The sequence below is a fragment of the Dipodomys spectabilis genome, unplaced genomic scaffold (genome assembly GCF_019054845.1).
Source record: "Dipodomys spectabilis isolate Male_0828 unplaced genomic scaffold, ASM1905484v1 ptg000006l, whole genome shotgun sequence".
In the NCBI taxonomy this organism is placed as follows: Eukaryota; Metazoa; Chordata; class Mammalia; order Rodentia; family Heteromyidae; genus Dipodomys; species Dipodomys spectabilis.
This window is the reverse complement of record NW_024870683.1, coordinates 12,992,800-13,063,781: the sequence shown is the minus strand read 5'-3', so window position 1 is coordinate 13,063,781 and position 70,982 is coordinate 12,992,800. Positions and strand designations below refer to the sequence as shown.

General features: G+C 39.9%; 5 protein-coding genes across 15 annotated transcripts in view; 4 read left to right on the top strand and 1 right to left on the bottom strand.

Moving 5' to 3' along the window:
* Pgap4 (post-GPI attachment to proteins GalNAc transferase 4) overlaps nucleotides 1-3,573 on the top strand; it is a 12,203-nt gene extending 8,630 nt beyond the window's left edge. For all 3 annotated transcript variants that reach the window (XM_042696791.1, XM_042696797.1, XM_042696782.1), the window contains exon 2: nucleotides 1,750-3,573. In XM_042696791.1, coding sequence (XP_042552725.1) covers nucleotides 1,824-3,035 — 1,212 coding nt within the window. In that variant the 5' untranslated portion in view covers nucleotides 1,750-1,823 and the 3' untranslated portion in view covers nucleotides 3,036-3,573. The remainder of the gene's footprint in view (nucleotides 1-1,749) is intronic.
* Nucleotides 3,574-30,581: 27,008 nt separating this feature from the next.
* Aldob (aldolase, fructose-bisphosphate B) lies at nucleotides 30,582-42,809 on the top strand. Its single transcript, XM_042696261.1, has 9 exons — nucleotides 30,582-30,689; nucleotides 34,470-34,591; nucleotides 35,310-35,521; nucleotides 36,401-36,455; nucleotides 37,236-37,396; nucleotides 38,241-38,324; nucleotides 39,329-39,503; nucleotides 39,903-40,102; nucleotides 42,318-42,809. The coding sequence occupies exons 2-9, from the start codon at nucleotides 34,480-34,482 to the stop codon at nucleotides 42,411-42,413; spliced, it is 1,095 nt and encodes a 364-aa protein (XP_042552195.1). The 5' UTR covers nucleotides 30,582-30,689; nucleotides 34,470-34,479; the 3' UTR covers nucleotides 42,414-42,809.
* A 4,915-nt stretch (nucleotides 42,810-47,724) lies between these two features.
* On the bottom strand, nucleotides 47,725-58,534 carry Znf189 (zinc finger protein 189). Of its 7 annotated transcripts, none has more exons than XM_042696227.1 (5): nucleotides 58,081-58,534; nucleotides 57,815-57,915; nucleotides 57,434-57,556; nucleotides 57,233-57,317; nucleotides 47,725-50,402 (listed from the first exon to the last, which is right to left on the bottom strand). In XM_042696227.1, the coding sequence occupies exons 3-5, from the start codon at nucleotides 57,434-57,436 to the stop codon at nucleotides 48,676-48,678; spliced, it is 1,815 nt and encodes a 604-aa protein (XP_042552161.1). In that variant the 5' UTR covers nucleotides 57,437-57,556; nucleotides 57,815-57,915; nucleotides 58,081-58,534; the 3' UTR covers nucleotides 47,725-48,675. The 7 variants fall into 7 exon arrangements, with proteins under 7 accessions (XP_042552161.1, XP_042552185.1, XP_042552169.1 ...); XM_042696251.1 differs by having other exon boundaries at nucleotides 57,233-57,314; XM_042696235.1 differs by having other exon boundaries at nucleotides 57,434-57,502.
* A 72-nt stretch (nucleotides 58,535-58,606) lies between these two features.
* On the top strand, nucleotides 58,607-62,328 carry Mrpl50 (mitochondrial ribosomal protein L50). The gene is made up of 2 exons (XM_042696262.1): nucleotides 58,607-58,732; nucleotides 61,386-62,328. Exons 1-2 carry the CDS (start codon nucleotides 58,641-58,643, stop codon nucleotides 61,771-61,773), a joined length of 480 nt encoding a protein of 159 aa, XP_042552196.1. The 5' UTR covers nucleotides 58,607-58,640; the 3' UTR covers nucleotides 61,774-62,328.
* A 6,924-nt stretch (nucleotides 62,329-69,252) lies between these two features.
* The window catches only part of LOC122123761 (bile acid-CoA:amino acid N-acyltransferase-like), an 8,947-nt gene continuing 7,217 nt past the window's right edge, over nucleotides 69,253-70,982 (top strand). The window contains exons 1-2 of one of the 3 annotated variants that reach the window (XM_042698198.1): nucleotides 69,253-69,482; nucleotides 70,930-70,982. The exon at nucleotides 70,930-70,982 is cut by the window's right edge and continues 449 nt beyond it. In XM_042698198.1, coding sequence (XP_042554132.1) covers nucleotides 70,969-70,982 — 14 coding nt within the window. In that variant the 5' untranslated portion in view covers nucleotides 69,253-69,482; nucleotides 70,930-70,968. Of the gene's footprint in view, nucleotides 69,483-70,917 lie in introns of all 3 variants that reach the window. The other 2 variants (XM_042698207.1, XM_042698217.1) reach the window with 2 other exon arrangements.

The following is a 70,982-nucleotide window of genomic DNA, read 5'->3' as shown; positions in this document are numbered from 1 at the left end:
TAACTGTTTTCTTCTGTCTGCACTTTGATCCAGAATGGAAAACAAGTCAAGTGGTTTATTTTCAGCCTCCAGTTGGACCACACCTGTCGATAAACTTTTGTGCAGGAATTTCATGTCATATCATACATTATGAATACCTGAGCTGTTCATTGGCCCAGTAAGAGCTGGTCACTTCTTCAGGCAGAGATCATGAGTTCTGTGAGCTGAATCTTCCTCCTTCCCTGGAGGGAACTGACAGGACTTTAGCGGTTGTTAATAACTTTATTGGCCCTAGTTAGGAAAATTACCTGGGGTTAAAGTTCTTTCATTTCGGCCCTGCCTAACATTATATTCAGTACACAAAATGTATTGTGTTCTTGGCATTTTCTTAGTTGTCTACCTGATCTTATGAACTTTTTTGTTGAGCAGCCTCATCTACAAGGGTCACTATTTTAACTAGGCTATTTTTTTTCTTTCTTTCTTTGTGTCAATATTATAGGCTTAAACTCAGGACCTTGCACTTGTTAGGCAGACATTCTACTGCTAAGCTATGCTTCTCAGCCCTTTGTGTGCACTGGTTGTTTTTGTTTTGTTTTGTTTTGTCGGTTGTGGATCTTGAACTCTGGGCCTGGGCGCTGTCCCTGAGTTCTTCAGCTCAAGGTTAACGCTCTACCACTTAAACCACAGGACCACTTCTGGCTTTTTCTGCTTATGTGGTGCTAAGGAATAGAACCCAGGGCCTCACGCATGTGAGGCAAACACTCTACCACTGAGCCATCTTCCCAGCCCCACTTGTTGTTTTTGAGATAGAGTCCTGCTTCCTTCTCTGGACCATGACCCTCCTATTTTATTTTTATTTGCTTCCCAAACATTCTTCAGCACGACCAACTTCTTCCACTGAGATGGAGTCTTGTGGATTTTTCTGCTTTAGCTGACCTAGAACCATCTCAGCTTCCCAAATGGGATGACAGGCATGAGCCATCAGTGTCCCGCAAGAGGCTCATTTTCAGTGCTATTATATTACTTAGTTTTGAATTGGCCCTACACTTTTCATACTAGTGTTGTCTTTGTAATTCTATTCGTTGGTGCAAGTCTGTTTTCTATCACAAAATTAAATCTCTGTACTTCTAAAACAGGACATTGAGTGTGAACATAGGTGCTTATTTTTATGAGTTTTTACCCTGAACTTACTCCCTAAAATGTTTAACTTTCACAATAATATCATGGCCTGTATATGAGAGGTATTTTCTCTCATTGGTTCCAATGATAGTTTATTGAAAATAAAACGAGAGCTTGACACCTATAATTGTAGCTATGCAGTGAGGCTGACAGTTGAGGATTGAGGTTTGAAGCCAGCCCAGGCACACACATTCATGAGACTATTATCTCCAGTTAATGAGCAAAAAAGCCAGAAGTTAGAAATATAGTGGTGCCAATCTTGAGTAAAAAAAGCCAGGTGAGAGTATAAGGCCTGGAATTTAAACCACAACACCAGCACACACAAACCCACACAAATTAAAATAAAAGAACAATCAGGATTAAATGAACTTGCAATTTGAAATACATCATATGAGATAAGAAAAATTTAAAAGAAGATGACATAAAATAGCACAGAATCCTAAATATGAATAGCAGATGACATTAAATAACAAAATCCTAAATATTCCATCTTAGGGAATCTTGAGGGGTTTTTGGGGTGGTGGTGGTGGTGGTTATGATTAAAAGCTAGTGTTTTACCTTTTACCATTCTCTGTTTCCCTCTCTCTTTAGATTTGACTTGTGATTCTGGCCAGAGTTCCAGGATGGTTTGTTCTTGGGACCAGACTTGACCAAAAGTTGACCTGATGAGTGTGTCAGCCTCTCCAGCTGCCATGCTTCTCCGGAGGCTACGGCGACTCTCCTGGGGCAGCACCGCTGTCCAGCTCTTCATCCTGACGGTGGTAACATTTGGCCTGCTGGCTCCCCTGGCATGCCACCGCCTTCTCCACTCGTACTTCTATCTGCGCCACTGGCATCTGAACCAAATGAGCCAAGAGTTTCTGCAGCAAAGCCTGAAGGAGGGCGAGGCTGCCCTCCACTACTTTGAGGAGCTGCCTTCGGCCAATGGCTCTGTGCCCATTGTCTGGCAGGCCACACCCCGCCCCTGGCTGGTGATCACCATCATCACTGTGGATAGACAGCCCGGCTTCCACTACGTCTTGCAGGTGGTGTCCCAGTTTCACCGGCTCCTGCAACAGTGTGGCCCCCAGTGTGAGGGCCACCAGCTCTTCCTGTGCAATGTAGAGCGCAGTGTGAGTCACATGGATGCCAAGCTGCTCTCCAAGTATGTCCCCGTGGCCAACCGCTATGAGGGCACTGAGGATGATTACGGCGATGACCCTTCGACCAACTCATTTGAGAAAGAGAAGCAGGACTATGTCTACTGCCTAGAATCATCGCTGCAGACTTACAATCCAGACTACGTACTGATGGTGGAAGATGATGCCATTCCTGAAGAGCAGATCTTCCCAGTGTTGGAGCACCTCCTACGGGCTCGCTTCTCGGAGCCCCACCTTCAAGATGCGCTGTATCTAAAGCTCTATCACCCCGAGAGATTGCAGCACTACATCAACCCAGAACCCATGCGGATCCTGGAGTGGGTTGGTGTGGGCATGTTGCTAGGGCCCTTGCTAACCTGGATATACATGAGGTTTGCCAGCCGTCCGGGGTTCAGCTGGCCTGTGATGCTCTTCTTCTCCCTTTATAGCATGGGCTTGGTGGAACTGGTGGGCCGTCACTACTTCCTGGAACTGCGGCGCCTAAGTCCTTCCTTGTACAGCGTGGTTCCTGCCTCTCAGTGCTGCACCCCAGCCATGCTCTTCCCTGCCCCTGCCGCCCGCCGGACCCTCACTTACTTGTCCCAGGTGTACTGCCACAAGGGCTTTGGCAAGGACATGGCCTTGTATTCATTGTTGAGGGCCAAGGGAGAGCGGGCCTATGTGGTAGAGCCAAACCTTGTGAAACACATTGGACTCTTCTCCAGCCTCCGGTACAACTTTCATCCCAGTCTGCTCTAGGGGAAAGAAATGCCTTTCTGAACTTGGCCACTTCCTAGAGATTTGCCTATCAAGCTCTTTATTTAGACGTGGTTGCTTGCAGAACATTCCATTGTTTAATGTTGTTAGGAATAAAGGCACTGGCCTAGCTGAGGGACACGTGTAAGTTAAGGGCCATGACATTGGTAACCCCTGGCAGGAATGGCAGTTTGGCATAGGTCTGAAGCCCTCTTTTCTTCCACATAGCCACACTGCCTTATGCAGTCTGCCCCACCCAACGAGGGTGCATGGAAATGCCAGTTACGTTCTCTACCACGTGTTTGTAAGCCCTGCCTTGTGATAGAGCTTGTGACTGCCAGAAACCCTGTGCACAGTGATAACTGACTGTTTTTAGGATTTAAGGGTAGAAGTTGATGAGAGGTGAGATCCTTTAAATGGTCTTTCACATTGGGAATGAGAATGTATGTATGTTTAAATGTATATGCCCAGAGAAGTAAGACCATGTTGACATATTCTATTTGTTTCCTTGACCTGGTGAAATAAAAGCTGATAAAACTTGTGTGGTGCTGGGCGTCTTGGGGATGGGGTGGGGGAGAGAGGCAGGCGATTGGGCTTCTGTGTGATTGGCATCTTCTTTCCTCTTGTATCTGTAGTGCAACAAGAGGTGAGACATTTCAGCAAGATCCACATCGATTGATTAGACTTAATAGTGATTTCATATTGAAAATTTCAATCAGATTCTGCTTGTTTGGCAGCTAGACATTTCAGAATGTGAAATGTGATATATTCTTTCCTGGTTAATGGAAACTATGCTCATTTCTTTTTCTTCTGCTAGTATAGAAGAAAAAGCATGGACCATGAAGTCAAAACACCCAAACGTTTGTTTCAGATCTCTGGCATTGTTTACAGATGCAACCTTGGACCTGTCATATAATCACTTTGAGTCTCCATTTCTGTAAAATTGAGGACATAGTATCTACCTTTTAAGGTTGCCCTGAAGATTAATAACAGTATATGTGAGTCAGTTTACAAATTATTAACCCACAAACACACTTGTCAGATGCCCATTTCTCTCCTGTAATAAGCATACAGGATTTCAGTGTATGTTTAGGTAAACGTGTTAGTGATGTTGTTAAAGGATGACATAGAACATGGAACAGACACCTGTATCGCAGCTGGTTGAGACCATTCACTTCTAAGATTGAAGCTAGCCACTCAGTTTTCATCTATAGCGCCTCCCCCCCCCCCCCCACCAATATCCAACTAATCCAAAAGTGAGTTGTTCATTTAAGCTGAAAATGAACTAAGACTCCTATTGAATTTATTCCAAGACTCTCATCAAATGTCCTTTGACAACATTATTAAACCAGTGGCCAGCAAGTCCCTCTAATGGGAATGCACAATGGCATTAGACAGAGTTCAAGCAGCTGTGCAATTGGTTTCACTCCCACATTTTCTATTTGCTTTTCAATTTCCATAGTGAGACTCTGTCTTGAGGTCTGCTCATGAATACTGGCAGAATGTAGAGATGGATCAGCAATGCTCTGCAGATGAATGAATTGTGGCTCAGAATTGGGAAACATTCCCACAACTGAAAAGCAGCACAGAGGATGGGCCCATACTTCTTCTGACTTCCAGTTCCTCTACTTTCTTAACTACATTAATTCTATGTGGTCAAAGTCACTTCTGCAAAGTCCATTTGTGACTTGGACTTTAAGGTAGTCTTGAGGAAAAAGTAACTTATATGTTCTGTTATTCTAAGCTGTTAGGAATCTAACATCTCACCGTGTTCAAAGTCATCAGACCTACATCAGACTAACTTATATGATGATCAGATTCTACTCCATTCCCCCTCCCTCAGTCATTAGCCCATCATCAAATTTAGAACTGAACCACTACCCACTTGGAACTCAGACGCGTTTATTACTTTAAAGATTGGCCAGACCAATGACAAGAGAGTCATTCTCTAGCCAGGTCCTGGACACTTCTGGCTTACATTTTTGCTCTTCATAATTTAATTGTTCACTGCATGTGAATATCTCTTCCCTAAATGCTATTCTGGGTGGCTAAGGATATCCTCTCTTAGCCACTTTCTCCACCTACACACCAAGGTGTCTTTTCCCATTGACCTTAATGAAGGTATTCAGGTCTTGAACATTTTCTGCAGGTATCACATCCATTTTGCCCTTTCATTCTTCCTATCTTACTCCTTATTCCTAGAGTCTAAAATTTTAATGTGGTACACGATTCAGACAGCCAAAACATTTCCACCATAGCTGGGGTCTCATTTAGTTCCTGAGCAAGAGATTATAGGAGAACTGGAGTACACCTTCCATATCAGGGACATAGGTTAGCAGGTGGTAGAGTTCTCTAACAATCACACACACCTATCAGCGTTTACCTTATAATCCAGTCTAAGAAGCTCCCTGTTGTGGCCAAGTGTATTTGTATCAACATGCCAGTTAAATGCCCTTATTCTGCTGTGGCTTTCAAAGGAGACTTGTCACATTTTATCTTTGGGTTGATGGCCAACAGTACCCCTCCATGTACACACAGGTTTATGGAGTCTAAGGTAGTCATTCAAAAGTACTGTCTGTATAAGCAACCACAATCATAGGCCAAGCAAGTCTTACATCTTTTTTCTAGATATAAAAAGATTGAGGGCCACCAGACCATCACACCTCCTCTCCCTTACACATTAATAAACTCAGTACTATTAATATAAACTCAGTAACCTAAAAGTCCTCATGGGGCTGTGAAGCTCCTACAAGTGGTGTTGGTGTCTAGATGGTTTTCATTGAAACACCAAGAAGGTAAAGCCAACACAGCCCAAAAGACAAATTTCATACTTTCCCCAGATAGCAACACACAGGGACCTGTTCACACAGAGAAGCAAAGCTATAGTAATAAAGTGAAAAGTAGTGTGGTGCTATAAGAGTTGTCTGCACATCTTACGCCTTCTGTGTAGAATCTACATAAAAAAACAACTCCCACATGGTATACCACTAACTCTTCTGACTTGGATCTCATGCTTTTTTTGGGGGGGGGGGAGGGGGTCCGGTTGTGGGGCCTGAACTCTGGGCCTGGGTGCTATGCCTCAGCTCTTCAGCTCAAGGCTAGCACTCTACCACTTGAGCCATAGCACCACTTCTGGCTTTTTTCTTTTTGCTTACGTGGTGCTGAGGAATCGAACCCAGGGCCTCAGGCATGCAAGGCAAGCGCTCTACCACTGAGCCACCTTCCCAACCCCTCATGCTTTTTTTTTTTTTTTTTTTTTAGTCTTATTTCTCTGTCAACAGCTCTTTTTCTACACAGTTCTATTTTTGCTCATTCATTCATTTATTCATTGCTTCTTCGGTATCGTGATTCTAGCTGCTGGAAATATTATTGATGCACCCAGGAGTAAGCTGCAGGCTGGCTACTTCGAACAGAATGGCAACACTTGTAGAGCAGATCAGAATTAGTCTGAATTAATGTGAAAAGATTTAGCTTAGGGAAAAGCATTCCAGATGGTACAAAGTCTTTGCAATTAAGAACCAATGTAGAGCTGCACTAAGTCCTAGGTATGCATACATGCATGGGGACCTTTCCCAGCTGTGGGAGCTAAGGAGTTGTGGTGCACCCCACTCGGATTCCAGGAAGCTCAGAGATTCCCTGTGGCTGTGATGATCAACCACCATAGAGGGCCTGTGAATTTGACATCTTGTCCACTGTTCTGGTGGTGGGAGTCCCCAGTATGTACTGCAGGACTGGTCTCAGAGGAGTGATGTGATCAATTGTACCTTGCCAGCCACCATCTTGGTCAGCCTGCATGGCTGACAAGATCACCCTGACATCTGGAGACTAGAGCCTTAGTTGGGGTAATGCTTCTCACCATCCCATACCTCTGTTTCAGAGAACTATCCAGTTTCATGGCTTTGTATCCTTTACTGTTCAAACTTGTGTTGTGCATCTGTACATGCTGGTAGTTGGGCTAGACCTGGTTTTCAAGGATGGGGAGGCATTTCATGCCTTTTGTAGGAACAACTGTGTTCTCACTAACTGCATAATTAATCCCAGATTACTATGCAATCCCCTTATGTTGATTGTTAAATTGATAGAACCATGGTGTATTGACTTTGGGCTTCCGTTTGCTATTGAGGCTCAGAGGTCTCTTAGCCATTCCTGCAGATTTTGGGGAATATTGGTTGCCAGCATAATTGCTACCCTAACTCTTCTTGCTAGCGCTACTGCTTCTGCTGTGACCCTTGTAGAAACCATATATGTACAGCACAACATGTTAACACTTCAGCTCGAAATGTTTCTGGTGTCCTTGGGATGCAGGTGAGAGTAGATAAAAAGATTGTGGAATGTCTAAATGATTTGGAAACAGCCATGATGTATGTTGATAATCAGGTAGACCTGCTGAAGACCCTGTTAAAAAATGATGTGCCATGCTAATTATCAGTACATTGGTGTTATCCCTCTTACATCTGATGGATATACGACTTGGACATATTCAAGGAATCTGGTCCCTTGATAATTTGAGCTTTGACATTATGTAGCCTCAGGGGTAGATACTATGACATTGGTTACTCCACACAGCTCGGATTTAGCTGCATCAGTTTTCCACTACCTGCAGGGATTTAACCTGGGGAATCTATTACAGCACTCCTTTTGGTATTTCTTAGACAGTTTCCTGTTTATCATTTTAGAGCTCCTTTTTCTGCCATTCTTCCTGAGATGTATGTTCTGCTCTTTTGTCCAGGTCCAGGCTGATACACATTTGCTCAATTTAAAAAATATAATAGGGGGAGATGTTGCAGACCCTGGGATGTCAGGAGCTGGCAAGGTGTGAGCAACGGCTCCACCACCATTGACTCCAACCCTCAGCGTTACAGGTGCTTGCCCTTTTGGTTGGAGGAAGTGTTCCTTTTAGCTTCTGGGCATGGGGGCTTACCCTTTTAATTTTTTAATTTTTTATTTATTTTTTTATTTTTTATTTTTTTATTGTGAAAATACCATACAGAGGGGTTACAATTACATGGGCGAGGTAATGAGTACATGTCTTATCAAGCATTGTAGCCTCTTCCTTTGTTTCCCCTTCCCATCCATTCCCATCTCTCCACTCCCCTGCTACCCCCCTCCAGTCCCCCCACCCCTTTCACCCCCCCCACACCAAAGTTGTAAAGTTCATTTTTGACATAACGTCTTGTACATCTCATTGTTGCAATGAGTCCACCTGTATCCCTATTTAAACAATTTGCTTTTTCCCTTCTCCTCCACAAATTATACCAACATCAAACACAGTGAAAACAGAGGTTATACCATGGGGGAGGGACATACAAAGCAACAAAGAAATATCTTATAAATATGTTAGAAACAATAGCAAGAAAAGAAAAAAAATTTGAGTCTTTATCTTGGGGTTCATTTTGTGTAACAGCAACTTATCTCAGACATATACTAGTTGTTGCAAATAAGGGAAACCATGGGACCTATGTTTCTTTGGGCCTGGCTTACTTCACTTAATAGAATTTTTTCCAAGTCTTTCCATTTCCTAACAAATGGGGCAATGTTATTCTTTCTGATGATCAGAAGCATAATATTCCATTGTGTGTGTGTATATATATATATATATATATATATATATATATATATATACCACATTTTCTTGATCCATAGGGTAACTCGATAGAAGTACTTTGAGAACTTCTAAATTTCATTGAACTCTCTCCTTTAAAATGGTCTATGTTATGAGAATTTCGCAGGTGGCTCAGTGGTAGAGCACTTGCCTTGCATGCATGAGGCCCTGGGTTCGATTCCTCAGCACCACATAAGAAAAAAGCCGGAAGTAGCACTGTGGCTCAAGTGGTAGAGCTCCAGCCTTGAGCTGAGAGACAGCACCCAGGCCCAGAGTTCAGGCCCCACGACTGGACCCCCCCCCAAAAAAAAGAAAGAGAATTTCGCTTCAACAAAATTTTTACAAATAAGATAGATTCTCATTTTGTTAAATATTTTCATTGTTTTATTACAAGATTCACTTGTCCAGAAAGACAAATCCAATTATAAAAATACAGATGTAACGAAATTATTAAAAAGCTATTCAAAAAAAAGAAACGTGATGCAAGCATTTGACAAATATATCAAGGATGTTCCTGGGAAAAACAGTTGTATCATACAAAAAGAGAAAGAACCAATGTAGAAAAGCCCAAAGAATTTAAAGAAAGCCAGTGTTGCTGGAATTTGAAGGACACAGATGGAGTGGTACAAAAGCATCCAATTGGCTGTGTAGGTCAGATCACAGCAGGACTAGGAGTTGAGGTAGGGGGATGAATTTTATTCAGAATTCAATGGGAATCCAGGTCCTGGAAGACAATGAATTATTTTATTTTTACTATTATTATTTGCAGGACATTGACTTTGCTCAGTTCTTTTGCATTCTGTATAAACTGGTTCTATAAAGAATTCATGACTGTGGGATGTATATAAGACATGTATAAAAAGAGCATGAGACCCATGAGAACAGCCGACAGATATAGATACCCTAGCTCACTAAATATCTTTGTCTAGCCCATCCCTACATACTACGCTGTCTGTTCTGTCTTTATCTAAAGGTGCTTTTAAAAAAAATCAGCCCATTCTTCCACATTTGCTTGGTAAGTTGAGGGAAAAGACTATGAACTACTAGAAAAAACATCCCGTTTATTACATAATGGCGATCCATCACATCACTGCAGGTCAATTATGGAGATGACAAGCCAGTAACCACATACCACCACTGCAGCCCTAATATATCTTAATATATACTGTAAATATATTTTTTGCCCTACTTAGGTTAAATTCCCAACTGTGGTTGACACTGCTCCACAAATTTTCCAAATAATATCCAGCCAAGAAAAGAGTCCAATGAATGGGAATTTCACAGTAAATTCAATTGTGTTAGGGATAAAAATATCCAAATGGTTCCTATGGCTTAAAATTACCCAATTTTATGTCATGTGGTATTGAAACTCATAGCACAGGGTAGTGTATAGACAAAAACCCACAAGAATCTATTCCACTTAAAGTACCTTTGCATCCTAATTAGGTTACCAATGAGAGAAATCCTCCTAAATGAGAAGTCTATCTAAGGTAAATTAGATTTATCCTGTCCAGTTTGTATTCTCCCAGTTGCACTATAGTAATTGCTATCATTTTTTCTTACCATAAAATAAGAAGGCTGAATATTTTAAATGTTTCTATTTGAAAGACAGAACGATCAATTATCAATTTTTAAGCAAAAAGCTGCATTACTTCCCCATTGTGCTTGTTTCTCTGTAAGCTTCAGCTGCTATTTGAATTCCCCTGAGAAGAAATTCACAGGAGCAAGGCATGCTACTCACAGAGATGGGAACCCCTTTCTTCCCCCGCCTTTTTTTTCCCCTAATTTTTTACCCTAAGCAAGGCACAGCATTTCTGATAAGCCTGTTTTCAAGTCTCCCAGTCTATAGGTTTCTTGCTAGCAACATGCTTGTGTGATGCCTCCTGTCCTTCCTATCAAACTCTTCTGTAGCTCACATGCATCCAGAATTCATAGCCAGGAAGGCTCTGCAGAAGCTTGGCTTTTTCCTAGCTCCCTCTCTAATGAGGTTTACAGTTTGTTTGCTTTTGTTTTCATAAAAAAGTCATGTTTATATCTTATTTCTGTAATGTCCATGTGGAGCACTCCCTTTCTTGAATAAGAAAAGGAAACCCAACTTGTGTTAGTCAGTTTTCTATTACTGGGATAAAATACATGATAGCATCAGCTTAGAAGGAAGGAGGCTGCAGGGCACCAGTGGCTCACGCCTGTAATCCTAGCTACTCAGAAGGCTGAGATCTGAGGCTCACGGTTCAAAGCCAGCCCCGGCAGGAAAGTCTGGGAGACTCTTATCTCCAATAAACCACTCAGAAAACTGGAAGTGGTGCTGTAGCTCAAGTGGTAGAGCATTTGCCTTGAGCTGAAGAGCTCAGGGACAGTACCCAGGCTCAGAGTTCAAGCCCCACAGACAAAACCAAACCAAACCAAAACAAACAAAAAAAGAAGGAGGGTTTATTTTGCCTTATTTTGTTTCAGTACTTGGTCAGTTGGCCCTGTTCCTATCATCATCAGACAGGAGGGAAAGGAATGGAGGGGAAAAGAGTGATGGGAAGTGGGAAAGAAGGGAGGACAGAAGAGGGAAAGAGAGAGAAGAGGAGAGGACAGGAGAGGAGGAGACTGGAGAGGAAAGGACAGGAGTAGAGAGGAGGGGAGAGAAGAAAGAAAGGATAGGAGGAGGGGAGAAGAGAGAGGAAAGGAAGAGAGGAGAGGAGAGGAGATGACCTCTGGGGCCTCAACATACCCTTAAGGCAATAACATCTTTGAATTAGGTCCTACCTCCTAATTATGTCATCAACTTCAAACAGTGCCAACCAAGCCTTTAGGACTCCTCCAAGCCTCCAAGGCTTTTGGAGGACATTTAGATCCAAACCATAACAAAGTCGAAATGCATGTTATATGTTAAAGGTTATATAAATAAGTAAAAAGAATAATGGCTATGCCACCTTCAGAATTTTAGATCACGTTATTGTTCTGCAAGGAACTGTGTCAAACAATCTTTAGTAAATGTAAATTTAGTAGTTTACCTCCATCTTAATGAATGCCTAAGTCCTGCTAGAGATATTCATTCCGATAATTTAAGCTATTTTTTTTCTTCTTTTTCTTTTTTGGTCTTGATAGACTGATAACTAAAAGTCTCCAATCTATAGAAATAAATACCTATACTTGCAATGGGAAAGGCTTTCAAGAAAGTAGAGTTACCTTCTTATTTATTTTTACCAGCCAAATTACAACACAGGAAAAAAAAATGGCTTCAGTTAAACAGCCCTGATTGTTAAATTTAAAACATCCCCCCGCCCCCCACACACACACATACATTTATGGCAAAGACACACGAAGATTCAGGATTGAATCTCAAGAAACCCTTTCAGGAAAAAAAATAGTTCTTTAAAAGGCATCAAATGTCGAATCTCATATCAGGTTATGTTAGTGATTGCATATGGGTGCCGGGTACTGTGCTGACCAATGGAGACACTAAGGTGTCTTTCTTAACATTTAAAGGCTTGGTGTCCTGTGGGGACTGGGGCAGGGTTAATATAGTGGGGTACAACATGGAAGGTCATAATTACATGGTTCTGTGAATAAACTGCACCGAAGCACTAGAGTTTTTTGTTTTGGTCTGGTCCTGGGCTTGAACTCAGGGCCTGGGATCTGTCCCTAAGCTTCTTTGCTCAAGACTGGCTCACAACCACTTGAGCCACAGCTCCAACTTTTTTATTTTTTATTTTTGGCAATTGATTGGAGAAAAGAGTCTCACAGACTTTCTTGCCTGGGCTAGTTACCAACTACAGTCCCCAGATCTCAGCCCCCTGAATAGCTTGGATTTACCGGTGTAAGCCAAGAGCACCTGGTTAGCACTGGAGTTTTATGTTACCCTAACTTTCTCAACTCCTCTGCAATGTTTCTTTTGCTAAGGGCAAAGTGATCCATCAAAGATGTCTCCTACTAGCAGAGGAAATGTTTGCCACAAACACATTTTTATCAACAGTTGACTTCCAAACGACTTTCATTGATGACTTAACCTTCTTGGCAGTTCCCAAAAGCTGCACTCAAATATTTCTGGGAATCTAAGAAGAGGCACCTTACACTTTTCAAGACTCATGACAAAGCTTGCTACCTACAATTATTATACGCCAACCATGTTATCTTACTTCTTCTCCATGTCCGCCTGACCTGCACAGTAACCATTAAAGGGATCCTCTTTTGTTCCTGCTTATAAGCATGCTCTTAAGAATCCAAGTGCCTATGCCATGAAGACTAGTTTTCAACACTTTTGCAACTAACCTGTTCTCGATAAACGAGGCTGGACAAGAATGCATCAAGACCAGATGCCAACATTGCAGTGGCTCATCATGGCCGAAGTTTATCTCGCATTTCCACAAAATGGAATAAATAGATCTAGATAACTCTCTGCAGTAACTACTTTTTAGGTGTCACATCATCAGTTTAGGTTAGGGAGATTTCACTGTCCTCTGCTATCGCATTAGGAACAGGAAACTACAAGGATCAACCAAGCTGAGCTAAAAGAACCTGATACTTATCAGCTTCCTGCTGCAGAGTGAGAAGGGCCAGAACTAGTTATTCTGGCCCTACTTAATGACAAAGAAGGATGCAAAGATTAAGAGGTGAACAGAACAGATTTTGGTGAGTATTAATAAAAACCTGATTATAAACTATTACTGTGTTATAAGGACCCACTTTCTAACTGTTGTATTCTTTTTGTCACCTGGTCTTCACAGAGATCGATGGTTTGCTTCTAATGTCTGCTTCTTCAACATAGTTCAGTGGTCCGTTGAATAATTGTTCCCTCTCTACTCACAGATAATACCAAAAAAATGTATGCCTGGTGTTCAGAAAGGGGAAATGATCCAAGATGAGGTAAGACAAAGAGGGTCTTTTAGGCTACCGTCAGGAGCTGACATTGTACTGTAAGTGTGGTACAAAGTTACTCAGAAACACTCTAAACCCTCTACTGGGGACTTAGACAGCATCTTCTGAGCACAAGATTGGAATCAATACCAACACTGTTGTCTAATCTTCTGTCCTGGGAATCCCATACCAAGCAGGTTCTTCTAGACTAGACCTAGCACCCTAGCTTGCGTGGTTGGATGGCTTCAGTTAAGCACAGAACAGCCATCTTGAGTCATAATTACTGTGTTTGTCCTAAAGTAACCCCTGCCAGTTGTTTTTTTTTCCTTGCCTGATTCACAGTGAAGTATAAATAGGACAAAAACATTCAAGTGGTATGTGGACTCTGGAACGTGGAAAATGTGTGACTGTTTCATATTAGCTTGATATAAATCACTATGGTTAGTATGAACCCACTTATATCTCCAGCAATGTATACAACTCTCCTTTTGGCCCAAATTGCAAAAATCCACTAGCTCTTACAGTCACTCTTCTGCGAGAAAGTACTAAATAAACTGCATATTGTTCAAACCTGAATTTTCCTTTCTCCCTCTCTCTCTTTTTCTTTCTTTCTTTCTTTCCTTCCTTCCTTCCTTCCTTTCTTCTTCCTTTCTCATCTCACAGTACCTTGAGTTCAGTCACTGGGTTGTGTCAGAACACTGGTATCTAAGAAGGTCAACCTTGCCATGCATAGAATAAAAATGTGAGCCAATTTACATCTAATTATGGAGCAGCCAAGAAATTGAAGTTCTTTCACATACAAATAAATTTTCTAGCCATATTTGCCTTAAGTCTGGTTCCTTCCACACTCCATAAAGCTCGATACCTACCCTTCAAAGAAAACTACATTACAATAAAAATTATGACTGATGTCCCTGCATCACACTCTGAGGCTCCTTCTTCATTTCTATGCAAATAAGTCAGAAACTGTCCTAGGTCTTCTTCTACAAAAGTATGCAAATGGAAACATTTACAAGTGATAATTAAAAAAAATACAAAGCCAGTGCAATGGTTCACACTTATAATCCTGCAACTTTGGAGGCAGAGATCAGAATCTCTGTCCAAGCCAGCCTCCCCAAACATTACTGGGTCTCCCATCTCAACAGCTAGCTGGGCATAGTGGCATGCACCTGCCCTCTCAGCTACATGGGACAGACGTGTAAACAAGATACATTTGGTCCAAGCCTGCCTTGGCAAACACTTGAGATTGTGTCTAGAAAAAAAGTAACAAAAAGGTCTGGGAATGTGGTTCCAGTGGTCCTGGCTCAAATGGTGAGTGTTTGCCTAGCTGACATGAGGCTTTGAATCCAACCCCAGTACTGCCAAAAAGAAAAAGTGGAAGAGAGATACAAGAGATGAAGAGAACATAGGAATCAAAGACATATCTTCCAGTGAAACATAGTTGCTATGCCAAGTGAGAGCAATTTTAGAAAATTGCTAGGTCAGGATTTGCAAGATTCAAGAGGGACAAGAAACTTCAAATCCAGGGCACATAGTGAGAAACACTGATGTAAACAGAATCTAGGCCTATTTTGTTGGTACGGGGGAGTCTGATAAATATATCTGCACACCAAGTTTCTGAACTCTATCCTGCCACTTCCTATCAGTCACTACCTTGGCAAACACCACCACTATGAATATGAACACAGGCGATAAATTATGGCAGAAATCACTCCCGATGAAGGCATCATCTGTCATTGTGATTTAGACCAGAACAAGTATTATGAGGAGGCCTTTTCTGCCCCCAGAGGTTGTACTCCAGTTCTTCTAAATGGAGAGGTCAATTCTTCCAAGTGGAGGGAGATCTAGCATCCCCCTGAAGCACCAGCTATATGGGAGCAAAGGAGGAAAACACTCAAGAGGAAAGGACAAAAAAAAAAAAATGTCCTCAAGAATAGAGGCACCTGAGCATTCATCTTCAGCCAGTTCTGCTTATGGCCTCTACTCTTCTCACATTGACATTAGAGGAGGAAGCCTAGCGCTCCCTCTAGAGGACATAGTCAGTAAGAGCACCTGCCTACTCTTCCATCCAACTTTTTTTTTGTAATTGGGAAGGTTAAGTTTATTGGGATTTAAACCTACAGCAATGAGAAGAGATGTCTAATTATCAAATATTTCTTGATTTACAAGCGTATTCTCATTAGATAGCATTTTTTGCTCTTTTGTTATTGCTGAGTGGGAACAAAAGGACTGAAATGGCATCTAACCATGCATAAGTAAATGGTAAAATCACAAAACAAATACATATTACATTGTAAAAACCTTTAAAAGTTGCCAGCCATGGCCTACATAAACTTAATAACAATTAAAGAGGTTAGGTGGAGCCCGCAGTTTCACGCTAGCCCGGAGGGAGCCTCCTTTGGCCAGGGAACTTTCCTCTTTGTACCACAGGCTGAGCTCCATTCCTACAGTCAAGGTGACAAGTTGGCATTAACTTGTAATCAATTTTAACTTGCACAGACCAACATGGTATTCTATCTTTTCCTCCTGATTCGGTAACCGCTGGGATATTTGAATAACAATCACATGCATTTTTAGTTTTTATTTATGTATTTGGTTTTTCTTCCTTTCCTCTCACCATCCTCTCCTCCTACACTGCCTCTTTTTTTCTTTCTTCCTTTCTCCCTTCCTTCCATTCCTCCTTCGTTTCCCTCCCTCCTCCTTTTTTTCCCCTTGGCTTTTCAAGACAGGGTCTTGCCATATAGCACAGACTACCCTTGAACTCACAATCCACCTGCCTCATTCTCCTGAGTGCTGATTACAGGCACAAGTCACCACACACACACACACACACACACACACACACACACACACACACACACACAGCTTTATCTGGGGAAAATCTTTTTTAAAAAAAACCCATTAACATCTCTGTCTCACTGAAAACAATTTTGACTGGGTTGATTTAGAGTCAAGTATTTAGATATTTCTTTTTTAAATAAGTTTTTTATTGTGAAAATACTGTACAGAGGGACTACAGTTACATGAGCCAAGTAATGAGTACATTTCTTATCAAGCATTGTTGCCTCCTCCTGTGTTTTTCCCCTACCATCCCTTCCTTCCCATCTCCACAACTATACTCCCCCCCACACTCCCTGCCTAAATTGTAAAGTTTTTTTTTTTTACATAGTGTCTTGTACTTCTCCTTGTTGCAAGGAGTTAACCTGCATCCCTATTTAAACAATAGCCTTTAAGTGCACCTCCTAAGCTGAGAATCGCTACAATACAGAAAACAATGTCAAAAAGAGATTTTAAAACTTTATAATGCTAACACACAGAGATCACCACCACGATTGACATTTTGGTGAATTTCTTTTCTGTTTGCATGGAAACTCACTCCCAATATTATAAAAAAACAGAACAGGATATGTTAGTTTTTGTTTACTTTGTTTTTCAGTTGTTTGTTGGAGTTGTTTTAATTTTGTTTTGTTTCAGTCTCTTTGGCTGCACTGGGCATTGAACTCAGGGTCTCATCCTTTCTGAGAAGGAACTCTGCCACTTGAGCCACACCCTCAGTCCCCTTTCGTGTTGGTTATTTTTGGAGGTACAATCTCACTTTATCCCTAGGCCAGCCTGGACTGTGATCCCCCTACTTGAGCTTCCCTAGGTTATTAGGGATGGCAGTTATGTGCCTCTGTGCCCAGTCTCTGAGCCTCCCCTGGAGCTGGGATAACAAGCACTTACTACCAGGATGTGCATCCAGGAAGAGAAGCGAAGCATTCTTTGAAGATGAGTTCCTAGCAGTTAGTCCATTTGCCACAAGAGGTCACTGAGGAACAAAAGACCACTGCTTCTCTGAACAAACTGGGCTAAATACACTCGTTTTTATTGGCAATGATGATCAGGATCCTAGGATGAGAGTGATTTGATGGGCACCAGGTCTTTGTGTTTTCCACAGGCGCTTATTTGTTTCAAGATAGCAAGGAAGATATTTCTTTTCTCAATCATACCAGTAGCCACTGGTGTAGACTCAGTAAAAGACTGAGTAAAGAGAAGTGGTTATGTCCATAGGCTCTGGGGCCATAAATATTGGGATCATATCTCTGCTCATGAAAAGCCTGAGCAAGCGAGATAAATTCGTGAACCTTTGAGTTCTTCATCTGGAAAATGGCGATCATGATAACTCTCAAATAAGACAAGTATATAAGATGTTTGGTACATGTTGAAAGCAAGGCAACTCCTAGTTGTTGTTGCTTCTGTTCTTTTGTCGGTTGTGGGGTCTGAACTCTGGGCCTGGGCGCTGTCCCTGTCCTCTTCAGCTCAAGGCTAGCACTCTACCACTTGAGCCACAGCGCCACTTCTGGCTTTTCTGCTTATGTGGTGCTGAGGAATTGAACCCACGGTATCATGCATGTAAGGCAAGCGCTCTACCACTGAGCTAACTTCCCAGCCTTTCCTAGTTGTTTTGATTTTGTATTTGAGGAGAAATGTTCAGAATGGGGCATTTTTTTCTTTTTAAATATATTTTTTATTGTAAAAATAGTGTACAGAGGGGTTACAGTCACATGAGTAAGGTAATGAGTACATTTCCTATCGAGCATTGTTATCTCCTCCTTTGTTTTTCCCCTACCACCCCTTCCCTCCCCATCTCCCTAACTCTCCCTGGCCCTCACAAGTTGTAAAGTTCATTTTCAATATAGTGTCTTGTACATCTCTTTGTTACAATGGGTCAACCTGTATCCCTATTTAAACATTTTGCTTTTTTCCCTTCTCCCCTCTCCCCCCCAAAAAGTTAGAAAAGTGTATATACATGATGTAGGGCACCGGAATCAAATACAGTGAAAACAGGGGTTACACCATGGGGGAAGAACATACAAAAGAAACAAAAAAAAAAATCACAAAGTACATTATAAGTATGTTAAAAACAATAGCAAGCAAGAAAAAAAAAAACCACTTGTGTCCCTGTCTTGGGGTTCATTTCGCTTAACATCATTTTATATGGTCATATGTACATAGCTTTGATCCTTTCTGCTTGTCCTAGACATATATTAGTTATGGCAAATAAGGGAAACCATGAGACCTATGTTTCTTTGGGCCTGGCTTACTTCACGTAGAGCCCAGTTGCCGCAGCCCCCAAGAAGGTGGATAAAATGGCAGGAACTCCCAAATACCTCTCAGTCCTATCTCTTAATGTTAACGGACTTAACTCTCCAATTAAGCGACATAGACTGTCTAGTTGGATTAAAAAGCAAGATCCTTCTATCTGCTGCCTTCAGGAGTCACATCTTACCCATAAAAACAAACACATTTTCAATGTTAAAGGCTGGAACAAAATCTACCAAGCAAATGGCCCCCATAAACAGGAGGGAGTTGCAATCCTAATATCACATAAAATAGACTTCAAATTAAAATTCGTGAGAAGAGATAAAGAAGGTCACTACATACTAATTAAAGGATCTCTCCTTCAGGAGGATATTACAATTCTAAATATCTATTCACCAAACAACGGAGCACCCAAATTTATCCAAGAAACACTACTTTCCCTCAAATCACATATAGATCCAAAGACATTAATTGTTGGGGATTTTAACACACCACTTTCCCCACTAGATAGATCAATTCATCAAAAACTCAACCGAGAAACCGCACATCTAAACAACTGCATAGATCAATTAGATTTAACAGACATCTACCGAATATTTCACCCAGAGGCATCAGAATACACGTTTTTCTCAGCAGCACATGGAACATTTTCCAAAATAGACCACATTTTAGGCCACCAAGCAAACTTGTCCAAATTCAGAAATATTGAAGTTATAGCTTGCATTCTCTCAGACCACAAGGGCATAAAATTAGAACTCAGCACCAAAAGCCACCAAAGAAAGTCCTGTAACACATGGAGGTTGAACAACACACAGTATGGGGCATTTTAAGTTAGAGGTGCTGGTTAAAACGGAGACAATGGCAAGAGTAGAGTGAAGTATTTGTGGAGACCTACAGCTGATGGGATGTTCACTAAAAGATACAGATATTGTCTCTGGATGTGGCAGTGTGCTTTGACAACTAAATATGTTTGTTTTAGTCCAGAACAGAGAATAACAAAAAGACCCGAAAGCATAGCAGCTTAAACTAGGTAGCAATGCATTTTGTCCTCATGAAACATCCAGGAGATAGGCAACTCTAGAGCTCTGTTACCCAGGCCTGGCTAGGTGGGTGTTTGCCCTGTGTAGTCATACGAGATCTCATGCTCAGAAGCGCTCAGTGCTTGGCTTAATGATCAGCCGTCACCATCTTGGAAATCTCAGTAATTTTATATCTAAACATGTGTTAAGTAAAATCCAGTAAGAAAAGGGAACAAACCCAAGAAATGGAGACAGGAGTTGTTTTTATTTTACTTTTCTTGGTTCTTTTTAAAATTTTGTTTGCATTTCCCCATTTGTTGCTGCTCCTGATTTCTGTACCTTTTGTCTTGTATATAAGTTTATCTGATTTAGGGAGGTGAAGGGGAAGCACAGAAATGGTGGGTTAAGGGTGAACCAATTCAGCAGTGATAGCCACTAGATACTACGTTGGAAATGAACTCTGCGGGGAGAACGGGGATCAGGAGGGAAATAACTGGCAAAAAATGAGGGAGGGTGACCCTGTTCAAAAAGCAATACACTCACAAAAAAGAAAAGAAATATACTCACTACCTGACTTCTGTAGCTGTAATCCCTCTGTATATCACCTTTACAATTAAAAGAAAAAGAAATGGAAAAAACTAAAATGAATTGAGACGTTATAAAAGGGAACGTATGCCTAAGTAAAGGGGTACATAGTTGTGTGTGTATGGTTCCTTGGTGCCATATTTATAGAGAGTATAGACAATGCTCTATGAGAAGAGATTTCCAGTTGGTCCATGATGAATAGAGTTCAGGGAGAGTCTTAAAGTAAGGATTTGGGAGAAGGTACAGTTTGGAGAGGCTTTCCATTCAATCTAGAACTTGTCTCTATTATAGAAAGAAAACAAAGGAACTATAAGAAACTCAACCAAGGAGCCCTGTCACATCAATTCTTTTTGTATTACCTCCTAGAATCAGCCAGAAATGACGACAGAAAAGAAGGAAAGATAAAGTGATCCCTTACTTCTGTTTCCGCTCAGTCCTTCCTTACACATCAGCAAGTTAAAGGTAGAAGCTGTTGATAGCAAGAGAAATGGAAACACTAAGTTATTTTTGTGTGGCATTTCCTCTCTTCTGGGAAGAATGAAATACATATGCATGTACAAACTACAGGATGCGAACTGTAAATTTTGTGATTCTATATACAGGTTGAATGTTCTTATGGTTCAATTTCAAGCTGGCATTGTATGATATAGAGATGGATGATTTAGATTTTAAAGTTTCTTTGCTTAGTTCATTCCATGGAGATAAAAATAACAGAGGAATAAATAGAAAGGGAGCGACATTAATGAAGATGCATTGTATTCATATGTTGACATGTCGAACTGAAATCCCTCTGTACAACTACTCAAATACAACAATAAATAAAAAAGGAAAGCAAAAGCATATGGAAGAAAAGGAACTTGATAATTTTACTACTTTTTTTTTTAGTTTGTTGTTGGTCCTGGAGCTTGAACTCTGGACCTGGGCACTGTCCCTGTGCTTCTTTTGCTCAAGGCCAGTGCTCTACCACTTGAATCATAGTGAAACTTCCAGCTTTTTTGTTTTGAGTAGTTTGTTGGAGATAAGAGTCTCTCAGTATGAGTCGTTAATGTCGAAAACGAACTTTACAACTTTCGTGCAGGGAGGGGGGGGCGGGGAGGATTGAGTGGGGGAGGTGAGGGAGGATGGGAAGGGATGGGAAGGGGAAACAAAGGAGGAGGCTACAATGCTTGAAAAGAAATGTACTCATTATCTTGCCCATGTAATTGTAACTCCTCTGTACAGTATTTTCACAATTAAAAAAAAATGAGAAAAAAAAAAAAGAGTCTCACGGACTTTCTGACCGGGCTGGCTTTGAACTACAGTCCTCAATTCTCAGCCTCCTGAGTAGCTAGGATTACAGGCATGAGCCACTGGCCCCTGGCTAGTTTTACTAATAATGGCACTGTTCCTCTTCTTTTCGCTTACGTTTTATATAGGAGCTCACAGATTGTGTAGCTCCTTCTTTAGACTGACTTCAACACCTTGTCAGGTCTAGCTCAAGAAAATGATGGTCATATCATCTGGAAATAAAGGAATGCCTGCCCCTTGTTAGTGCTTCTCTGGGTGGTTTTGAGAACTTTCCTATCCTCACAATCACAAAGGGACAGAATGAGTGTACGTGCACACACCCACACCCACACCCCTGCAAGTTGTATCTTAGAACAGGACATATTCATCATACTCAAGTTCTCTGACCGTAGCTCAGTCATTCTGATTCTTCTCCAATGCCTCAGAGATTGAGATCTTTCTTCTGAACTTGGGCACAGTGCTTGCCTTGTTTCTCTTATGGCCTTATGCGGAAAGAAGAAACAAATTGGTGATGTAATACTCTACCTTTGAAGGAGGGTAAAATGTGTCCATGGAGGTCTACAGGCTTTAATGAGTCACTTGTTGCTAGCAGAGCAGGTGGCTCTGACTGATAGCCCAATAAGCTGACTTGATAGGAGATTCAAGGGTTAGCGTTAACTTGGCACGTACCACTCAGGAGAAGTGAGGGAAACCTTTGAAGGAAGAGAAGACAGGGGAGAGGTGAGGGGAGACGAGAGAAGGTGAGTGTCTGGCAGATGATACAAAGATAGTTCGGAACAGGATGGCTAATGCTTGATTTTACATTGCCACCAGGTGACACCTCTTCTAAACCTTTACATGTGTCCACACAATGGGTTTCTACCAATGGAATTCTGGGTTGGTTTGTTTTTGAGGGAGGCAAATGTCAAGTATCCCATCACAGCGAGGGTTGGACTGGTGCAGTGAAGCTGGGAATTATGACCCCTGACCACAACTGGACTGATTCCGTGAAGTGGCAAGCGCTGAGCTAGGACGGGGTATGTTGGTACATAACGGACCCCAGAACTTGGGAGGCTGAGGCAGGAGGATCATGTCTAAACAGAAGGAAAAGGAAGAGGAAGAAGAGGAGGAGAAGAGACAGCAGAAAGAGGAAAAGAAGAGACAGAAAAGGACAAGAGGATGGGAGATCTTATAACACAAAACCACGTCTGGGATTTCTCTAAAACTAGAGGAAGACATTGGACTTTCTGAAAGTTCTAGAATGTTTGACCCAGTCTTCTCTGGACCTAAACATTCAAGAAGGAGCTGAGCTGAGCTCTGATACATGGGTAGATAGATAGAATACATACCTAGATACCTAGATACTTAGATACATAGAGGATGTCTACCTATCTGTATTTATCCATATATAGGTATCTATCAGAGGGCTATATATATTTATATTTATATATGGTATTGCCTTATCTTCTCTATTAGACTTTCTGTCAGGAGAGGCCTACAAAGAGGGTGCTTTGTAGAAACCCTACAAGCAGCTTCCCTCAGGACAAACAAGAAGAAAGGTTCCAGAGACAAGACAAGCTGGATCTTGTCCTAATCCTTTGGGGGTTGGAGGAGGGGCAGAAGCAGAGTAAAAAGAACTGACAAATTTCCCTTCACACACTGTGAGCCAGCGCACACCCATGTTCGTTGCACTATTGTTTACCATAGCTAAGATATGGAATCTACCCAGGTGCCTCTCAGTGGATGAATGGATCAAGAAAATGTATATATACACAATGGAATTCTATGCCTCCATCAGAAAGAATGTTATTGCCCCATTTGTAAGGAAATGGAAAGACTTGGAAAAATTATATTAAGTGAAGTAAGGCAGGCCCAAAGAAACATAGGCTGCATGGTTTCCCTCATTTGTAATAATTACAATGTGCTTATAAATCTACAAGTTAATCCAATGGATAGTAAAAGACAAATAACTACACTTGGACGCAATTAAACAGCACTCCAAGCATTTGCACAGTGAGAACAAAGGAGGATATTCTTAGGAGAGGATCACAATGGCTCAATTGCTATGTGCATATGATCACATAAAATGATGCTTATTGAAATGAACTCCAAGAAATGGAAACAAGAGCTTTTTTTGGTACTGTTTGCAGTTCTTTCTTTTTTTCCCCTGTCTTTCATTTGTTTTATTCCCTATTGTTACTGTTTTTCATTTCTGTACCCCTTGTCTTGTATGTAAGTGTATCTGATTGGGGGAGGGGAAGGGGAATCACAAAAATGATGAGACAAAGGGTGAACCAATGCAACAGTGATACTTACTAGACACTATGTTGGAAACTTTACAACTTGGAGTGGAGGGGTTTGGGAGGGGATGTAGTGGGAGAAAATGAGATTGGGGGTAACAGTTCAAAAAGAAATGTATTTGTTACTTGGCTTGTGTAACTGAAACCCTTCTTTCTGTACATCACCTTTACAATAAAATTTAAACGAAAAAAAAAGCAAGAGAGCTGTCCACAATATTCCATTGAGTGACTGCCTCTTTATTCTTCCCACTTCTTGAGTGACAGCTTTCACATTTCCTCCTGAAACCAAGGGGGTCCCATTCTCCCTTGTTGCTCTCTGTTGCTCCAAAAAAGCAACAACAGAAGCGAGCACTGTGCCCTGGGATCAGGGTTGGAAACAGATTAAGAGCCAAGGAGGCTGTTGGCAGATCAGTACCGGGATCACTACTTGTGCAGCCTCCTGCTGGGTGCAATGATTGGAAGCAAACTTCCCCTGGCCCCTGGCCACAGGGATAACTTGTTCCAGCCTCTTATTTACACCTCCATCTGGCAATTCAGCACGTGGCTAGTGCCATAGGTCTCAACTGGAGCACAGAGGACACGCTGGTCCCACGTAGCCAGGCCTTGTACTGACCTGGAAGGGTGTTGCTGATGAAATGACCTTGGCTGCTGGCCCGCAGACATCCATCCGTTTCTCCTCCTTCATGTCCCTTTTCCCTTTCTACCAAGAATAGTGTCATTTGCTCTATTCTCCTCAAGTCTCACCAGTTTCCTTCTGTACATAATTAACTGGTTCTTGTCCTCACAGGGGAAGAGTATTTTTGATTATGTTCTTCATACTCTCTGTTGGGGGTACTTTTTCGTAAGTGAGGACATGCAACTTGGAGATGTGTCCAGCTTAACTTCTCGACAATGTCCTCTAGCTATTAAATCAAAATCTTGCTTTCTGATTATCAAACTTTGTGTGTGTGTGTGTGTGTGTGTGTGTGTGTGTGTGTGTGTGTGTGTGTGTGTGTGTCTCCACCACAGGGGTACTAATGATGTCTAATTCTATGGTGTAACATGGTTGACAACACTAAACAAGGTTGTGAGACTTCATAGTTTTCAGAGTTCATTCAGATGGCATCATCTGAGTGACACAGAAGCCCTGTAATGCTGGTATTCCAAGGCTCTTGTGTACATCAGGAAAGGGAGGATACAAGGAGGCTAGATTGTCTTTCATTTCCTGGACAGTCAGAAGCAGGGCCACCCTCAGCACACAGAACCCCCTGTTTTCTCACTTGGGAGTTTTGCTTCTGGAAAAGCATTGTGTAATGTTTTTCTACCCAAAGGCCAATAGTTTTGTCAAAGAGTTAAGAAATACTTGTGAGACGTATTAGTCTGGGGCGGGGGGTGCCATAAATGACATAAGTAACCAATAACCTGATTAGATAGTGAGAGAGAAGTTGGACTTTGAAATGATTGTGCAAAAGGCGAAGAGAGAACACTGATAAAGTAGTAAATAACCCAGTGTGTGGGGGTATGTCTGGGAACATGGGGATGAGTGGCCACTGAGGTCCACAGTGTAGCTCTCTTGTCAGATAATTCCTGGTCCATCCGTAACTGAAATTCTTACCTATTCACTCTGTTCTTACATTATCCTGACTGCATGGACATTTCTTGGGATAAAGAAAACCTCAACTTCTTTTCTCCCCCTCCTCCTCCTCTTCCTCCTTCTCCTCCTCCTCCTACTCCTCTTTCCTCCTCCTCCTCCTCCTCCTCCTCTTTCCTCCTCCTCCTCCTCCTCCTCCTCCTTCTTTGCCAGTCCTGGGTCTTGAACTCAGGGCCTAGGCACTGTCCCTGAGCTTCTTTTTCTCAAGGCTAGCACTTGAGCCACAGCACCATTTCTGGCTCTTTCTGTTTATGTGGTACAAAGGAATCTAACCCAGGGCTTCACGCATGCTAGGCAAACACTCTACCACTAAGCCACATTCCCAGTCCTCTTTCTTCCTTTTTGACAAGATCTCACTAACAGGCAAAACCTGACATCACACTGAGAATCCTCTGCCTTTCCCTCCTGAGTATTGGTGCAACAGGTGGGTACCACAACTATGCCCAGCTCAGAAACCACACATTCTTTTACATATATGAATTCTTGATGAAGGAATACTTCCTATTCTTGAGGAAGAATGAATGTGGTTTCAGGCAGCCATGATTCTTCTAGTCGCAATGTGTAGATGTGGTCTCCTTTTATGAGAGCTCTTTCTCCATTTCAAATTTCAGTTTCTGTCCTGAGAATGGGATTTTGAGGCTCTACAATATGGGCTTTTTTTTTTTTTTTTGCTGATCCTGGGGCTTGAACTCAGGGTGCTGTTCTCTTTGTACTCTTTTTACTCAAGGCTAGTGCTCTACCACTTGAGCCACACTGCTACTTCCAGGTTTTTTGAGTAGTTTATTGGAGATCAGAGTCTCACAGGGACTTTTCTGCCTGGGATGGCTTCAAACCAGTATCCTCACATCTCAGCCTCCTGAGTAGCTAGGATTTTGGGATGAGCCAAAGAACAGTCTGTTGTTGTTGTTGTTGTTGTTGTTGTTGTTGTTGTTGTCAGTCCCTAACTCAAGTCTTGGGTGTTATCCCTGAGCTTTTCTGCTCAAGGCTAGCTCTCTACCACTTCAGCCACAGCTCCACTTGGACACTGTTAAATTCATTGGTTCCTTCCTTTCCCTCCTGATAGGCCTTCTACTTTCATGTCTTTTTACACCCCCCCCCCCCCAGTTTGGATTATATATATGAGAAATCATGAGATGCTTGGATTATTTTGGAAATCAAATTTTTTTTTGTTTGACTGCTGTTGTTTGTTTGTGTTCACTGCTAGGGATCAAACTCAGGGCCTCATGCATGCTAGGCAACGCTCTACCACTGAGCTTCACCTGCAGTCCCACTGAGCACGTTGTTTGAAGAGATATTTGTACATTCACATTCTTGGCAGCATTATTCACAATAGCCAAAAGTGGAAGCAGCCAAAGGGTCCACTGACTACTGAAAGAATGCACAGCATTTAGCAAATACACACAATGGAACTTTCAGCCTTTAAGGGTAACAAAATTCTGACATGCTGCATGAATGAAACTTGAGGGCATCGAGTGAAAGAAGCCACTTATGAAAAGAAAACAGTATGATTCTACTTACAAGAAGTATTTGGAGTGGGCCAACTCATAGCAGTAGAAAATAGAACCCTGGTTTCCAGGACCTAGGAGTAGAGTGGCATAGAAAGCATAATGCTTCAGTTTTACACAAGTTCTGGGGCTTAGTTACATAACAATGTACTTATACTTAATGCCACTGCCATAGACACCTAAAAGTTTTAAAAATGGTCATTTTCATGTCATGTGTATTTTCATCTTGACACTTTGTTTTTAAAAATTGAGAATTACGGTTCTTGTGTAACATTGCAGGGGACCTAGAGCATGACTTACTATAAAATTCCAAATAAACAAAATTAGAGGAAATTTCAAAACCTAGCTCCATTTTATAAGGAAGTGAGAGTTATATCAATTAATGATTTCAGAGACCCCAGGGGTAAACATTGTAAGCCAGTTATTCTAGGCATATCTGACATGTATATTGAGTCATTTACCTACTTATTAATCCACTTACTTAACCAAAGTTGGTTGCCTGCTGGGTTCTGGCCATGGCACTGGATGCAGAAGAGAGTGAGGAAACACCAGTGCCCTGCTCTTCCAGGTCTAGCACACGGGCTGGATCCATCAGTCTGAAGCATGAATTGGCCATGAATGAACACTATTTAGGATGTTTCAGGTATTTTCTTCCTTGTAACTTCATGGAGTCATCTATGAACACTGTGATAACCATAACCATCATAGTCTGTTACTGCTTTTTATACTTCTGACCTCAGCCCTCTCTTTCCATCTCTATAGTTGTTTAGTTTCTTAAGATTAGGCCCATATTATACTTTTTATCGTCTCAATGAAAAGCATATCCACTACAAAATGTCTCCACAGCTAAAAAAAATGCCTTGTACAAAGAAACTCAATGAAGATTTTGTGAACCATCCTAAAATAACACTAGCTCTGTCTCCATGACCAAACCAGAGACTCCTGATTCCCAACCATGAAAGAAGCTTCCAATACACTAGGGGAATAGCTATATCACAGAGTGGAGAGGATATAATTCTCTGTCAGGATTCTTGCAACTGCAGTGTGTAGATGTGGCCTTGAGTGAGAGCTCTTTTTTCTTTATATAGCATCACTTTTACAGAACTGTGGGAGAGGTGAGATGCATGTGTGTTTGTGGATTCTCATCACATGCTAAGCATGAAGACCTTTTACTTCTGTGTCACCCTCTGATATTGCAGGTATTGATAGTAATGATCATGGATGATATAATACTGCCTGTTAATGGGTGCCTCTAAATCACATTTGCACAGTCTGATCCAGCTATTTAATTCTGTCATATTATTACATTCATATTTCATAGCCACTTCCTAATGAAGGCATTACTCACTTATTTAACAGTTGAGAGGAAAATCTGACCCCATGAATTCAAAACACATCCCAGCCTCAAAGTCTCATGCTCTTTCTAAATATTGTAAAACTCAATTTTGAACATTTTAAGGTTTATGAGACTTAAAATAACAACAAGAACAAAATGCTTCCAGTGATTTCCTCACCAAAGTCCAAAATGACAAAATAATACAATAAAAAACAATCAAGCAAGCAACAACAAAATGAAATTAAAAAGAAAAAAAAAACACACCTCAACACCCCTGCATGTGGTCTGTTTTGGTCAGCAGTTGCCCTTTCTCTAAGGTCCAGTAAGTCATTAGCCCTTCTGAACTTTTCTGGACTTTGAGTTTCAGTTGTACATGAAGCTGTGGGGGTGGTAAATGCCACAGGAGCAGCAGGAGGTGGCTCTGCTCAGTAGCAGGCACACTGCTGTACCGCTCACATGCCTGCCCAGACTGCTGTTCACGTGAAATGATGCCTGCCCAGCATGCCCAGGAATAGTTAGGTCTGCCAACCGAAGTCAAATCTTTCTGACTAATGCAGGTTTAATGTCCAAGGTTATACACTGCTGAGAGAGGGGATAGGAAAAGACTTCATCTATGCTATCTGTGGTCATCAGACTGGAAGCAGGATTGTGTTAGACCACCAACAGACTCCATGTACCCATGCTTTGACTACATATAAACAAGTTACTTTTCCAGTGAACCAAAGTTCCTTTAGCTCTTAATATTACTGTCATTGTTACAGCAAGAGTAATGAGAGCTAGCAACATTCGTGGCCAGGTGGAATGTGTTAGCTGTGGTTCTAACCATCCCAGCTTCATCCCACCCAGATCATCACTATATCTTCACTCTGCATTATTTTATCGCCATCTACCATTTCTTCCTCCATTTTCTTCTAACAAAAATCATCCCAGATGAAACCTTCTATCTTCTGATCAAGTCACTTTGTCGAATCACGTATTGGATGCTTGTCTGAGCACCAAGCAGAGATGAGAGAACCAAAGAATGTACCTATCATGAGGGTTGCAAATGGAGTCTATGGACTGATGGTAACTTTACCTGGGCTGGCCCTCTGACATGTCTGAGATAGATCTTGGGTAAAACTTCCCAGGCCTCATAAACGTCAGTTTTAAACATTAAGTGAATATATTTTCTTCAATAATGACATTCATTGTCTATCTTAGAACTTTTAGAAGCCATTTGAACTTTGCTTTTAATTTGGAAAACTAACTCACTGCATTTCCACTCTTCATTGAAGTTTAACTTTTCCAACAATAGATTATAAAGTTAGTATTCAGGCACTTTTTTTTGGTCTTGCTATCCATTTTGTGTAAAAGGAATATGCTCCAGAGTTTTTTATTTTTCTGCAATTATGGTCATTCCATTTTTTTAGAGTTCTCCTTCTTACCTCATTGAATGTTTCAGGAAGCATTTAATCTTCTTAACTACATTCTCTTGAATTAGTTTAGAGTTTGATCAGAGATGAAAATATGTATAATGAAACCATACTTGGTGCTGTATTTGGGGGTCCTGGTGGCTTAATTACTTTGTGTTTAATTCTAGTTTTTTAGCAACTTTGAAGACAAGAGTATAAAGGCTGAAGTAGAATGACAATAGTACAAGTGACAGTGGCTTCTGGCATAAAATACATTGAAGACAGGGAGGAGAGGGAAAGCCTGAATTTTCAAAATAAGATGCTTGGATTTGATTTTTTACTTCCCACCCCAAAAAAGGTACAACTTTCTTTGCATTTCTTTCATCAAAAGAATGTTCCATTTTAAGTACATATTACAGAAAAATTGTTGGAACTGACTACTAATGAAGCTTTGAAAACGTATAATGAAAATATAGTGTTGCTTGCCTAATTTGGGATTCTTGGATGGCTATTATATACAGATATTTTATAAACTCAGTGCTCCTATGAAGAGCTTCTTGACAGAGGAGGAAATCAAGGTTCAGAGCAAAATAAACAAAATTAACTAAATACATAAAGTTAAAATAAACACAAGACCTTGACCAAGGTCATGTGTTTATTTATTATAAAAGCTAAGCTAACATTTTTCTCAATACCCCTTGATGGACATTGGAGTTCAGTTATTCGTTAACTGATTGATAGGCAGAATCTCACAATCCAGTGTCTAAATTTCCTCACTCATGAAAAATGTAAGGTCTGAAGTAGGAACTGCATAATCTAAAAATGTCTTTTGTGGCTTTAACAGTATATCAAGCATAGTGCATGTGAGCATGGGTATTACGAACTGGTTGCTTATTAGCCAATCAGAGATATTGAATTAATACCTCCCTATTGGTTGGTCTAAGATAAAGAGGGAAGGGCAAAACTTAAAAAAAAAAAAAAAAAGACTGGGATGAGACCTCTATAAAAACCATGTGTTCCCAGAGACCCGTCCATGTAGCAGCTACCACTTCACTGCCAGCTTCTAATACCTAAGAGGACTCTGCTCCCTCAGACTGTAAGTAAAGAAAGTTCCTTTGGAAGCCTAGGCAGTTCCAGTGAACGTGAGGGTAATGATAGGGCTAAGCCTGGACAGGGGAAGGTTTGTTTGCCTTTGTTTTTAGGGAAATCTTGGTGTCTAGTAAGCAGAACTACTCATTCACACCTTTCTTGAAGGTGACAAAATACTCTGGCTTGATTGCCACTTCCTGTTTACCTGTGTGAAACAGTTCCAAGTCTTTATTCTAAGAAAAATAACGTGTGTGTGTGTGTGTGTGTGTGTGTGTGTGTGTGTGTGTGTGTGTGTGTGTTCAATTTTATCTTGGTTTGGTTTTGTTTTAGCTTTTGAGACAGGGTCTCATTTTGTATCCCAAGTTGGCCTTGAACTTGCTAAATAGACCAGGCTGGCCTCGAATTGGTCCTCCTTCCTCAGCATTCTGGCTGGTAGGATTATATGTACTGTCCAAATAACTCAATCATAACTTAGAAAAGACATTGGATATAATCTTCCTGGGCCTCAGTTTACTTATGCCTAAAGTAGTAGACTCTAAGGTCACTTATAACTCTATCTTTACTATTCATATAACATTGTCCTAATTTGTGTATGTAGATTACCTCTCATATATACATATATATATATATATATATATATATCTCACATGTGTATATCTATCTATCTATCTATCTATCTATCTATCTATCTATCTATCTATCTATCTATCTGTATCTATAGACAGATATGTGCTCAGTAAGAAATCTAGAATGAATGAAGTGAAATGTGAGGTTTTTCTCATCTTATCCTACACCCCAGAGGAAAACCAAGACTGATTACGGATGGCCTATGTAGATGTTCAAACAGTATACAAGTATGTCTTTTTTTATTTCTTAGTTAAAAACAGGGTGATTGTATGCATTGCATAGGTCTCTAAAACTTTTTCCTTTTTTTCATTTAAAAATATAATGTGAACAACTTCTCAATACACTTTAAAAATAGTTGACTAGAGACTTTAGTGATTACAGATTTAGGGAAGTAAAACTCAGGGCCAATCAATTTCCTTTCCAGGTTGGCCTCCTTTCTCTGAGTGGTGAACATTGGCCTGTGACCCTGTTTTATGATTAACAAAGGGACAGTATTTGTGCTGATGTGGTACAGACCTTTAGTCCCTCTGTAAAATTTAACTTACTGCAAACAGAATGCGTTTGACTTTTCTCTGTTATTCTGAGTCAGCATACCCAGATAAAGAAAACAGATCAGTAATTGAAACATTGAAATCTTTAGGTGAGTTTTTTTTTTTTTAACAAATTGGAAAAAAAAATTGGAAAAAACAAAATTGGAAAACAAATTGGAAAAAAGTTTGCATTTGGGGTCTTTGCTGCCATTGTTATTTTTACTTGTTTTTATTAGCATATGTTAATTATACAAAGGGATTTATTATGATTTTTTCCATGCACATATAATAACTACATTTTAAGACATCTTCATGCCTCTCGTGCAAATTCAACAAGTACATTTTGAGTTGCTCTGGTGTTCAGGGCATTCACGGGTTACATGTGAGTTACTTATTCATAAGACAACCAGAGTAAATATTGTCACCATTTAGTTCATGGTACACTAAGATGCAGCAAAGTTACTTGACTTGCCCATGGTTACACTTATGGGAGGAAGAGTTGGTCTTTGAACACAGGTTGGTCTGACTTAATAACAATAAATCTCTATGTAGATGCAATAGATGTTACAAATTGTTCATGTCTGTGTTACAGTGACTCACAGCTTGAGGGCTTTCTGGCCAATTTCTTTCACCAACCCCACGCTTTCTTTTGAATAGAAAAGATCATCATCATCCCTGCTTTCACTGTATTTAATGTCGGTATAATTTGTGGAGGGGAAGGGGAAAAACAAATCATTTAAATAGGGATATAGGTGGACCCATTGCAACAATGAGATGTACAAGTCATTATGTCAAAAACAAACTTTACAACTTTGGTGGGGGGGGGGGAGCAGGGAGGATTGGGTGGAGGGGCAGGGGAGGATGGGAAGGGATAGGAAGGGGAAACAAAGGAGGAGGCTACAATGCTTGATAAGAAATGTACTCACTATCTTGCCTATATAATTGTAACCCCTCTGTACAGTATTTTCACACACACAAAAAAAGAAACTAATAAAGAAGCTAAGTCTCTTATCAGTCACAAAAAAAAAAAGAAAAGATCATCATCACCCCTTATCCCAACTGTGGACCTTATTACTTGAGCAGATAATTTATTTATTTTATTATTATTTTTGTTTGGGTCCAGTCGTGGGGCCTGAACTCTGGGCCTGGGCGCTGTCCCTCAGCTCTTCAGCTCAAGGCTAGCGCTCTACCACTTGAGCTACAGCGCCACTTCCGGCTTTTTCCTTTTTGCTTATGGTGCTGAAGAATGGAACCCAGGGCCTCATGCATGAAGGGCAAGCACTCTACCACTGAGCCACCTTCCCAGCCCTTGATCAGATAATTTAAACTCTCTTATTTTCTCTTCTAAGCAGTTAAATGAGAGGACAAAAGTAACTATTTTCTAAGATTATTGTAAGGAATAAATTATATGGTGCATGTCAAATAGGTAGAAACCTTGGAAATAGCTATTTTTTCCTTTGCTTAGTTGAGGAAACTTAAAAAAAATCATTTTGACCTTTGTGCAAATGGATGTACTGAGAGGGAAAATTTGTACTTTGGTTTGAAGTCAATACTCTCAAATTGGATTTTGTCTGGTTGAAAACAGGAGGTCCACGCCCAGAGCTAAAGATCTCTGACTATAATAACAAAAGTTAATTTATAAACAGGGCAAATTCCATCTGCCAGTGTCTGGGATATAATAGAGCCTTGAAAGATCATCTTCTCTAGAAACTGATTCTTACTAGTTTTTCTTTGTCCTCCTGTGAAAGCATTATGGGTCCATTCCTTTGGCTAAAACATAATCTCCTCTTGAAGTAGAGAGTAGCAAGTACAAGGTCATCAGTTTTACCTTCTTGAGAATTATTCAGTAGACATTGACTCTTTCTATCAAGGGCCAGGTATTAGAAGCCTGCCCTGAAGATATGCAGAAAATGTGAACAAGTGGGTTTGTCATAAAAGACAGGACTAAGTGGGTATCACTGTCTCATGCCGGTTTGGAATCTTGAGCTACAGTCTCTCCTTGCTAAAGCAGCAAAGCTTAAAGTCACTGCAACCGAGATTATCATACAGTGTTAACAGCCTCTATAGCCAGAGGAACCTCCAGGCTCTGAAGCATTTAGTAAAAATCTTCCCTGGTCTTAATCACCAAATCTCACTCAGAGGGTTGAGTGAAGGAGACTTGTGCCTCAGTCTCTCTAGCCTAAAGTAAAAGGTGTTAACTTCAAGGCCATGTGTAGGTTTCTACACTCAAACTGTTTCCTGGAAAAATAATCTGCTGGAAGTGCAGGCTAGAACCAAGTGGGGGATAGTTAGAGAGGCTAGCGGCCTCACTGTCCTGTTCTTTAGCCAGTCAGGGCATCCCTTGGCAACAAAAATCCACAGAACAGAGAGCTGGTCCATCATTGAAGTTGTCTTTCTTTGTTAGATTTTAGTGGTCTTAGTGATCTTAATGATCTCCAAAATGTCCTCGAAAGCATTCTGTTTAGAATCACCATGAACACTGGTCATCTGGCCTTTATCCATTGTGACTACTTGCAGCTACTCAAGTGAAGTAAAACAACAAACTTATTTGTTGATCCATCTATGAAAATGAGCCAGAAGCATCACGGTCACCAATTTTCCATGCATGACCCTCTTGCATTTTTTTCCAGACCTGTCACCATGGCTCACCGATTTCCAGCCCTCACCCCAGACCAGAAGAAGGAGCTCTCAGAAATTGCTCAGCGCATTGTTGCTAATGGAAAGGGCATCTTGGCTGCAGATGAATCTGTAGGTGAGTGTGGGAAACAGGTCATACAACAGCGTTCTCTCATTTTCTGATAAGCATTTTTCCTCTTGGAGGAAGTAAAGATTCATGTACACATGAGTGGAAACAAGACTCAATGAGTCCCATATGTCTAGCAGACAGAGTTAAGAAAACCATAGGGGAAGAGACTCCAAGGAGAGAGAGGTCATTTGAATTCAGTCAGTAGCAAGACCAGGAACTCAGGAACCTGGGTGAAGTCAATGAGAATTTAGTTTAAAGACCAATCTAGGAGTTCAGGGAATGTCTGTATCATGAAGTAGGGCAGAATATGACTGCGGGAATCCCATGCTGGCACAGGCAGTGCTGTGGCAAGTTTGCACAGGCCGTCCTGAAATGATACATACTAGAGTCAAGAGCCTGCATCCTTCCTTCCACTGCAAGTTCATCCAGTGAGACTGAGAACTAGATCAAGGGAGGGCTGGGGCCTGAGGGACTTCCATATGCATCTGGATCCAATGGTAGCTTCTGTCCTGGTCCCTATACATGCAGCAGTACATTTCCAATTCATCATGACAGGTTTGTACCCTGAGAAACAAAAAAAAAAGTCAGAAGCTATGAACATTTAAATTTAAAAAAAAAGAGAGAGTCTTGCTGGTGAGAATATTGACTAAGGTGGCAGGAAAGTCCTGGCTTATTTCTTAACGCTGCCTTCACCACCCCAACTCTCCCAACTCTTACCCTTTAGGCACCATGGGAAACCGGCTGCAGAGGATCAAGGTAGAAAACACCGAAGAGAACCGCCGGCAGTTCCGAGAAATCCTCTTCACTGTGGACAATTCCATCAACAAGAGTATTGGGGGTGTGATTCTCTTCCACGAGACCCTCTACCAGAAGGACAGCCAGGGGAAGCTGTTCAGAAACATCCTGAAGGAGAAGGGAATTGTTGTGGGCATCAAGGTGAAATTTTTCATCCATACTTCACCCTGGCTTCCTCCTAGGCACAGGCCAGAATGGTGGCCAGGATAGGGCCCACACCCAAGGTTCTTAGTGTCTAATTTCTCACTCTTTTCCATCATCATCTTTCCATGGAGAACCAGATTATCTCTTAGACTTTTCTTCCAATGTGTTCATCTTTCTTGTTTTTTTTTTTTTGTATGTGTTCATCTTTCATTCAGGTTTTCTACAAAATACTTCATCTTTTTACATCTGTACCTCTTATTAAAATATGAGTATTTATATCTTCCTCATGAAGTTCTTACAATAGTGAATTATGTTTTCAAAACAGTTCCTATCACATAACTGTTCACTTAAGAGCAGCTCCTTTTAGTAAAAGCATTTGCTCTTCTTTTAACTACGTCTTCTGTTTCTCCATGAACTTCTCTGGTGAAAACCAGTGCTGACATAATTTACAATTCCAAACACTCATTCCATCTTCAGCACAACCTGTGGAAGTAGACTTGGTTATTATCTTTATTTTAGAGAGAAGTAAAAACAGAACCTCATGGCATAATATAACTTTGTACACAGTCAAGACTATCCAACTCTTCAGTTCAAGGTCTTCTGCTGTTTTGAGAGTAGAGGTTGGACCCTTATTTTCTTTACTTCCCTCTTGTCAGACCACAATGCCTGGCAGGAGTGAGTACGCAGAAAATGTCAGAATTGACATTCCTATACTGCTCCTTCCAGGAAACATTCGTTCTGCTGTGCACTGAACTGCAACCCTCAGTGATCACCAATTCACTCCTTGGTTTGTAAAAGCAAGTCACCGGGAGCCCTCCTTGTGTTTTACTGATACATGAACTCTACTAATTTCTTGTTAATTATTTGCACCCACAGTTAGACCAAGGAGGCGCTCCCCTTGCAGGAACAAATAAAGAAACCACCATTCAAGGTAAGGATATTGCCTACTCTTATGAGTCACCCCTATATGTTTAGAAATGAAAGCTAGTAAAAAAAAAAGGGGGGGGGACAAGTTTTTAAAAATACAAAGATTACAGTGTTTTTAGAGCCACTCACAACTAGTTTTCAGTCCCAGCATCTCGATAGAATGATAATGTGACATTGAGCCACTCACCTTAAAATAGGATAACAATATCTACTTTGCAGAATTGTTGTAGGACTATATACAATGTACATAAAGTGTGTGTCATAGTACCTCTCAGAGAAGAAACTCTGTACTGGGAACAATTTTAAAAGAACAATCCAGCAGCAGTAGAGAGGAAGCCTACCAAGTTTTGGGCTCAAACATTTGAAATTGAATCCTCATTCCATTACATGCCAAATAATTTTGCAAAGTACTTTATTAACAGGTAGACCAATATTATCCCCAACATTGGTTTAGCTAAGCAGAATTTGAATTCTAGCGGTCACTCGTTAGCTGAAAAAACTTCATGGTAAAGTCCCTTAATCACTGTGTACCTCATTTTCCTCATCTGTAAATGAGTTTATTATAAATTCCCTCTATTCTACATATTGAGTATCCATTATGTACATCAAAGCCATAATTATTAAGTTTTGGGCCCAGTATTATGCTTGACACTTGCGTGCTTAGATGCTGTTAATTCTCAAGGTCTGAGATTGAAAGTTAAGAGAGAACTTCACTTCTTCATAGGCCCCTCATGAACCAGATATTGGAGTATAAGGATATTTTTCTGTCTTTTGTGATTTGCAGGACTTGATGGTCTCTCAGAACGCTGTGCTCAGTACAAGAAAGAGGGTGTTGACTTCGGAAAGTGGCGTGCTGTGTTGAGGATAGATGATCAGTGCCCCTCCAGCCTTGCTATCCAGGAAAATGCCAATGCCTTGGCACGTTATGCCAGCATCTGTCAGCAGGTATGGGAATCTGCTTTTCCCTTGGACAAATAAACAGCAGACCGAAGCTTTCTTTAGAACTTTTCGATTTTACCATAACCTCTCAAATCTCATCTCTTCCCTCACTAGTATATTCTGGTGCCAGTTTTGTTCTATCACTTTTGCTATAATCAAGTATACAGGGAAACATTTGGTTACACAAGCCAATTAGAGACTCACTAAGTGGTGGGTGCAAAGCCAATGCCATCAACTGCTTCCCTCTGTCCAAATCCTTAAGTCAAGTCTTAAAGATGATCAGGCTTTTGCTTGTTTGAATACCCTCCATAATGTCCAGGATAGTATCCTCTTCGATCCAGAGCTAGAAGATAATATTTCTGACCTAGTCCCAATCCACATAATTACCTGGAGCATGAAGGTTTGATACCAAAGTTTCCAACCAAGTATTTCTGGATCCAAGTTAAGCTTGGTTTGTTTCTGTGGATACAATGTTGCAGTTACAGGAGTTTAAATCACCTGGAAATTTCCAGTTAGAACTGTACATTCTGCTTAAATTCCTTAACTAACTCACACTGTCCTAAAAAGTTGCCATTAAGGTTCTGAGGTAGCTAGAATAGTTTCTAGAGTAAAGTCCAGAAATGAAAGGGTTCTATTTTTATCCTGTTCCTGAAGCCTTTCCTTTATCCTTACTGTCCTTCCTGGGCTAAGGCACAAATCTCACTAGACACTTTACCAATTTCTTTTTACCACCTTCAACTCCATAAGGGCTTCATTTTACACCAACTACATCTGTTGACTCTGCTCCAAAGGAAAGGATCACATTTAGCATGGATTCACTTATCTTCCTTCCTTCCATTTTCTCTTTAAGAATGGGCTGGTGCCTATTGTTGAGCCAGAGGTACTTCCTGATGGGAGCCACGACTTGGAACACTGCCAGTATGTCACTGAGAAGGTACTTGGTCTTATGTATAAAGGCACAAATTCCAGTTGAAAAAAAAATCTTGTCTTAAGAATCAGCTGTTACTCAGAATATAAAGAATGTCATATTTGAAATACCCTTTAGCTCAGAATTGTTACATAGTATGGAGCTTGTAGAGAGGCACTCATCAATTCTCCTTTTGGGCATTTAGTATGTGGCTGTTATGAAAAAGAATTTGCAATATGAAGGCTTAGGTTGGAGAATCTGTTTTCCCACAGTGGGACCTAGAGAGTCATATTATCTCCTTTGGACCTCAGCTTTATTATGCATATGCTAAGAATTTTTTAAATAAGACCTGAGCTCACTTGAGAAAATGTAACTAGAACTTACATTGTTCACATTTAACTTTCTAGTCACAGTGGTTTGGAGAGTGCTTTTCCTCAGGCACTGTGAGAAAACATAAAGCCACTAGAGTTTAATTACTGCACTTGCAAAATTATGTAGCTGAAATGGGATAGGAAAGCACTGTAGTCTCTAAAATGTATGTTCTTTTAATGACCTTTCAGCTTCTATGACAGTGAAAAGTAGATGTCACCAACTAGCTAAATAAGTCGCATTAGAGGGTACACTGATTAAAGCAGTACAGGGAGGAAGAATCTCTAGGGGAAGCTAGAGTGCAGGTAGTGGGGAGAGGTAAGCTTGTGTTTAATAGCTATAGTACTGACTAGGAGAGACATAAAGGCTGATTCAGAAGCGTTATACACACACACAGAGGAGAGAAGATGAAGGGAGGGGTTAAGGGATTATAATAAAGGGGTTGAGCTTGTTCAAAGTACACTGTATGTATCTATGGATTCTCTACAAGAAAACCCTCATTTACTATTAATGTAAAACAATGAGATTCATAAACCAAAAAGCTGTGGTCACACAATACATTGGAATTCCTTCAGTTTGCATTCTTGTAGTATAGAAGTACCACCATCTAAAACATTTGGTACTGATTCTGAATACACTGATTTGGATCACTTGTCCTTCAGGTTCTGGCTGCCGTCTACAAGGCCCTGAATGACCATCATGTTTACTTAGAAGGCACCCTGCTAAAGCCCAACATGGTGACTGCTGGTCATGCCTGCACCAAGAAATATACACCACAGCAAGTGGCCATGGCCACCGTCACAGCTCTCCACCGCACCGTTCCTGCGGCTGTTCCTGGTAAGACCTTGCTTCTCTAACTCTAGGTCTCAGTTCTCATCCTTTGAAAGCCCCACAAGTATTTGTGTTTGTATGGAGTCTGCTTCTGTGCTTGAAACAAGATACCAGCCATCTCAACAAGTGTCCAGCTCTCCTACTCCACAATGACAAATATCCTGAGGCTCACACTCATTTATATCTCCTCAACATTTCACTCCTCCCTTATTTATTAACGCCCTCTCTCCTTAACTTGCCTAACCTCAGCAAAGGCAAACTGACTTCTATGATGCAGTCCCATGCAAACCAAGTACAGAGAAGTGAAACCTACATTTCTTTTAGGCTCAGTGTTTGCTTTCTCAGGCACTCAGGCAGGGTACATAAGGTGGGACTAATACAGTGGAATGGCCTTTCTCCTTCCAGGCATCTGCTTTTTGTCTGGTGGCATGAGTGAAGAGGATGCTACCCTCAACCTTAATGCTATCAACCTGTGCCCTCTGCCCAAGCCCTGGAAACTAAGTTTCTCTTATGGACGGGCCCTGCAGGCCAGTGCACTGGATGCCTGGCATGGCAAGGCTGCAAACAAGAAGGCAACGCAGGATGCTTTTATGAAACGAGCTGTGGTAAGATGCTCCTCCCTCTTATTTATGTGGTCAAGTTGTTATGTGGGCCTGACATTCTTGCATAGAGAAGCATTGGTTTCTTTAGGTAAGGAAGGTTTTTACAGATAGTGTCTACTGGACATTTTAAAACTTGTCATGAGAGATCTGTAGGAAGACTGGAGCTACAAAGAGTTGTGATTATCCATCATGCTAAGCAAGTTGATAACAGCAGTTGGAAAATTTCAGCAGGGATGATTCAGAAGGAAGAAAAGGACCAAGGGGTGAACATGGGATGCCTTATATCAAGAAAAGGTGAACATGAAAATCAGCAATTAATAATTGGATGAACCAAAGATCCTGGGAAGAAATAGAAATGACTTACAATAGTAATATGACAGGACTAGAAAAGGCCTTTGGATTGGTGTTTAGGAGCACATCACTGATCCTCAACAAACCAGTTCTTAAAAGGAGAGAGAAGAGAAGGTTCCTGTTTAAGAACTTTGTCAGAAAAGGATTCCTAAAGATGATCAGGATAAATGAGCACCAAAAATGGGTTATTCAACTAGAAACCATTATTTTTAAAATAATTTCTGTGAGCCAAACAAATGACTAAGGAAAACAAGTCAGGCACAGCCATTTCTTTCAAGGAGCTGGGAATTTTAATAAAACAGGAAAGAGCTTGGCATGATTAAATTACAACAAAAAGGAGCCTAAGGAGAGAATAAAGATTAGGGGACAGATATTCTTGAAGACAGAAATCTTGAGGATATGGGTGTACATGATACTACATATTCCTTATGGGGGGCATGGTTGGTTGTAGACAAAGGTGAGCGAAAGACAGCAAAGAAGAAAAGAGAATGGGGCATGATTGTAATAGGTTTGGTAGAAATGAAGAGATAAAGCACTTGATCACCAATTACTCCTTCTGAGAATGATAAAAAAAAAAAAGAAGATTTCAATCCTGACAGTGGAGAAGGCAAAAATAGGTGTTGAAGGAAATCATCTAGAAAATTGACCAGACATTATGGCCAGACATAGCCAAGTATCAAGTAAGGGGCAGCTGAAAGGAGAATGGATTTGTGGTTCATTAGCTTAGTTCTTTCCTGAATTTTCCCCACTACTCTCTTAAAACCTTAAGAGAGATTCAGATTCCGATTCAAATGGGCATCCTCCAGGTAAGTGAGTACAGTGTTTACAGGAGGGAGAAGAGTGGTGAATTTTAGTGATAGCTTCCCCTGGCTCATTGATTGTAGAGGAGTACCAGCACAGGATCCAAATTAACCGCAAGTTTGGAGATAAGGCTTTAAAGGAAAGGAATGCCAAAGGAGGATGGAAAGCCATTTCTGATACATTAGAAAAGTGTAAGCCATTTAGAGATTAGCACTTTTATTTGGTGATAGGACATGGGACATGTATGTGGTGGCAAGTGGCCAACACACAACATGGAATAATAATTCTCAGTGCAGGTTGGAAGGGCCATCCACAGAGAGAAAGAAAGTAGGATTTCTTACCTAAGACAGTAGTGCTCAAGCTCGAGTATGTCCCCTGACCACCTCAGTGTTTGTGAAAATGCAGGTTGCAGTCTCTCCCACTGATTTCTTACTCAGTCTGGGGTGAGGCCACAGATTGTTCATTTCTAATAAGTTCCTAAGCAATGCTTATAGTTCATGAAAGACTCTTTGAGAACTACTGATGGAAGATGTCAATGTCATGGAGCATCTTGGAGAGAATAGACAAAAGCAACAATGAACTAGAAGAAATGGTACCACTGAGTGGCGTTTGGCTAGCACTATAAAATTTCCATAAATTTACCATTCCTAAGAATGTAGGTGGGGAATCAAATGAGACTATGTAACAGCTACATAAAAATTATATTTTCTTGTGGACAGATAGAACATGGAAAAATTTTAAAATAAGTATTTTCTTAGAATAGCGTTCAATACTGTATGAGTGGGAAATTTCTTAGCTTTAACTTCTAGTCATTTTGCAATATGGTTGGGACTAAAAAGAGTTTTTTCCCAGTAACTGACACAAACATCAGGCTTGCCAAGGAAATGATAGAAAAGTGCAGATTAAAAAGTAGAGATAACATATTCTGGAAGGAAGGAGTGCCTGCAGTCTGATCATGGAGGAGAGAGAAAAATGAAAGTGTAGGTGGTTTCAAATGAGAACTAGAGAGGTTCAAGTCTGGTCTGTTTTCCTTAACTCCCTGTCCTTTCTTGTGCTTGTTTTGTAGGCTAACTGCCAGGCAGCCCAAGGACAGTACGTCCACACAGGCTCTTCCAGTGCAGCTGCCACCCAGTCACTTTTCACTGCCTCTTATACTTACTAGGCCCTGATGTCCACCAGCTGGGTTCCAGCTCTTCTAGTGTCTTGGTGGGAGGCCAAAGGGAGTAACCCTTCAACCACCCCTGGCAAGTAGACAAAGATCAGACTAACCGCAATAGAAATCTCAAATCAGTTACTGAAACATGAGTAGGTATGTCAAGCTTCTGACAAAATTTCACACAATAGTTTCCTTACATTTCCAGTTCACCATGTTCCAGAGTATTCAACCAAGGAAAGACTAGACTTTATTAAGAAAATGATTTCTTTGTCCAAATAACAATTTTTGAATAAAACATACAAAAGCCCACGGTGGAGAAGTGCATCTTATGAAAGTCATAGGTTGGTAGGTTATAGGAACAGTTGCAACTGACAAAGAAATAAAATGTTCTGTACAACAGCAGTGGGATTGGGGTTTCGTTTTTCCTTTTTTGTTAATGAACTTAGTGTATTTCATTATCTTTTACTCTACTGGGCATGATTGGCATTAAAGGCTGGGATTCTCAACTTTGAGTCCTCACTGGAAATAGCAGATTCTCAGGCCAAATCTTATCCCAAATAAATCAGAAACTCTAGATATGGGCTCCTTGGAACTACTAGACTTTTAAGAAATTCTCTTGGTGATTGTACTGAGCAGCCAAGTTTGGGAACACTAGTCTAATTTCAAGTTGGAGGGTATGAAGTCAGCTATCATGAACCATGGTTTCTTGAAACTTGTGGAGGTGGTAAGAGAGTACATGTGATGCTGATGCTTGGAGCATTCTTCTGTAAGTGCCCAGGCTTGGTGAAATAGAAGACTTTCCTCTATACAGTCAAGCATGCAACCTAGTTTTGCAACTAATAATGGTCATATTACTATAGTGTATAAACTTTCACTTTTCTTAAGCTATAGAAAAAGTATTACAGCACATCATATTTAAAGATAACTTTGAACAATATAAAAAGAATGATTAAACTGATAGAACCTGGGAAAAAGTGAAAAAGTAGAGGAAAACAAAGGGAGTCAGGAATGTTACATAAACTCGATAGGTTAATAAAGGAAGAGCTAGAGCTATGGCTTAGCTGTAGAATGCCTGTCTAGAAAGCACAAGGCCGAGTTCAAATTCCAATACCAATGAAGCACTAAAGGAAATGGATATACATCATTAAAAATGAATATTGCAAATTAGACTATAGATGAACTTGTCTTAAATACCAAAGATATATTTTAAAAGATAAATTAATACAAGTAAACAGAGGCAGCATAAGCATTTTAAAGGTATAAGATAGAACTAGGGTGAGGGTGTGACTCAGGTGGTAGAGCCCTTTGGCTAGCAAGAGCTTGGTCCTGAGTTTAAACCCCAGTACCGTTAAAAAAAAAAAAAAGCAGAAGTGGTCTTCTGAGGAGAAAGATATGGGAGGAAGGCACAAGAAAGATCATTCCTACTCATTATGCACCTTCTATAGCATATGGATGCTTATTTTATATGCTTGTCATTCCTTTTCTAAAAACAATATTCATCTAAACAATTTAAGAAAAGTCTAGCTTATTTAGACAAGGACTTTCACTTTATGTATGTCAAAACCAAGCTCAGAGCAGTTAAATTACTTGCCAAGAGTCACACTTGTAATGAAGAGCTCAGAGGATAGGATTCAGGTCTCTTTCTCTTATAATGGACACAGAGCCACGAGGAAAGGTGTGTGATGTAAGACCCTGGATTTGTAGATATCTTCCCTTAGGACGACAATAAAATTTGTCACTCAGCAAAATTATAGAGAAATGGAGTATGATAGTGGATTCCAACAATTTGCTGCCAGATTCCTTTGCTTAAAAAATTTATCTTCGAACTAATGATTTGCTTCATCTACTTTTTAACACTAATTTACTTCCAAAATTGTTTTATATGAAACTGAGCACAAAGGGCTCACACCTATAAGCCTAGCTACTCAGGTGTCTGAAATCCAGAGGATCTCAGTTTGGAGCCAGCCCAAACATTAAAACCTATGAGACTTGGAAGTGGCGCTGTAGCTCAAGTGGTAGAGCGCTCGCCTTGAGTTGAAGAGCTGAGGGACAACGCCCAGGCCCAGAGTTCAAGCCCCACGACCGACAAAAAAAAAAACCAAAAAACAAAAAAAAAAAAACTATATAGAGCACTCAGAACCTCAGCCATTTAAAAAAAAAAAAAACAAAAAAAAAAACCTATGAGACTCATTGCTAAAATAACCAGAAAAAAAGGCTGGGCTGGAAGCATGTCTCAAGTGCTAGAGCACTGGCAGTTCAAATTCTGGTATGAGAGAGAAATCAGACATTAACTTAAGAGGAATTTGAATACTATCAAATTCTGTCATTTGAGCTCTAAAAAAAACTTATTTGATTCCTTCCTTCCCCTATTTTATCTGGTGTCTTCAAATCTTTATCACAAATCCCCGACTGTCCCCGGAAACTATGCCCAGTCCTCCTCTTTCCCTCACAAAACATGAATTTACTTATTTGAAAAATATGAGTCACTTCAGATGACATCAATTTTCACCCTTCCTTAGTGAGACACTAGTAAATCTGACTTTTTTCTCAAATAAGAGGAAGGTCCCAAAATGCTAGGAACATCAATGCTAGAATTCATGTTAGCTCATCCAATAATTTAATCAGCTCTCCTCCCGCTGTTTTCTGTCTTCAACCTCTTGATTAGCTATTTTCCAAGACAAAAATGATCTCAATTTTATTTAATGGCAATCTACAGCCCTCTTTTTAAATTTAAATTTCATTTTGACAAATAATAATTGTGTGTATTTATCAGGCACAATGTTATACAACTTTCTTTATATCCAGACAAGTAATCTCCTTTATTCCTTTGTCAGATCTGGAAAACAGTAAAAAGAATGAAAAATAAGTTCTTGACACTTTTCTCAACTGAGACATACATACATTCAACAGCTGTATCCTCCCATTACTGTTATTTTAGAAATAATTTGTTCACTTGCAAAGGGCCTAATTTCAAAATAAACAAACATTAACCAATTAAATTTTACAAAGGCATCACACTGAATGTAATTATCGTAAAATCTGTCTGTCTTGGCAGCTGATGCTGTCCTCTCCAGAAACTATTTAACCCTCTGAGAAAGATCCCTTCTCGTCCCCATAAGCTGCTCTTATAAAAATCCTTTAATGGTTTCCTGACAACCATATCCAAAAATCTTCAGCTCTTCCTTCCTGTCCTCTGCAACACTAGTCCAGGTCACTTTCCTGTTGTCTTCTCTTTCTCTTCAAATTAACACTACTCATTCTATTTATAAGTGCTCCTCAAACCTGTCTGTACACATTCCCTTCACTTCAGCTGAATCACTATCATCTCTCAACTATTCTACTGCAAGGCTGCTGAGGTTCTTTACATCATACTTTTGAGACAATAATTTTGCATGGAAATTGTTTTTGCTTTTTTTGGTGGTACTGGGGTTTGAGCAAGCACTCTACTACTTTGAATCACACACCCCAGGACATTTTGTTGATTTTCTAAACAGGGTCTCACATTTAAGCCCAGAATGGCCCTGACTAAAATCTTCCTATGCAGATATCCCATGTAGCTGGATGACAAATGAATGGCATCATGCCCAGCTTTTTATTGAATGAGGGTCTTAAGAACTTTTGCCCAGGTTAGCCTCAAACTATGAGCTTCTTGATTTCCCTCTCCCAAGTAGCTAGGATTACAGGCATGACCACTGCACCAGGCTACACACACAATTTCTGAAGCATAATGCACACCTAAGAAAGGTCAAGAACTATGCTCCTAAATCATTTCCCTCCCATTCATATACAAATATTGTGTACTGACTTAAAATAGAGGAAATTTAGGATGTTTTTGTGTAGTATTTGGAAAGTACACAAGGGGAGTATTTAAGCAAAATGTTTCTTAAGCTGGATGCTGGTATATACAATGGTGTACGTTTTTTTTTCAAAAACTCAGACCTCTACAATCTAATACATACAGCATACTTAAATATACATCACCACAGAACCGTTAGGTAGAAGTCTGCAGAGCACAGTAACTTTCTTGACTGTGGCCTTCTTACCTCCTGCTACATTATTGAATCATCAAGCAAACAAGAGTTCAACCCTGAAGTTACAAGAGTCTGTCAGAATTCTTTACATGTCACCTCCACCAGTACACATATTAGTTAAAGGATCTCCTGTTGATATACTAACGTTTTCTTTTTCTCTTCTTTTAGATTCTTCCTTTCCCTCCCTAGAGCCCTTTACACAATTCTATCCTTTTCTTGGGAGAGAAGTGAACACAACTAGTTTAAAGTAAAAATCATTCTTTGGGCTAGGTTTTTTTAAATAAGCAATGAATGAAACGTGCAGTTAAGAGTTATCCACTGCTATTGGAGTTTTCAGTTGTCACTCCAAATTCACATCCTTGGTTGCTAAAATAGTTAATTATATAATTCTATTATGTCATACAACTAGAGCCCCAAATATGGTGAAGTATTTTTTTAAAAAGCACGAGAGTATCTCCTAAACAAGATTAGTATAAAATTTCAGTGAAAGACAAATGTTTTAATGTGCCTTCATTGAAAACACACTTTGCATTAAGTTTCTTAAAAATCTTGAGAACAGGTCTAGGGACTTCATTTCTTAGTTAAGTCTATAGTCTGGGAATGACTGGTAAAACTAGGATAGGTAGATAATTTTATTGAAAAGGTTGCAGTTTGTTACTTTTTTACACTTTTCACTATAAGACATTTTGTTTTGAAACCTTAAATGTAAAACTATAAATAATTTTAACTAAGGGGGTGAACATGTACATATACTTCCACATGCTCATGCACAAACATGAAAATTCAGAGACGAGTTTTAAAATTGCTGGAGTATATAAGAGGTCATTTGCTCAAACTATTAGAAACTTATATACTCAGAAACTAAACAAAATAGACTGTGTGTGTGTGTGTGTGTGTGTGTGCTGGTAATGGGTCTTAAACTCAGGGCCTGAGTGCTGTCCCTCAGATTTTTTGCTCAAGGCTCATGCTCTACTTCTGGCTTTTTGGTGGCTAATTGGAGGTAAAAATCTCATACATTTTCTTACTGGGGTTGGCTTTGAACTGTAATCTTCAATCCTCAGATTTTAGCCTCTTTTGTAGCTAGAATTACAGAGAGCCACCAGTGCCCAGCTAAAGTTTATTTTGTACACACACACACACACACACACACACACACACACAAATCCTAGCGACAGGCTCAGCAAATAAGAGCAACTACTGTAAAATTTCTGATCTAATTTAAACATCCTAGCAAGGTATTTAATAGGACTGATTTTAATATTAAAGTAACAACTCTTAGGCACAACAAAAACTAAAACAGATTTTAATGATTAAAACACATGAATTAATAGGTTTATAACAACCATTGAGGGAAGCCCTAGAACCAGGATTTTAAAACAGCATGCAAAAATCTACCAAAAAATCTGAAGCATTACCAAAATATCTCAGCTTTCTAGTATAAGCTTCATGTCTTTGTATTTCCAATTCTTGGTATTCAAAATATGTACAATTTCACATGCTCCTGGTGTGAATGAATAAGGTTATTCATAGAGTATTACATTTTTCACAGATGGGAGGACAAAAAGAACAGTATATTTCCCCAGTTTTTTGGGGGGGGGGATTATGAGGGAAAGGCACTCCCAAAGATTCCTTGATAACGTCTTTGTAGGTTTCTTATCATATTATCTTAACACATGAAATAAACGATGCACTCAGTTCACTGATCTGGGAACAAGGTATGGGGATCGCCTTTCATTAACCCACATGCCAAACAACTGAAGAACCAAAAGCTTTGTATATTGATTTCAAAACATCTGTGCTTTGTTTGACAATATACATATGCCTATGCTTAATCGCTCGGATTAGCTATGAATAGCTAAACATTCTAGTGCAACTGAGGAATTGTCATATGAGATGGTACTTGAGAACCCTTTCAAATCATTATTCTTAGTTTTCCAACAGCTTACAAGATCCCCCACCCTGACTCAACTCTCTCCTTCAGGACACCCTCCCAAATGCTCTGTACCTAGGTTCAACTTCTCTGCTGAATGATCTGTTAAAGAAAGATGCTTAATCTTTCTCCATGATTATGAAAGCAAAGAGCAACTGGAAGTCATTTGCCCACAGACAGTTACTAAGAGGATCTTGCCTGAGGGCCAAGGAGAATTTGCTTTATTACTAAATCTGACCCACACTGAGCCATACTGAAACTGCACTTGGGTAGCTAGTCTCAAATTTAATCAAAACTATTTATTTCTCTACATTTGCTGCATCCATGCAGTATGTAATTTTTGATGCTGCATTAGAGAAATGCGGCAGGTAAAGGCTTCACCACAAGCATCACATTCATGGGTTTCTTGAGTTTTCATCTCTGCATGGATCTTCTGATGATTAACAAGGCTGCGCTGCTGACTGAAACTTTTGTCACACTTCTCACATTTATATGGTTTCTCCCCTGTATGTATTCTCTGATGTTGAATAAGACCCGAGTTCCGACTAAAGGCCTTCCCACATTCTTCACATTTATGGGGCTTATTACCTGTGTGAACACCCTGATGTCGAATAAGATTACAAAGCTGACTGAAGCTTTTGCCACACTGTCTGCACAGATAAGGTCTTTCGCCAGTGTGGATTCTCTGATGTTCAATAAGAAATGAGCTCCGACTGAAGCTTTTCCCACAAACAGTGCACAGGTAGGGTTTTTCACCAGTGTGGATTCTTTGATGTTGTACAAGATGAGCACTAACACTAAATGTTTTCCCACATTCATCACATTTGTAAGATTTTTCCTTAGGATAAACCTCCTGTTGTATAATAAGACTGCAATTTGGATCAAAACTTTCCTTAGTTTCACTGTATGGGTAAGTCTTTTCCCTAGTGTGAATTCTCTGATGCTGAATTAGACCTGAGCTTCTACTAAAGGCTTTTCCACATTCCTCACATTTATGAGGTTTGTCTCCTGTGTGAATTCGCTGATGACGAGTAAGGTTGCAAAGTTGACTGAAACTTTTCCCACATTCTTTGCACTGATAAGGTCGTTCACCAGTATGGATCCTCTGATGTTCAATAAGAAAGGAGCTCCGACTGAAGCTTTTTCCACATTCGATACAAAGAAAAGGCTTCTCACCAGTGTGAATTTTTTGGTGCTGAATAAGATATGTACTTAGTCTAAAGGCTTTCCCACATTCACCACACTTATGGGGTCTTTCCCCAGTATGAATTCTCTGATGCTCAACAAGCAATGAATTTCGACTAAAGCTTTTCTTACATTTGGTACAGTGATAAGGTTTTTCACCAGTGTGAGTTCTTTGATGCTCAATCAGGTGTGACTTCCAACTGAAGGCTTTCCCACAGTCACTACATTTGTGGGGTTTCTCACCTGTGTGAATTCTTTGATGTTTAACAAGGCTCCTTCTCTGGCTGAAGCTCTGTTTACACTGATTACACTGATAGGGTCTCTCTCCAGTGTGGATTCTCTGATGTCTAATAAGGGTTGAGCTCACACTAAAGGTTTTTCCACAGTAATTACACTCATAGGGCCTTTCCCCAGTGTGAATTCTCTGATGTTCAATAACAAATGAGCTTCGACTAAAACTTTTCCCGCATTCGTTGCACTGAAAAGGTTTCTCACCAGTATGGACCCTTTGATGTTGAATGAAATGGGCCTTGCGGACAAAACCCTTTCCACATTCTTCACATTTATGGCATTTCTCTTCTGAGTTTGGTCTCTTACGGATAATATTAGTGTTTTCTCTGAATATTTTCTGTTCCTGGGTCAAAGATTCCCGTGGTATTTCCCATAAGAAGATCCCTCTCTGTTTATCTAATCTACCTACAAGTTCAAAGGTTTCTTGGCCCATGGGATCTTGCTCAATTTCACTTTTTATTCTTGTAACTATTACACCTTGTGATTCCACATCTTCCTCAATTTCTTCAATTTCTTGTTTCACAATTGGCTCCTCATCCTTATCTCTGTTCAAAACATCTAGAATATTTGTAAATAAAATATGTAAGCAACAGCCAAGTTCTTTAAAGGAAATAACAAACTTTAAATAAGGTAACTAAGATAAATTATTTGACTGAATCATGATGCAGTCTGCTACTTACAGTATTATGGGAATTAAATTAGTTCATATATGGGAAAGTTTTGCTATGCAGTTCATGCTGGCTGGCCTCAAGCTCCTAGACTCATCAAATTCTCTTGCAGATGAGAAGCTGGGACTATAGGCATGTGCCACTGTATCTGGCTTAATATTAGTATTTGATATTTTTAGTTATCTGACTAAAAGAATAAGAAATTTTTTGAGAAGTGTATGAAGAGGGTTTAGGGGCCCAAAATAAGAGTAGGAGTAAGAAGAGTTGAGCAGAAGGGCTGTGAAATCCATAGGAATGATTATTATGGGTGAACAACAACAACAATAAAAGCAAAACACATAGTGGTGGGATTATCAAGGAAAAAAGGTAATGGAGGAAAAAAAAATTAGGTTCAGAAAAATTTAGGATGAGAAAGCATTTCTGGGATGTGTGCAGACCAAATAATTGACAGAAAGGAACAGATTAGGGCTGGAAATGTGGCTTAGAGGTAGAGTGCTTGCCTAGCATACATGAAGGCCTGGATCTGATTCCTCAGTACCACATAAACAGAAAAAGCCAGAAGTAGAGCTTTGTCTCAAGTGGTAAAGTGCTAGCCTTGAGCAGAAGAAGCTCAGGAACAGTGCCCAAGCCCTGAGTTCAAGCCCCAGGACTGGCTAAATAAATAAAAAAGCAACAGATTATAGGATCTTGGAATGATAAAAGACAAAGAACCAAGGGAAAAGAAACTAAAATTTATTCACTAACCATTAAAAGCATACAGACACTATGTAATGAGCTAACATTCAAAGGTAAGACATAAAGTCTCCTATGAACTACAATGAGTGCTTAATAAACATTTATATGATAGAAATTAAAAATTAGCTCCTAAAGATAAAATAGCTCAAAAAATATATAAAGGGTTGAAGTAACATGGTATCTTATGAGCTGATAACTGACAGGAAAGAATTACTAAGCAACTGCTTAGAACCTTGATTTATTCTTCGCCTATTCAATGTTCCTTCCCAAATTACTTTTCGTGGACTGTTCCTTTCAGATAATAAACAAAGGATAAAAGAATTTCCTTAACTTTTTGCCCTATCTATAAAATTATCTTCAATAGTACATGCAGATAGATTTCACTCATATCCAACGATAACACATCTACCTCTTCCACATCCAATTCACTTTTGAGCAGTTGTTCAATTACGTTTCTGCTCTTCTCAACCCACGCTTTCCAATTATATGTTCCTATCACCATATAAAATATATCTCATTTAATTTGAACCTGAAATGCTTTACTTGATGAAAGCCAAACTCTGAAAAGAAGATTTTAACACGATAGCTTCATTTCCTGCTTATCGTGTTCAATATTTTCTTATTCAATTTATTTTGCATACTATTACAAAATCTGTTTCTAGCACACAGGGAAACATCTCATCAAATCAACAAATAAAATGGGAATTTTTCAGTCCTTAGCACTTTCAGCAGCATCTGACACTGTTGGGTTATCCTCATTTTTTTGTTTTCTATTATGGTGTTTTAATTTGCTCTCTACTTCTCTGACTTCCTGTAATTATTTTCCTCATTTATTTCTGCTCCTTTGACAACTAGGTTACATAACTGTTACCCAGGTTTATGTCCATATACATCCTTTACATCCTGGTGCCAGCTACACTGCACTTAGTGTTTGTTATATTTTTGTCTTTTTTTGGATTGTAAGTTCCTGGTGAGAAGGGAAAAGTCTTTATAATGTTTATATAGTAGATATTGCTTTTTTCGTGAGGTTCTTTACTCAGCACTAAGACAAATTTGTTGCTACTTGAATGGCTACATGAATGGCTACCTCAACTTTCTGAGCCAAATGAAAATAAAATAGCAACAACATGATAAAAATCTGGTTCTTACCAACAAGAAAAAAGTAAATATTATAGAAAAATAAAATATGCTAATGTAGCAGTAACAAAAACTATAAAAATAGGAGTAAACATCACAAGGAATGTACAGACCTAATCAGAAACGGTGGTGCACAAATCCTATATATCCAGCCACTTCAGAGGCTTCTTATAATATTACTATTATAAGGATAATTCTTACCGAACTATTCCGTGAAACTAATATTCCTATAAAAATCATATGAACCAAGTAAAAAACAAACAGGAATCTAAATTTCAACCAGAAAATTCAAGCAACTTGTTAAACACATTTTGAAAACAAATACTAAAGAATGATACCAGATATAAAATATTACCCAAGTAAATAAACAATGAAAAACTACAAAAATAAATAGGTAAACAGAACAGGAGGAAGAAGAAAATGAGTGTAGGCTTTCAAACAGAGCAGCACTGAAATTACCTATTTATTAGATCTGGACTTAATTATGATGCCGTGCTTGTTTCTGTGATCATACCTAATTTATCTATAGTAGGCAGTTGGCTAAAACTGAGTCTCTTCAGAGAGAACTAAAATACCTACTTAATTTGAATGTGGCCGGGATTGTCATCTAGCCACAATATAAAAGCTAAAATGAGAGAAACATATGGTCATAAAAAGGAAAGAATACTCTGCTAAGGGGAAAATCAGAGCAGAGTGCTGTGAGTAAAACATTTCTCTTCTGAAAATTCATGTAGATCCCTGAGCCCCAATGTGTTGGTATCTGGAGATGAGACCTTTGGTAGGTAATTAGGTAGATAAGATCATGGGGGTAGGGTCCATATGATTTGACTCTTAAGTTCTTGGAAGCAAAATAAAGACAAGCATATTCTCCCTGCTCTACTTCTGCTATGTGAGGACAAAGAAAGGAGGTAGCTATCTTCAAGTCATGAAGAGGGCTCTCACCAGGAATCAAGTCTGACAATATCTTGATATTGGACTTCCCAACCTCCAGAACTATGAGATAAAAAATGTCTGGTACTTAAGCCACCCAGTCTATAGCAGTTTGTCAGAGGTGTCTAACATAGAATATTCTGACTTCTTGAGACTGATTCAGTTTCTGCTTTTAGCCTTTTTTTGCTGTTTAACTATACTCATGATCATATGTTACAAAAGACATCCTTATGTTCCTATAATAATTTCATAGTTGGATTAAGTTAGGTTGAGTTTCTTTTAATAATCTTTAAACAGTTCTAGCAATATGGGAGCTTGGGAGAGAGAGAGTAGGAAAGAAAATGGGAGATATACTGTAGGGCAGAACAAGATTGGGTTAATATGATGGCAAGCTGTATTGATGGCAAGTTGAAATAAAGAAGACAGCTAGCTGGGTGCTGGTGGTTTACACCTGTAATCCTAGCTACTGGAGAGGCTGAGATCTGAGGATTACCGTTCAAAGCCAGCCCAGGCAAGAAAGTTGCTGAGACTTTCCTTATTTCTAATAAACTACTCAGAAAAAGTCCCATGTGGCTCAAGTGGTAGAGTGTTAGCCTTGAGAGAAAAAGCTCATGCCGTGAGTTCAAGCTCCACGACCAACCAAAAAAAGAAAGAAAGAAAGAAAGAGAAAAAAGAAGAGAGCCTAAAAGCACAAGATCATGGATGAGTTCACTGCCATACCTTTTGTCCTTATGGTATTCACACATACTCCAGCAGGCAGAGCTGACACTGGTCTGGTTCTATCAAGCAGGATACTATAAATATGGATAAGCTAGCAGTAACTCATAGAAACCACTGGCATATTACTTTCTTTTTTTAAAATCATCATCTGATATGGCTGATAACAGAAGAGACAAAAAATCCAGGCCAAAGCTATATTTATATTTAGTCCCAGTATAAGAAATTAAAATGTCCTTTTTAGTCAGTTGTGGGGCTTGAACTCTGGGCCTGAACACTGTTCTTGAGCTCTGTTTTGCTCAAGGCTTGTACTTTACCACTTGAGCCACAGTGCCTCTTCCAGTTTTCTGGTGGTTAATTGGAGTCTCACAGACATTCCTGCCTGGAAAAGTCTCACAGACTAGAATCCTCAGATTTCAGCCTCCTCAGTAGCTAGGGATACAGGCATGAGCCATTGGTGCCTGACTAAAATTTTTGGCTTTTAAAGCTATAAGAAACCAAAATTACAACCAATGAATACATACTTTAGTACCAGAATATGTGAAAAGAAAGGGAGACTGGTAGCCAAAGCTTAGTTTAAGAAAATAACCCAGGTAGGAGATATGGAACCCTAAATTAACTGTACTTACTCAGTCACACAAATATTTAACAAACATACAAAGGAGGTAGATAGCTACCTCCTTTCTTTGTCCTCACATAGCAGAAGTAGAGCAGGGAGAGTATGCTTGTCTTTATTTTGCTTCTAAGAACTTAAGAGTCCCATCATATGCACCCTACCCTCATGATTTATCTTATCTGTGATAAATGCAAGAAAATTAAATGAAGCTGATAGGAGTTACTGTGGCTAGAGAAATAACATAAACAGGGATTACAGAAGAGGATGATAAACACTATTAGTACAGATAAAGTAGTTCAGAGAATGGAGTATTTAACTTCATTTAATTTTAAGAACTTACTGGATTACTTGCGATTTGCCTGTTAGAATTACTTACATGGCCTTCAAAAAAAGATAACTAAGAATCTGAAATTCAACACAGGAGATAACAAGAATAATCAATATTTATATTGTGCTTAGGGCCCTAAGTGCTATACATATGTATTAATTTAATTAATACTGACAATAACCCTAAGAGACTTTACATTAAAAAGAAGAAAAGCCACTGAGGCACAGAGGAATGAACTAATTCATTCTTAGTCATAAGGCTATTAAGGGGTGAAGCAGGATTTGAATGTAGGTAGTTAAGTTCCACTCTATATTGAAGACATATCATCACCTGTCTTTATATCTGACATGAACTGAGTGGAGGTAGGATCCCCCAAGCAAAGTATACGGATTGTGAGGAAGTCTGACAGTGCAAACAAATGGTGAGAAGCAATAAAGAGGCTGAAATAAGCCACATGTGCTGGTATATGCCAATACTCTCAGCACTCAGGAGGCTGACAAGATCATGAGTTCGAGGCTACCCTGAGATACATAGCAAGACCCTGTCTCAAGAAAAACCAAACCAGCTAAATAAGAGTTTCAGATATTCATAAAGAGGTGGAATAAATTAATGAGGTCTTCTGCATTTAACAATGAAGTTAATATTAACCACTATTTAGCAACTTAAGGGGACTGAAGACAAAATAAAATAACACAGAAATAAAATAAAATAAAAATAGTATGGAACACAGAAAAATTTGGCTGTGAAGAAAATAAATAGCAAGTGCACCAAGAGGTATACCTTAGCTCAAGGACAAATATTTTTCTTTTCTCCCACTTCCCCAGATGTAAAGGCCATGACCATACCTATAATCAGAGTAAAGGCAATATGGGATAAAGAATAAAGACTAGAAGCTATTAGAGAAAAAAAGATGATTGATACAATAAGCTCTGAAGAAGAAAAAAGATGAGAGCCGCTTCAAGGGTGTGGATAAGGGTAAGAAGTTGAGAGTTCATGCTTAGTGAACTATATTTTCTTTGTGAAACAGAAGTGAGGTTCATAGAGTTAAGGAAAATACTAAATTTTAAGCAGCCACTAAAAGATCAGATAAAAATATCAAGAAAAAAAAATGCTGAAATAAAAACCTAGCAGGACTTTTTTTTTTTAAGCCATGTATGTTTACAGTACTGACCCTTCTGGTTAGTGAATTTTTCCTGCTACTCAAGTAGAAGAGGTGAAAAGGCAGACTTTAAAGGACAGGATCTGAACATCAGCTCAAGATGGAAAGACAGTATGCTGGTAATTTACATAGGAGGACAAAACCAGACACATCTAGGGTAAGAAGCACATAAAGAAGGAGTAGGTTTAGTGTAAGGGTGTAAGAGAAATAGAATGTTAGATGGTAGTAAGCAAAACGGGGGCAGAAAATATGTCTATTTTGGTCAATAAATAAGTGGAAAAAAAATAATTAAGTGGTCAGAAAATGGTATAGCGAGGCTTCAGATTTGCCTGTTACCAAAAAAAAAAAAAAAAAAGAAGGCCTTATTAACTCTGAGTAGCTTAATCCATGAGGAAAGCAGGCTCCTTTACATTCACAGAATCCAGATCCAATGAAGCTCCAGAATTGACTGGGGTGAAGAAAAGATTGTGAAATGTGATAAGGTAGCATGTAAAGGACCAAAGTCAAACTTGATAGAAGACGGTAAAAAGGAATTCAGTGGGTTGAGCAAAATTGCTGGGGCTTCAAAGGAGAGGTTTTGTTTGGGAAGTTGGTAAACTGATGCTTTGGGATCAGCACAGATGAATTGGAAGAACAATAACTTCTCCCTTCCAGTTTTGAGACAAAGGATGGGGAAGGAGGAGGATGTGGGAGAATAAGCAGCCCCTCCTTGAAGGACTGCCAGAGAAGTGATGTCCTTGGAAACCTGCCAAGTTTCAGTTAAGGGCAGGAAGGGTAAGGAACACTGTGTGAAGAAGAACAGGGGCTCCAGAAGGCAGAGTAAAAAGGGGTGGGAGGAAAACAGTGGGAGGATGTGCCAGAGGGAGAGTACAGAGCAACATGGGAATGAGATTATGAAGACAGGAAGCCAGAAAAGCTTATATCTTGGTCACTGCAAAGAAGCTAGAAACAAGAGTCATGGAAACAATTCATGGGTGAAGGATTTGAATCAGAACTTTGAAATAAAGCAGATTTGATACTAACCCTGGTCTAAGCATTCTGGGTCTGAGTTCTGGTAGTTTCTCAGATATTTTACTTAGGGAAATAGTACATTCTTACCCAGTGAGACCAGGTTTCCATAATTCTCCACCATGACATCTTTATACAGGCTTCTCTGAGCTGGGTCCAGGTACTCCCACTCCTCCTGGGTAAAAAACACAGCCACATCCTCAAATGTCAGCAACCCCTGAAACTGTACGATTTCTGCAGTCAGTTCCTATTGTCTCAAGGGCACGTTCAGTGGTAGAAGTAATCACTTACCATGGCCCAGTAGGCTAGAAGAAATGTGGTAACTAAGAGTGCCAAAAGATGCCCGATTCTGGAAACTGACTGTAAGAGATGGGCATCTCAGACTAGAGGTTAACTGGGTTCGATCCTTGTCCTCTGAAGTAAAAAGCGTAAGGATAAAGTTTTGAGGGTATAATACTTACACCCTAACATGTACACTTTAGTAAACTGCTCCCAAGGCCTCTAAGTTTCCCTTAGCTCACTACTCTGTTAGACTATTCTCATTGCAGTATGAGCCGGTTCAATTCAAATCCATCAGTTTCTCTAAGCACCTACCTTGGGGTTCAGGCATCACCAACAGGCACATGAAGACAATAGGAGGTCCGGGGGGGGGGGGGGGGAATCAAGCCTCACCTGGAGAAGCTCACAAATGAGAGCTAGCTTGGAGCGTTGCTAATTTTCCCCAGCCGATTTATCGAGTCGCTCTGGAATGTACTGGAGCGCTGGTGGGCGATCTGCAAATAGACCGTACCCCAGAGCACCCGAGGAGGGGAGGCGGGGTCCCGGCAGGGCACTAGCGACCAGGAGGCGTGGAGCAGCAAAACTGGGGGGTGAGGGGGGGCGGCAGGGGCTGGCCTACCCGCCCCAGGCTAAGTGATAACGGGGATCCCTAGGCTTACCTTTGGCTCCACCGGGGGGCTCGGGGAGGCCATCTCCCGGCCAGAGTACAGGGGCGCCCGCACGGAAGAGAGACTCTGGTGGGGGCCAGCGGCTGCAGGAAATGAGGCCCAACCAGGACGAGGTTCCTCGATGGGGGCCAGCCAGGTCCTACCTCGGTCCCCGGAGCGGTCACGTTCCCTGCAGCATATCCAACCCGCTTCCCCGCCGCCCTGAACGCCCTCCCCTAGCGGGGTTGTGCCGTCTTTCCGGCCTCCCTAGAGCCTCCTCCCAGTTGCCAGTTCCACCTCCTCCTCACAGCCCGGCAACGCGGTGACCGACCATCCGCCCCCGGACCAGAAGGCGTCACCCAGAACCTTCCCCGGACGCCCTCCAACTACAACTCCCATCATGCCCTGAGGGTGAGCCGTGGCCAAGCCTTCGCAATGGCTGCCGAGACTACACTTCCCAGCGTGCAAAGGGTGAGGACGACTACCGCGGCTACTAAGCTTGCACCCGATTGGCTGAGAAGGAGAGCGTGAGCGAGATTGAGGGGAGGTCAAGGTTTAGGCTCTCCGTGAAGATGGCGGCGCTCCGTGTGTCCGGCGTTGCTGCAAGTGGCTTGACGCGGGCCTGCTTGGGGGCAACACGCAGAGAACTTTGGTCTCTCACCAGGTAGAGTTTGAGGATTTTTTTTTGGCCTGTAGCTTACATTCACTAAAAGTAAAGAGAGGCCCGGAGAAAAGTGAAGGACGGGCTGTGAGGCCGCGTGGTGCCGTGTCAGGTTGGGACGCGGGTCCCGGGCTGGTGGAGGAGCGGCGCCAGGTGCAGTGGATCGGGGTTCCCAGAGCGGAAGCTTCAGGGTCTCCCTGTCCGAAAGGGGGCTCCCTGTGCCTTCGATCGCATTGGGTGGTGTATGGCCGTGCGCGCACGCCAGCCGCCCCAGGCCCGTGGTGGGGCCGGGCCGCTTCACCGACGGGCGCGTGGAACCGCCGCCGGGCCCAGCTCCCTGCGAGCAGGCCCCGCCTCTGCTCCCAGCCCGGCTGCCCAGGGCAGCGCCGCCGCCGGGGACGTGTGTGCTCCTTCGTTGAAACACTCGCCTCCTCTGCAAGGGCGTTTTTCTTTTTCTTTTGAAACCTTTATTACTAAATAGTTGTGCAGACAGCTCCGTAAGTCGTGTTAGGAGTAGGGTGCATGTTGATCTTTGTCACCCCTCCCATTCATTGTTCTTCGTCTCCCCCCCCCCCCCATCCTTACCCTCAAGTTACATAGTTCACTTTTTACATATTGTACGTTGAATTTGCTCACTCTTCCCACCTCCCATTCGTGTGGGAGGCTATTTTTCCTAAGCGTCAGGATAGAGTCAGAGAATCACAGCCCTTTCTTTTCTGACTGAGGAAACGGAGGCCCACCACAGGAACGTATTTTCCCAACATTAGAAAAGACAGAGTTGGTTCTAGAACCAGGTTTCCTAGTTTTCTATCTCCTATTTTTCCCCACTGCATTGCGTCCTGTCAGTAGACCTAGCTAATTTTTAAGGATATCAAAACATAGGATGGAAAGTCTCTTAAGTTGCAAGTTAGTCTTAACAGGAGGGTTTTTGTCATCAACTCATTATTAGCCCCCTCTCTACCTTCTTTGGTCAATGTTTGTTACTTACTGCCTGTCAAGTCTACAAGTTTGTGTTTATTATTATTTGTCAAGCAGTTTAGATGAAGAATAGAGTGGCTAATTAGACCAAATTAGTAGAGGGAGGAAAATGACCAAATATAGAATATTATTTTTAAGTAGTAAATTATGAAAACTAGAGCATTTAAAAGATAACTAAGCTAGGTGTAATGGTCCACACATATACATGTAATCTCAGCACTCTGGAGACCAAGGCAAAAAGGCAAGAGTCTCTGTCTCAAAAATGTGTGTGTGTGTGTTTGCTTGTTTGAGTCCCTTATATTACCTTATGTTTCTGAGGTGTCTACTATAATATTTCCTCTTACAATTTTGATTTTATTTAAGTTAAAAAGGGTTTTCAACTGTTATGTTTTCAAACGACTCAGTTTTATTGGCTTTGCTTTTTTTCTATTTTTATTCTATGTTGGATTTATATCACTTACAATTTTGTCAATATTGCAGTTTGAACACAGGTCCTTGTTCTTGCTAGACAGGTGTTCTGCCATCTGAGCCATGCCTTTTGCTTTTAACTTTTTTTTGGCAGCCCTGGGGCTTGAACTCAGGGCTTGGGCACTGATCTTACTTTTACTCTGTCACATGAGCCACACTGCCACTTCCGGTCTTTTCTGTTTATGTGGTACTGAGGAATTGAACCCAGGGTTTCATGCATGCTAGGCAAGCACTCTACCATTAAGCCACATTCAAAGCTCATTGCTTTTAACTGTTTTTCAGGTAGGGTTTCCTACTTTTTCCCTTGGGCCAGCTTTGTACTGATTTTTTTTTTTTAATGCTTCCCATGTAACAAATCATTTAAGTAGGAAAGGAGGAATTGGTGGTGTTCTTGACCAGACACCATTTCATTTCTTGTGCCTCATATCTCTGTAGGGATGATAAATTCCTGTGAGATACCATTGAGGTTAATTAAATATTAGAGAACTAGGGATCTTAAACAAAATGACTTACATTGATTCTTAGGTTTTTTTGTTTTTGTTTTTGTTTTTTTGGGTCCGGTCGTGGGGCCTGAACTCTGGGCCTGGGCGCTGTCCCTCAGCTCTTCAGCTCAAGGCTAGTGCTCTACCACTTGAGCCACAGCGCCACTTCCAGCTTTTTTCTTGTTGCTTATGTGGTGCTGAGGAATCGAACCCAGGGCCTCATGCATGCGAAGCAAGCACTCTACCACTGAGCCACCTAAGTTCTGGAGCTTGAGCTCTGGGCCTGGCACTGTCCCTGAGCTTCCTTTGCTCAAGGCTAGCACTCTATCAACTTGAGCCACAGTACTACTTCCAGCTTTTTCTGAGTAGCTTATTGGAAATAAAAGCCTCATGGACTTTCCTGCCCAGGCTGGCTTCAAACTGTGGATCCTCAGATCTCATCCACCTGAGTAGCTAGATTTACAACTGTGAGCCACCCACACCCGGCTTGGATTCTTAGAGTACATAAAGTATACACTAAGCTCTTGTTTCTGTTTGCATTAATTCATTCAACCAGAAGCATTCCTAGGAAAAGAATCTCTTAGGCTTTTCCATTTTCCACAGTGCTCAGAAACTAGTCAATGTACAAATTATTTACTGATTTTGATTGATGGGCAAAATTCAGTCAGATGTTAATGTCATTAATAAAGTGAACCAGAGATTGATATACTTGCTTTTGGACATTCCAGAAAAAAAAAAGAACCAGTGGTGGCTGCACCAGTAGAAGAGATGAGGAAAGAACCTGTTCTGGTGTGTCCACCTTTACGAAGCCGAGCATACACACCACCTGAAGATCTCCAAAGTCGTCTGGAATCACGTCTTAAAGAAGTTTTGGGTTCATCTCTTCCTAGTGATTGGCAAGACATCTCCGTGGAAGATGGACATATGAAGTTCAGTCTCCTGGCACACTTGGCCCATGACTTGGGCCATGCAGTACCTAACTCCAAGCTTCACCAAATGTGTAGAGTTAGAGATATTCTTGATTTCTATAAGGTCCCTGTTAAAGATATCTCTAAGTTTGATGAACTTACTGTCAGTAATTTGCCTCCTAATTTGAAAATCACCTGGGGTTATTGAGCAATTCAGAAAACGGACACACTGAACATAATTTTGTTCTGAGCAAGTTGAATGCTTATTGGACCTTTTGATACTTCATGTTTTATAAAACAACTTTCTGTAGAAGATTAATATCTCTGTCTTGTTCTCTCTTTTCTCATCATGAATCAACAAATAGCAGGCTTTTTTCCTGTTTTTCTCATTTGCTGAAGCTGTTTTTTAAATAGAGTTTAGTCATTAATAATTTATGGAAATTTTTCTTCAGAGGACATTGTAACTTGGGTTTAGGATAGTAGGCTATTACAAATTCAGATGTTGTCTTTACCCTTTCTAGGTATAAACTAATAGTTCGTGAAAATGCCCTCATTAGGGCTCTAAGATCTAAGATGAAAATAGTATACATTACAATCATATACAAATGGGGGTATTTGTATTAGATTAAATAATTAAAATAAACATAAAGGTGTGCTGTATATTTTAGAAGGTTGTTTTGTCACTGTTGACTGTTTGAATAGACTAAAAAATGCAGTACATTCATGGTTAATTGCTTAGAATTAAAGTAAATTTCTTAAAATATATTGTATCTTTAGTTTTTAAAGTGAAATTTGCTGGGAGGTTTTTGCCTTGTGATTTTCTGAGAGTATTATAATTTTTTAAAAGTAAGAATATGTGGCAACTATTAGATGCCCACTTTTAAAAAGTAAGAGATACACCAGGTTCTTTATTTAATTGCATATTCTCACTATGCTTATTTCAAACTTTTTTTTTCTGGAAGTTTCAAGAAAAAATGGCCTTAGATTACTTATAATTACTAGATAGGGTGGCGGATCTATCTACTTTGATGTATTTAGTTTGTGAAAATTACTTGAATAGATTACCAGATGATGAAGAATGACAAAATTGGTGCTCACATCAGAAATGGTTTTTCCTCACAGTTTAGATATAACTAGAAAGTAATGAGACAGGAAGATGTTTGTTACATAGTTTATCTTGACTACTTATAATTCTCAAAGAATTTTGAGAATTGCATTTCTTCTTTGTGCCTGGGTAACTTCTTTGGAAAGGGAAATGAAAATTCCAACATTCTCGGGAAAATTAGTTAGCAGTCCATTCATGCCTTATAAAATGTCACTGGGCAAGAGCTTCATTCAAAAACATCAGAAATCTTTGTGTGACCCTAGAGCTTAGATGTTACAGCAGATATAATTATATCTCTTCTATTTTTGAAGCAGGATTCAGCATGGAACATTTGAATATTATGTACAAGATTAGATTGTCTTGTTTCCCATTCAAAGGCAAAATCGAAATAAGAAGTGAAGTGATTGGTGTAGAAACTAGTTATAACTGGAGACATGAGGGCAAAAATTACGGTTAGGAGATTGCAAAAGTCAGACCTCACAGCACATGATATCCCAGCATTTGGGAGTTTGAAGCTGGAGGATTTCAAGTTCCAGTACAATCTGGGAGAATCTTTAGAAAACAAAGCAACAGGCTGGGAAGGTGGCTCAGTGGTAGAGTGCTTGCCTTGCATGCATGAGACACTGGGTTCCTTCCATTCCTCAGCATCACATAAGCAGAAAAAGCCAGAAGTGGCACAGTGGCTCAAGTGGTAGAGCACTAGCCTTGAGCTGAAGAGCTGAGGGACAGTGCCCAGGCCCAGAGTTCAGGCCCCATGACTACAAAAAAACCCAAAAAACAACAAAATTCACCTTATGGCTAGTAGAGAAAGTACTCCTTTGTAGTCTAGAACAATGTTCTCCAAAATTTAACATGTATGTAAGTCATTTGAGGATACTGATTTAGTACGTCTGGAATAGCTTACGTATGCCTGAAAAGCTTATATATTTGAAATGCTGCTATTGTTTTGAGTAACGTGGCCCTAGATGTTCGTATTGAAATGAGAGAAAGTACTCTTTTCTGAACCAACAGTTAAACTGTACATCCATCCATAACTAGAGGACATCCTTGGCTTATAGGTTAGTACAATGGTTATTTCATTAATGACTTTTAGTTTTCCTGTAAAGGATAAAACTAGGTTTGCTAATTTGTTTACTGAAGTGACCACACTTATTAGGTTTATATATTTTAATTTTTAATATGATGGTTACTATGTGAAAGAGGTGTCAATTACCACTTTTATTTAATTGCATTTTAAAATTCAAATTTGGTCTACAAAAACCAAAGTTGGTCAAAAATCATGGTCAATAGAAATGGTTTTAATAGATTATATGTTTCGAGTAGTATAGAGAGACTTTTGACATCATTTTTATGATTAAACATAACACATTCTTTTTACAAAACCAATTGTAAGCATTGTGCCTACCTACCTTTGGTTCTCAGTTCCACCCAGACCTGAGCTCCTCCCAGCCCTGGAGTTCCCAGCCTACAGCTGACCTCTCCCTCCTCCCTCCCTCCCAGCTCCTACCTACCTTACTTCCTGTCCCCAGACCCTCCTGCTACCTGGATAGGGACAGGTGGCATGTGCTCCCTCTTGGGGGAAATGTGGCTCCTCTAATAAACCTTGTAATAATCTTTCTCTGGTGCCTGCCTGCCTCCGCATGGTCCCCTGGGATGGATGTAAAGGATCCCTTCACCGATAAATGCAAAAAAGCATTAAGAAAAAGACTCATTGCCATCTCATTCATTAGATTCTACTTAACATTCTTGTGTATTTTCAAATGGAAAAACTTTTTTCTATCTTACAACTACTGTAGCATCATGTCCCCTAACTCCCTTCACATTATGAGCACTAAGAGAAAAAATGTTTTGACTAATAGCATATTGTTCAATAATTGGACATTATGCAGCTTTCCAACCAATAGTTTACTATTGGATATTTAAATTACCCGTAGTTATTTGCTTTTATGTTGTTTTTATCTGCTTTTCAAATTCTTTAATGCCTTAAAACTCCTTTCTATTCAGAAGTTATGTAAATTTATGACCCTAAAGATAGAATCTGTAATTTGATCCTACATCTTTGACTCTCAATTCATTAGGAAGTCCTCTATGAATCCTAAAACACAAAATGATAGAAACCTCAAAAATCCATGAACTCAGTCTTACCAGCAACTATGTTTTTTCTTTTTTGCGGAAGGTAGGGGGTGGGGAGTGGGGGCGGGGGTGGGGGGGGGAGATGTCAGGAGACAGTCCTGGGGCTTGAACTCCAAAGCCTGGGTGCTGTCCCTAAGCTTTGTTACATAAGTTTAGTGCTCTACTACTTGAGCCACAGCTCCACTTGACAACATTTTACTGGTTAATTGGAGATAAGAATGTCATGGACTTTCCTGCCCAGGCTGGCTTTGAATCATGATTCTCCAATATCAACCTCCTAAATAGCTAGGGTATAGGTATGAGCCACTTGAAACTACTGTTTTATCCTATCATGTTTTCATTAGGTTACTTCACAATACAAAAGAATGCTTTTATTTGACTTTTCTGAATTTAAAAGGAGCCTGTGAGATTAGCTTCTGATATGACAGAATTCAAATGTGTAATTGTAGATGTACAGTGTACCTTTTCATCATGAAATATCAATCTATGCCTAATATGTAGAACAGTAATTATATAGTGTTCATATTAAAAATTATATAGTGTTCATATTAAAAATTTTCCAGTCTTGGTAATGACCTTAATAGCAATTTGTTGCAATTTGTATCTCAAATGTTCCCAAAGGCTATGTGTTAAAGGCTTGGTCAACAACATTTGGCACTATTGGGAAGTGGTGTGATATTTGAGTCTAATGGAAGGAAGTTAAGTGTTTGGAGACTTGTCCATCAAACACTGGGACTCCGGTCTCTTGCTTTTTGGCTGCCATGGAATGAGCAACTTTGTTCTACTGTGTGCTCCTTGCCGTGATGTTCTGCCTTGCTACAGAACCCAAAACACAACGCAACTCACCATGGGCTGAAACCTGAAACCATACCAAAATAAATCTCAGGGATTAAAAAAGGTGATGTGCAGAGTCAGGTACATGAGTACATTTCCTTTTGAAAGTGTCACCCCATCCCTCATTCCTTTCCCAGTTTTTCCTCTCCCAATTTTCCTCCCCTCACCCCCTGAAGTTGTATAGTTCATTTCCAACATAGTGTCTAGTAGGTTTCACTGCTGAATTGGTTCACCCTTTGTTCTACCATTTCTATGTGCTTCCCTTCCCCTTCCTAAATCAGATAAACTTATATAAAAGACAAAGGGTACACAAATAAAAAACAGCGACAGAAGGCAATAAACCAGAGGAAAAAAACAGAGAAGAAAAGAAAGAAGTGCAAATAGTATAACAAAAAAAAAAAACCCTCATATTTCTTGGAGTTCACTTTGATAGGCATCATTTTATATGATCTTACACACAGCTATTGAGCCTTGTGATCCTCTCCTAAGAATATCCTCCTTCTGAGGGGCATCTGGGTTGGTTCCGTACTTTAGCTATGGTAAATAATGATGCAATAAACATAGTTGTGCTGATAGCTTTAGTATGGCCTGTTTGTAATCCTTTGGGTAAATCCCCAAAAGTGGGATTGCTGGGTCATAGGGAAGCTCTATGTGGAGTCTTTTGAAGAACCTCCATACTACTTTCCAGAGTGGTTGGACAAGTTTACACTCCCACCAACCAATGCTGTAGGGTTCTCTTTTTACCCACATCCCCTCCAGCATCTGTTGTTATTAGAGTTCTTGATTTTAGCCATTCTAACTGGGGTGAGGTGGAATCTCAATGTTGTTTTGATTTGCATTTCTTTTATGGCTAGAGAAGTTGAGCATGGATCAAGAAAATTTGATATATATATATCTATATGTGTACACACATATAGATATAGATATAATGGAATTCTATGCCTCCATCAGAAAGAATGACATCCCCCTATTTGTTAGGAAATGAAAAAAATTGGAAAAAAATTATACTAAGTGAAGTAAAGCCAGGCCCAAAGAAACATAGGTCCCATGGTTTCCCTTATTTGCAATAACTAGTTTACATCTAGGATAATCTTACCAGAGAAGCAGAAAAGGTCACAAGCGATGTACATATGACTATATAAGATGATGCTAAGCAAAATGAACCCCAAGATATGGACACGAGGTTTTTTTTCTTTGTTGCTGTTGTGTTTAATGTACTATGTGATTGTTTTTGTTTCTTTTGTATGTTCTTCCCCACTATGGTGTAACCCCTGTTTTCACTGTATTTAATTATGGTGCCATGCATCTTGAATGTACATTTTTCTAATTTGGGGAGGAGGAGGGAAATAACAAAATGCTGAAACAAGGATACAGGTTGGCTCATTCCAACAATGATTCACACAAGACACTATGTTGAAAATGAACTTTACAACTTCGGTGAGGGGAGTTGGGGGGTGGGGATGGAAGGGATAGTAGGGGAAAGAACAAAAGAGGGGTTAACAATGCTCGATAGGAAATGTACTCACTACCTTACTTCAACCCCTCTGTACAGTATCTTCACAATAAAAATATTAAAAAAAAGAATATCCTCCTTTGTTTGCACTGTGTGAATGTTTAGATTGCTATTAATTAATTATGTCCAGGTGTAATTATTTGTCTTTTACTATCCATTGGGTTTACTTGTAGATTTAGAGGCACATTCTACTTATTACAATTGAGGGAAACCATGCAGCCTGTTTCTTTAGGTCTGCTGTACTCTGCTTAGTATAATTTTTTCCAAGTCTTTCCATTTCCTTACAAATCGGGCCATGTCATTTTTTCAGATGGAAGCATAGAATACCATTGTGTATATATACCATATGTTAAGACATCTCCAATCTAGGAATCCGTTGCGGTTCATTTAGTTATTTATTAGATATTAGATAGCTTCACTATTCTATTTTCTTTCATCTGAAACCGTTTTTCAATATTACTTTTTCAATTAATTTATTCAATAACCTCAATTGTGATAATCGTTTACATAAATGTGGTCAGAATATCCCCCCCCCTTTTCCTTTTAGTGTCTATTGCAGCTTTCATGATAAGCTTTCATTCTAGGTGCCATTTTATTTGTTTTCTATCTTTTTTAAATTAGGTCAGGCTAACAGGTAGAGTTTGCTGATTTCATTGATTTTTCCAAGCAAACAACTTTTCTGTAATTTTTTCTAATGTTTATTTTCTGTTTCAGTAGTTCATGTTTTCTTCATTTTCTGCTTACCAATCTTTTTTTTTTTTTTTAGATTTGCACTTTTTAAGTGCTACCCATTTCTTCAGATAAAGAAGACTCAGGTGACTGTTACTGTTATTTTTTTCCCCTTTCATTTGCTCGTTAATTCACTATCATCTACAGCTATGTCAAGAACCTGTGTAAGCTGACTGTCGGGGGCTCACACCTGTAATCCTAGCTACTCAGGAGGCTGAGATCTGAGGCTCACGGTTCAAAGCCAGCCCGGGCAGGAGAGTCTGTGAGACTCTAATCTCCAATAAACCATTAGAAAACTGGAAGTGGCGGTGTGGCTCAAAAGGTACAGCACTGACCTTGAGCTGAAGAGCGCAGGGACAGCACCCAAGCCCAGAGTTCGAGCCCCATGACCAAAAAACAAAAAAACAAAAAACCTGTGAATTAGATGAGAAAAGAAAGGAAATCGCTTGATTTAAGTATCTTAAAATTCTGAGTGAAGGATAAAGCCCTAGAAGAAGTTGGTTTTCATGACCACATTTATAGTTCCCAGCTGCTGTGGCCTCTGCAAAGTGTAAAATCCATTACAAATCATAGCCCTTTCCTGTAGTTGCCTTGACTTCTTTATTTGTAGGTCAGATGTGCCAAAATGGTGCTAATAGAAGTAAAGATCCACAAATACACACCCTGGATGGTAAAAGACAAAAAATACATTGGAACATGTATTATTCAGGGACATTATACAGGTTTCTAGATATTCACATAGTGAGACCAAAGGAGGCTATTCTTAGGAAAGGATCACAAAGGCTCAATAGTTATGTGCATATGATCATTTAAAATAATACTTAGCGAAATGAACTCCAAGAAATGGAAACAGAGGTTTTTTTCCTTTGTTGCTGCTTTTGATTTTTGTATCTTTTGTTTCTAAGTTTATGTGTTTTGGTAAGGGTAAAGAGGGTGGACACAGAAAGGAAGGAACGAAGTGTGAACAAAGGCAGCAGTAATACTAGACTCTATGTTGAAAATTAACTGTACAACTTATGGATGGAGATAGGAGGGACCAACTGGGAGAGAACAAGAAATGTTCAAAAGAAATGTACTCATTATCTGACTTATATAACTGTAACCTCTCTACATCACCTTTACAATAACAATACCATAAATTTATTTTTTTAAAGTAAAGATCAAACAAAAAGTAGAAAATGAGTAAATGAGTAAATATAAATGTAAAATGAGTAAATGTGGGCAAATTCTAAAGACTACCTGTAAGAGGAAGGCATTTGGAAAATACAAAATGAAAAGAATAAAAAACAGGAGGAGGCTGAATTTACTGAAAGTTAATAATTAATAGTGGAGCAAGGAGTGGGTGGTAACAGTGGTGGTGACACTGGTGCTGTGGTGTTATTAAACTATAAAAGACTTGAGCTCTGGTCTTAAGTAAGGACAATCTTTTGCTGGAAAGAAAGCTCAAGAGGACAAGGATATTTTTCTGTAATGATTAAAACAGGTTTAAATCTGGTTGTTTAATCTAGTTTTTGTGACTTAGCAGTTTACAAAGACAGTCTTTCTGCTAATAATCAACTAGACCTCTAATTCAAACAGCTGTGGAATACCCAAAGGTGTTCAGGTAAGAGTAGCTTTTCAGGCAGATTTATTATTAGAATGAATGTTAATAGCAACTTACTAATAATGAGAGTACCAATCTCTAATTATGTGTTTTGAAGAGAAAGAGTACAAGAAATCACTTTATTCTATCCTTACTAACCCATTAATGTGTCTCCCTCTTTCTAATAATATTTTGTAAAATATTGGAAAAATCTATCTGGAAATTGGGGTCTTGTTTATATTTTGCTTGTAGGTTTAGAAATAATTTGTTTAAAGTACAATTAGTGACCTACTAGGATTAAATTCTATAAAATATTTTTTAAAGCTGGACTATTATTATTAGACCTATTTATGCAACTCAGGAATGTTTTCTGATAGCAACCATCATTTTGATAGAAAACACCAAAACAAATGCAAATGGACTAAAATTAATGACTTTCCAATTTATTTCTTTCTGTTTGGCTGATTATGTGATGTTTAATGAGATTAATGTATAGGAGGAATTCTACACCCTGAGCTATTTTAGAACCTAATCTTTTAGTCACCTAATCTTCTAGTGGTTATCATATGTAGACCCCTGATAAATTCTGTTAAACTACTAATCACTTTGACTAAGAATTGGAGATATGCATTGTGTTTCTGACTCTTCTGTATAACTCTATGTAACCCTAAGTATTCAATTTCTTGACTATTGTAAAAAGTAAAATAAGGTACTTTTGAGCTAAAAAATCACTTGTTTTAGGCCTCTTAGGAAACAGAAGCAATGTCTTATCCACTGATTTCCTTTTTATAATTTAATTTTATCATAAAAGTGATGTACAAAGAGGTTGCAGCTCTCATAATTGAATTCTGACTAGTTTATATAAAATTATGACTGAAAAACTAATATTTACCTCCAAGAAAGAACATACCCCTATTCCGCCAAAATATTGGAATTGGGGGCTGTGTCATTCTGATTGGAGCTTGAGCTGCATTGCCCCTTCATTGTAACTTGATTTGATTGAGTTGCTTCTGGCTTTCATTTTTATTTACTTATTTGGGTGGGGGATTGGACCTTTCTTAGCAGAAGATCCTGATATAAATGCACTTCTGGGGGGAGATCTTTGTTTTATGACCATGTTTCTAGTCTTTCCAATTATCTACCAAGAAGCCACAAATGGAGTTATAGCTCAAGTGCTAGAATGCTAGTAGCTTTGAACAAAAAAGTTCAGGGACAGTGCTCTGGCCCTTGAGTTCAAGCCCCAGGACTGGCAAGAAATAAATAAATAAATAAATAATCAACTTAATCTCTCAGATGTCTTGTATTACAAGATTAATATTGTAGCAGAATATTTTGTAACAGAATATTTGCTAAAAGTTTAAAACAGTTCTAAGAGGTGTAATTGCCATCCTATTTCACTATTCATTCACTTCATCAGTATTTTCTTTCATTCATCGTTTTTCCTTTCCCTTTGGGGGCTTTGTTGAAGATATTTCTGAAGAATCACCCAAGAAGCCACACTGCCAAAATGGTTCAAATCAT

Coding starts and splice junctions, on each gene's coding strand:
- Aldob (XM_042696261.1), top strand. CDS start 34,480: ATGGCTCACCGATTTCCAGCCCTCACCCCAGACCAGAAGAAGGAGCTC. Junction 36,456..37,235: donor TAAAGAAACCACCATTCAAG/GTAAGGATATTG, acceptor TGTGATTTGCAG/GACTTGATGGTCTCTCAGAA. Junction 37,397..38,240: donor ATGCCAGCATCTGTCAGCAG/GTATGGGAATCT, acceptor TTTCTCTTTAAG/AATGGGCTGGTGCCTATTGT.
- Znf189 (XM_042696217.1), bottom strand. CDS start 58,113: ATGGCCTCCCCGAGCCCCCCGGTGGAGCCAAAG. Junction 57,318..58,080: donor GCCCCCCGGTGGAGCCAAAG/GTAAGCCTAGGG, acceptor TTTTTTACCCAG/GAGGAGTGGGAGTACCTGGA. Junction 50,403..57,232: donor TGGAAACCTGGTCTCACTGG/GTAAGAATGTAC, acceptor CAAATATTCTAG/ATGTTTTGAACAGAGATAAG.
- Mrpl50 (XM_042696262.1), top strand. CDS start 58,641: ATGGCGGCGCTCCGTGTGTCCGGCGTTGCTGCAAGTGGCTTGACGCGG. Junction 58,733..61,385: donor GAACTTTGGTCTCTCACCAG/GTAGAGTTTGAG, acceptor TGGACATTCCAG/AAAAAAAAAAGAACCAGTGG.